This window comes from Cydia strobilella, chromosome 18 (genome assembly GCF_947568885.1).
Source record: "Cydia strobilella chromosome 18, ilCydStro3.1, whole genome shotgun sequence".
NCBI classification, from domain to species: domain Eukaryota; kingdom Metazoa; phylum Arthropoda; class Insecta; order Lepidoptera; family Tortricidae; genus Cydia; species Cydia strobilella.
The window spans coordinates 1,753,372-1,825,460 of NC_086058.1; positions in this window are offsets into that span (position 1 = coordinate 1,753,372).

Genomic DNA, 72,089 nt, shown 5'->3' on the forward strand with positions numbered 1-72,089 from the left:
ATTCCTTGCATTTTAATCACAGATTATCTGCTGTAGACTCCGCATTATACCTAAGTTTAAGAAGATTTGCAATCGCCGCACATTTTACACGGAACTTTTTATAAGCTTTTATTGTACTTGACCTCTTAGTATGTAAGTTGGTTTGTTAGATAATTCGGGTCAAATCTTGGAAGCTAAATTTGACCAAATCCCCGATTTCCGATTGAGCTGAAAATTTGCATACAATATGTAAGGCGGGTGACAATGCAATATTATGGTACCATCGAGCTGATCTGATGATGGAGACAGGAGGTGGCCATAGGAACTCTATGATGAAACAACGCAACCTAATTGTTTTTCGGGTTTTTAGAATTGTCTCGATGAGTATAGTTGACTGTGGAAAGAAAAGTTAAAAAAATTATGTTAATTTTCATTTCATTCGCATTGTGCATCTCACTCGCACTCTCGAATAACAAATCATTAACAGTGTTTAAACTTCGAATGCAGCAAGAATCGCACAGTCATTTGTTTTACGAGTGATACGGCCGTGCGCACGAGTCCCGGAATCGCTGCAAGGCTAAACACTACTTCACAGAAAAGGTCGTAAGCGACGTTAAATTTTATGTGCGATGCGTCCTTTTTAATATAGGAGGTGCACTATGTGTTTGAAAGTTCGTAGGCGACATAAAGTGTTATAGGTACTTACAAGATGCGCTCTTTTGGATATGGAAAGTTTAATGCACTATGTGATTTAAAAGTAAGATGCCGTAAGGGGCTTGATGTTTAAGATAGGATGTGCCTTTTTGATCTTGCTTTAGTATTGCCAGTAGAATTGTGAGAACAGTAAGGCATTGTCATTGACAGGACAGGTAATAACTGTCAGTTTTTGATACCCAACTACAGTCCAAAAGCTCCTATGGTCTAAAATTAACTCCAATATCTTTGTTCAGTTTAATGAAAAATATTTTCATAAATGAAAAAGAAAAACACTTGGACAATATCAAAAAGAAGATATCCTGTGATGAACTTTTTTTTAATACTACGTCGGTGACGAACAAGCATACGGCCCGCTTCATGTTATAAGTAGTCTCCGTAGCCTATGTACGCCTGCAACTCCAGAGGAGCTACATGCGCGTTTCCGACCCTAACACTCCGCACCCTCGTTGAGCTCTGGCAACCTTACTAACCGGCAGGAACACAACACTATGAAAAACCAGTAGGTTCTAGTGTTATTTGGCTGCGGTTTTCTGTAAGGAGGTACTTCCCCAGTTGGGCTCTAGATCTGGAATAACATCCGCTGTGCTGTGCCCTACCACACAAAGCGAGATGACATTCACAGTGCCCATCTTTCTTTAGGACGTAGTTTAAGGATATACCCGGGTCCAGGACGTAATTTAAGGACATACCCGGGTCCAGTACTACTACTACTAGTGTACTAGTGTTGTCGATTGCACAATTAATGTATAGTCCTCCTGATCGTTTTCGATGACAGCGACCCTAATTAAACATTATGGACGTTGTCTCGCGTGAGCCCTAATGTGGCTGGCCAGGGACAATGAATGTAAACGGGGTTTGATAGTCCGATTCCATTAGTCGACAGCCTAATCGAAAACGAAATAGTAAGAATTAAAAAAAAAGTTCAAGTTTCACCAGCATTAGGTTTAGTACCTATTTATTAGGTTTATTAACTAGGTATAACTAGGGAACTCGGGACTTAATCGCGTAATTAAGTTTTAAAATTTACCTCCGACGTTTCGACAACGGCGTTGGAAGCCACGCCCCCTCGCGGCTGGGGGCGAATTTAAAATAGTGCTTTGCCGCTCGAGAGGATAATATTTTATGATTATTTTGTATTACTGTTCTATAGCTGTGTGCTATACTAACCAGATTAGTAAACAGTATAATTCTTGGCTCGCTATTAAAGTCGAGTTTAGCATTGAACCGCATCAGGATTTGGCCATTTATGTGTGAGACGTGATGTTTATGTACAGTCCATCTATATTTAGTAGGTACATAACGAGATCTCTTTAAATATTTTGTCCTTTTTCTATGTCATAAATTATAAACAACTGTCTGTGTACTCTAAGAGAGAAGAGAGAGTCTGTTTTCAGTTTATTTCAGTTAACTGTCTGTGTGCCAAATTTCCTCGATATCCACTCAGTCGTTTTGCGTGGAAGTTGGAAAAGACTACATTTTTACATTTAAAGCTTTACATTTTTTATGTTATAAGAATCCACTTTTAATATGTATAATAGTAATATTTTTACAATGGCAAAAATTATAAACGAATGTGACTGACTTGGCCTTGCTTTTTAACCGACTTCAAGATTTCAAAGGAGGAGGTTCTCAATTCGGTTGCATGTTTTTTTTTTTTTTTTTTAATGTTTGTTACTCCATAACTCCGTCATTTCCGGACCGATTTTGAAAATTCTGTTTTTGATTGTAAGTATATACATACAGATTGGTCCCGTTTTTGTCAAAAAGCAGTTCTGATGATGGGATCCATGAGGAATCGAGGGAACTCCTCAAATGTTAAAGGCATACATATAGTGATTTTAGTATTTTCATCAACAAATCAAGCACTTACATTTAAAAAAGTGACATTTGATGAAGTGGAACTGCTGATGATGATCAGAACGGAACTCTTCAATGACGCATAGTTCACGTTTGGCGATTTGTCCTCTTCATTATGTTTGTTAAGCAAGTTAGCTTTTCAAGAAACATTTTTGTCAAGCTCGAGTTCTGATGATGGGATCCATGAGGAATCGAGGGAACTCCTCAAATGTGAAAGGCATACATATAGTGATTTTTGTATTTTTATAAACAAATCCAGCACTTCCATTTTAAAAAGTGACATTTGATGAAGTGGAACTGCTGATGATGATCAGAATGGAACTCTTTAATGACGCATAGTTTACGTTTGGCAATTTGTCCACTTCTTTATGTTTGTTAAGCAACTTAAGTTTTTAAGACATATTTTTGTCAAGCTCGAGTTCTGATGATGAGACCCACGAGGAACCGAGGGAACTCCTCAAATGTGAAAGGCATACATATAGTGATTTTTGTATTTTCATCAACAAATCCAGCATTTACATTTAAAAAAGTGACATTTGATGAAGTGGAACTGCTGATGATGATCAGAATGGAACTCTTCAATGACACATAGTTCACGTTTGGCGATTTGTTCTCTTCCTGATGGACCCAAATTAGGCAAAAGATGCTGTCTTTTTCATTTCATTGTCTGGAATCTAAGAATGCTTTCAGCGGCATCCCCCATTGAAGTCGGTTTTTTTTTCTTAAAAATTATGTAGTGTGTGTTAGCTAGAATTGAAAGTAAATGTATAAATCTGAATCGGTGAGAGTATCACTTTACCATGGAATTAGATGCATGCCTCGTTGCATTTGTGTAGGTATATCATGCCTTTTTAGGTATAACCACATTATAATAGCAACATTTAAACACAAACTCCGCAAACATAAAATTATTTTATTACAAACGCACTGGAAACATGAAGCCATCATAATCGTCAAGTCATACACGGAAGAAGCCCACGCATGTCTGTCTGTCTGTCTCCTAAAGAGCATAAACGACGTCTTTTAGTACTACAGATCGTCTTTATGTAAAAGCAAGAAGTTGTTTACATAGTACGTATTTAATTTAATGCGCTGTTTAAATGCACTTTATGACGGTAATAATATGCAGATGCACAAAAGAAATTGTGGAAGGTCAGAGCGAGTGTAATTGGAGTTAAAAATATGTAAACGGACTAAGTGGCAGAAATATGTAAACATTTTTAGGGTTCCGTACCTCACAAGGAAAAAACGGAACCCTTATTAATTAATTAACGGTTTCAGAATTATGACCAATGATAATCTGACAATCATTACATTATGACTTATAATAATTATGTCAAAGGGATCCGGTTATTTACACGTCATAATTTCATAGGAGTTAGAGTTTTTTTTTTTAATACTACGTCGGTGGCAAACAAGCATACGGCCCGCCTGATGTTAAGCAGTCTCCATAGCCTATGTACGCCTGCAACTCCAGAGGAGTTACATGCGCGTTGCCGACCCTAACACTCCTCTCCCTCGAGCTCTGGCAACCTTACTCACCGGCAGGAACACAACACTATTAGTAGGGTCTAGTGTTATTTGGCTGCGGTTTTCTGTAAGGTGGAGGTACCTCTCCAGTTGGGCTCTGCTCTAGATCTGGAATGACACCCGCTGTCCTGTGCCCTACCACACAAAGCGAGATGTCATTCACAGTGCCCATACCTCTCTTTTGGACGTAGTTTAAGGACATACCCGGGTCCAAGTTTAAAATAACACTTGCAATACAGTGGGAAGATCTGCTGACTATGGGTGAGGTCTTGGTGGCTCACTTGGCAGAGCGCTGGAGTATCGTTCCAGAGGCCATGAGTTCAAGTCTCATCCAACTTCATCCAAGGTACTAATTTTTCCACTTTTAAAATGTATTCTAAGCTTAATAGCATCGTTCGCAGTCGTTTCTGCTTGTTAAAAATAAATTTAGTCCATCAAATGTCAATAGCCGTTACTATTAAACAGTTTCACACTACCCGGTTAGACTAAGTGTATCAAGTAATACAGCCTTAAGGCGAAACTTGCAAGAACTTGCGAATTCATTTGTCTGTCTGGCAGTTCGTATAGGTAGACGTGATACATACGGTTTTGAAGAATATCAAGTGTCTCAAATTGAAAATTACTTACTTACTGCTGTGGCGCGAAGACCCGAAGTGGATCTTGGCCTCCGACACCAAAGACCGCCATGCTACTCTAAAAATTGAAATTGAAAATTAATAAGATTTAATTGCAAATTACATATATTAAGATTAAACCATACATAATATTGTCTTCGGTTACCGCGATAGTTACTCATGATATAAATCTATAAAATATATAACTATAAATATATCGCGTACATTAAATTTATAATAAAGGTTCGCTAAATGCTCTAATCAAGTCAAGGTCACTCTTTTCAGGGCTTACTGCACTTCCCTATATACTATGGGCGAACTACACAGTGGCACGGTACAATTCTCTTCGTGTACAGTTCAATAACGCTTTCAGGGTGCTGATGGGGCTGCCGCGATACTGCGGTGCATCAGGGATGTTTGCCGAGGCGCGGGTGGACTGTTTCCACACGACTATGCGCAAGCGATGTACATCCCTGGTGCGCCGGATCCGCGCTAGTACCAACAGCATTCTGAAAATGATATCTGACCGTTTAGACTGTGCATATCTCAACCGCTGTTGTAGTATACACCTGAACCGGGATGTACAATACCTACACTGACACCTGAAAACTTGTAAGAAGTATGAAGTGACATTTTATCAAATTTTAAAATTTTAATTTTAATTTAATTCTAATTAATGATAATACCTATTATACATTTTTAAATTTTAATTTTTAAACATATTTTAGTGACATTGATATTAATTTTATTGAATTTTGTTTTTATTGTATTTTGTTTGATTTAATTTCACTTCTTTTCAATTTTTTATTAATTAATTTATTATTAAGTTTATTGACATTCGTTATATAGTGTATAATACTAACCATATATTTAAGCTTTATGTGTACTAACAACAATGATCTCAGTTGGTCTATAAATAAAAATTAAATTAAATTAAAAAATAATACATCCCGACGTTTCGAACCCTTTACGGCGTTCGTGGTCAATGTGACTTTTGGGGTCGGGTTTCGGGTTGACCACGAACGCTGTAAAGGGTTCGAAATGTCAGGATGTTATAAATTCAATATACGCGATATAATCCGTTTCTAAAAAAATGTATTTAATTAAACCATACAATTTTATTTAATAAATATATATCTAAATCAGATAATAAACCAAACTGAATCACAATAGCCTAAATATATCTTAACTTAAATATATCCCCGGACTTACATACTGGTTTAAGTTGTAAAAAGACCTGGTCACCATACATTTTGACATGGTTGCGATTACTCAAAATGTTACTAAAGTGACTAGGCATGTTCTTTCCGTGAACCCTTCACTTGCAATATAAACTAAACATAATATATGCTTGTATATATCTTTAAACATATATAAACATCTAACCCTACTGTAACCCGCCCCGTAGGGCTAAGGGTCAGTTGCACCAACCACAATTAACAGACTGATCAACGTCAAGCAGCAGAAAACTATGAAACTTCCCGTACAATAAAATTTAGCGAACGCTAAAACGGTGACAGACGGTTTGGTGCAACCCGACCTAAGATGGTCAGTTTTTTATCATCTGTCATCATGCCTGTCACGTTCTAACAAGTATATAAGGCGAAAGTGACGCATGACATGACAAGTGATAAAAATGCGACCACGATAGCGGTATCGTCGAAACCCTTCTCAATCGATTAAATATTCGATTAGCTTCACGGTTCGTATGTCCGTGTGTCACGCAGACGGGTAGTGACCCGGCCGCTGCACTAGCCATTCACCCCGGCGCCGCTTGCCCAGACGACCTGCCACTGATGTTTATGAATGTTTACACTGATTAGGCGGTTAGAGGCTTTTGAGGAAAGTCTGGGAAACTTCCAGTCATTTATTAAATTTGAAATGTCTCAACGATAATAATGCACTACGAGGGTTTTTGAAATACGAGTACCTATTAAGATCATGAGTAATAAAAAGGGTGTTTTTAGGGTTCCGTACCCAAAGGGTAAAACGGGACCCTATTACTAAGACTCCGCTGTCCGTCTGTCCGTCTGTCTGTCACCAGGCTCTATCTCATGATCCGTGATAGCTAGACAGTTGAAATTTTCACAGATGATGTATTTCTGTTGCCGCTATAACAACAAATACTAAAAAGCGCGGAACCCTCGGTGCGCGAGTCCGACTCGCACTTGGCCGGTTTTTCTGTATGATCTGCCATAAGGGACATGATATAGATCATACGTAATAACCCTATGTCAACATAAAAGTCAAAACAACTGAAAATCTTCTGGACTAAAGTCTGTTTAACACCTCTCGGCGTTTAGATAGTACATTAAATACCTACCATTTAATAAAGTGGAGTTGCAGTTGAACTGCAAATTGTAATAAAGAAACGAGCAGCCGTGACAAACACGTCTTGATAATCGCCGCTGGATGCTGTCAGCTTACCCAGGGTTGCAACACTTGCAACTAATGCCATCTATTTTTATAATATTTAGATCAGTACGGTTTCACTCACTATTATTTTTAGTCGCTTTTGGCTGATCTAAATATTTTGAAATATGTCTCACGATAGTTTAAGTTCGATCTATTTTTATATTTAAAAAAAAAAAAGCTTTTCCACTTGATTTAAGCCCGCAAACTTGCTTGTTAAGCCGTATCAACACAGCTTTCACAGCTACAAAAATTTCAATAGAAGCTTATAATCCCATCAATCTCTTTCATCAGTTCGCAAAGTATGTCTACTGACAGATGCTTTCAAATTCAATAAAAAAAATATCCTACGCAATCATGCCAAATGCACGAACCAACAAACAAACAAATGTCTAGCGACCTTCAACAAGGAGGAGTTTTGGCCGAAGGGTGTCAAGCAGTGTTGGCCGAAACGTTAATTCAATTAACCATTAATTATTATTCTGCTATTCATAGCGGACAGGGTTGACTGTCCCTACTTGTCACACTGCGAGGGATTGCATTCTCCCGTTAGTGTTATTTTGTTTTAATTTTAAGTCTAGCTGTACCTACCTACTAACCCCTTAGTTTTGTAAGTGTTACTAATAAAATGTGTCTTGGTTACATGAAATAAATGTATTGAATTGAATTGAATTGAATTAACCAGTAAAAATTGAACGGTAAACTGTAACCGTCCGTTACGGTCACGTCAATTTGTACTGGTAAATAGTTAATTGCAATTAACGTTCGGCCAACACTAGTGTCAAGTTCCAGCGGTTCCGCGGCCGGTTCCCTGACAGCGGGGTTGCGTAACTTGCGTAAAGGGGCCCACTGACTATCCGTCCGCCGAACGATATCGGCCTGTCAGTTAGAACAAAAATTTGACAGTTCCGAACAACTGACAGGCCGATATCGTCCGGCGGACTGATAGTCAGTGGGCCCCTTAATGCATCGCAACCATGATGTGTGTAGGTTTTTTAGTTATAAAATGTATTTTTTATAATGTGTATGCTAATTTTAAGGTATTTATCTATGGGCCATTAGATGCCTGAAAATAAAGATTTTCATTTTTTAATTTCGTCAGGTGACAACCAAAACTCACTAATTACTTAAAAAAATATTAAACAAAAATTAACCTTATTTTACTACTAACAAGAGCTATGGCTATGAACTTGTGATGATAAATAGTGTGTTTTGGTTGTCACCAGTGATGATTTCAATGACTTAAATCAGTGGTTCCTAACCTTTTTAGTACTGTGACCCCTTAGACTAACTAGGGAACTCGATTTTACCCCTCCTCCATAATCATTAATATTTTTTCTTATAGAAAGGTACCCCCGTAAAATGCCAGTTTTACCCCCACGGGGGTAATTACCCCTAGGTTAGGAACCGCTACCTTAAATCATCTTTGAAAAGAGCTGATACTCAGAAATGAGACTCTTTATAGAATAGGAAAATTTGGTCCAAGAGCTTAAAGTGACGCTTGCTCTTTTCTGGTCACATCATGTTTATTATAATAGTTTAAGATTTTATTCCACTGCCTTATAACTAATTATAAACTTACCATTCATTTTAAATTCATTTCTTCTACGTTAGTAATTTACCTAAGGGTCACTTGCACCATTCCACTAACACGAGGTTAACCGGTTAAACCTGGAGTTACCATGGTTACCAGTACAATTTGACACTGGGTTAACGGTTTAACCAGTTAACCCCGGGTGAGTGGGGTGGTGAAAGTGGCGCTTAATAATTTATTAATTAGCCTGTCCCTTTGAATATTAAATGAATACAAGTAGGTGTTTTGCAAATTTATACAAGTAAAATTAATTTCATTATGAATGGAAACGTAATTTGAGGCAAATTAATTTTCTAGCTTCTGAATATTTAACGCAACTGAATAATATAACTTTCGTGATTTTCGCATTTCATTGTCACATACAGAATTGGAAAAAGATTATATATTTTTAATTGTACGAGTATCAGGGGGTTAATGTTGACCTAACGTGTAGAAATGTCAAACAATAGTTATTTTTGCAACAACAGAGGAAAGTTGGTTTTTCTTGCGAGGGACTCAAAAACACGAGATGTAAAATAACTTTGCTCTCGTGTTGCACACATAATTTTTCACCTCAGTAGTGAGAACATATTAAAGGTTAAAATGTATTTCGAATTACACAGAATAAACAGAAAAAAAAGTATTATAATATGTACGATACGATAAGATAAGATACGATACGATACGATACGAGACCGGACCGGACCGGACCGGACCGGACCGTACGGGACCGTACCGGACCGGACCGTACCGTACCGGACCGTACCGTACCATAAAAAAATGTAATAAAAGTATGAAGTTCATGGCCTTCACTAAATTAAAAAGCTACATTGTTTCACTCCCTGGAGTGAGGAAAGTCGCACTTTCCTCACTCCAGGGAGTGACGAAAGTAGGCTTGTTCGAGCTGCTGAGGTGAAAAATATTTTTTCTCATGCTCTGAAAGTGGTTCGTTGTAATGTTGCTGTATGAAGTGTGTAGAAATTGATACGTTTTGGCTCTAGAGCATTTTACTTTTCAAGTACTTTTTTTACGATAAGCAATTAAAATTTGGTTTACAATGAATTTGTTGTACAATTTCCATTCTGTTTATTTCGTATAATATATCGCTGGCCCAATATCACAGGGTTCTATGTTTCACTTTTATCGAACTGAAATTTGAACATTATCATAGTGACATTAAGTCGATTTTCAACTATCTCGAAAATGTAACATAGAACCTTGTAATATTGAGCCAGCGATATATTGTTCTGTATTTATTTCATCAATTAAGAAAATTGCATGAAAAAAAAATTAACCCAAAAAGGACTTCATGCCAGCTGCATAGGTCACTTTCTAATATCTGTCTTGCCCATAGGGGCCATCCTACATCCGATATCGGATTGGAACTTCCGATATTTTTTTTTGTGTGCGAATACCTATGTTTAGGCATAATGTTTGCTGTAGTGTGCGTGTGTGTGTGTGCGTGCGTGTGTGTGTGTAGTGTGCTCTCGCGTTTTGTACATATAATTAAAGTGTTATATTGTAAAAACGCTTTAAAAAAATAAAACATTCCTCGCCAACCCTAGAAAAGAGTGTTTACGTTTAATCCGTCTTTATTCCTGTCCCGCGCTGCGTATTTGTCTCGTGTTTAACAACTCCGTCCTACTGGAAAAGAGATAGTTTCCGGCTCCCTCATTACTGGCCGGCACAAATTAAAAAGGTACCCAATTAATACTAACTAGTGGGAGGATTTTGATAGGTTATTACACACTTTTTTACACACTTTTTACACACTTTTATGTAGCTTCACTGCGTATACCTTTGTATATATGTCTTCAAATCTTGAACCTCAAATTTTAACCACTTCCCGGTATCAGTATAAATTTGGAGTACTATCGTAATTCCGGTGATGACCGGTGATCGTAATGGAGATGATCGGATGATGCGGTTGGTAGGTAGCTAAAGAAACTCCTCGATGGAAAAACACAAACACATCGGGTTTAGGCTCATAACAAAGGTCTCAAGAAGTACTCGATAGACATACAAACGAGAAGTACCTACAGTCATAAATAAAAGTGTGTCACAAAAAAATGACAGTTACCTACTTGTTTGTATGTAGAGTCTGTTCGGAAAGAGAAGTCGTGAAATGTATTGGGCCCCATACATTCCATGACTTTTCTTACCGCACAAACTCTATATGTCATCTTTTCTGGCACGGCTTAATAGTGCTAACGCAAAATTGGTTATTAGTTTTTATATTAAATTTTTATACGTTTTAATTAAAAAGCTCACACGAAAACTAAACTAGACTTCAACCAAAACCTTGCATGAAAGGTTAAAGTTGTCTCGAGAGAAAAAAAAATCACGAAAATGTGTCTAATTTTTGTTCACTTACATTTTAGTTTAAAATAACTAGCCATTATAGCCGATGGATGTACTTACTGTACCCTCTCCTTAACGCATTTTCTGTCAATATTTGCTATGGGTACCCATTTATTTTACTTGAACCAGATCATTATCAATTTCTGAACCATTGCGAACCATGTTAAATTGCAGGTTTATGATATCATTACAGACAAACAGACGAGCGTAAACGCCCACGAGTCATCAAGTCATTACAATAATATCAGTACCGAAATATTATTTGCAAAAGGGAAATATTCACAGTGGAAATCCATACAAAGTTAGGACGTTTTGATAATGAGCTACCCATAAGTATTAATTTTCGTTCATGAGATAAGGATAGTACTTACTGAATACAGGGGCCATTGTATTTAAATATGTCCACTGCACTTTTTTTTAGATGTAAGATGTTTTATGATATAAGAGGCAAACGAGCATACGAACGCCTGATGGTAAGCGATTACCACCTCGCAGCACATGGACACCTGCAACACCAGAGGGGTTGTAAGTGCGTTGCTGGATTTCACGATACAAATACAAATACAAATAATTTATTGAAAAAAGTATTGTACAGAGGTTCATCTTAAAGACTAAGAGTTGTTAGTAGAGGAAAGTGGTTTACGAATGCCTGAACTAGGAGTTCCTGTGTTTCAGGCAGCGAAGGACAAAATTAATCAATTTTTAATTATTCACTTAATGATAAATTAATAGTAGTACTTACACAATAGAAGTCTTATCGCCTTAACAAAATGGGTCTTAAGTATTAAATTTCAAAGTACACAATCATGCTACGACTATTAGTAGGTTCTCTGTATCATCGTACGTCATATTTTGAAGGGCGCGTCGTAGAGTATTCTTACAACAAGCATAGCTAAGTGGGTATAGGTCTAGTTTTACATTTAACCTGTTGTACAAAAATGGGCCCAAGAAGACAAAAAATCTAGATGAAAATACGTGTTTCCTTTGAACGGTTTGAATACCTATTATATCTTTGCGCCTTTTGTTTCTGTATTCAGGGTTGAAAGGAATTCTGGCGTGCTGCTTTAGTGTTGTGCTTAATATATATAATTGACGAACAGTTAGTACTTCCCATGATTTATAAAGGAGGTCAGTAGGGTATAAAAATGGGCGGGAAGTAGCTACCTTTAGTACCGCTCTCTGGGCTCTTTCTAGGGTTAGTAGGGTAGTTTTAGCTGTGCCACCCCAGGAACAAATGCAGTAGGTTAGTATTAATTGACATAGTGCAAAGTATACTTGCTTAATTAAATTTAGATCAGCAATCGAACGAAGTTTTTTGAATACAAATATTAACTTTCGGACTCTATTGCATAATGATTCAATGTGATTTTTGAAAGTGAGGGTTTCGTCAATCAAGACTCCCAAATACTTAATTTTGTCAGTAATAGCTAGAGATGGGCATGAACAGGGATTATTCGATTTTTCCTTACAGTTATGTGCGTAAAGTTTGAGGTTATGTGCGACCGGATCTGTTTTCCGCATGGAAAAACTTATTAAATTCGTTTTGTCAGAGTTCAGTGTTAGTAGATGACGTTTTAGCCAGTCAGTTACAACATTAAATCCGCGTTGTGCGAACTCGTAGACCTCGTTTGTTGACTTTGCGGAAAAAAGTAGGGCAGTGTCATCTGCGTAGGAAATGATTTTGCCACTATCTATTTTTAGATTGCATAGGTCATTAATATAAATTAAAAATAAGGTCGAGGCCAGGACACTTCCTTGTGGCAAGCCAAAAGATGTGTTATCTAAGTCGGAACTGATAATGTTATCTATTTTAACGCATTGAGTTCGTCCGTCTAGGTAGCTCGCGATTAATTTGTGTTGTGTGCCTCTAATGCCTAGTGATTCAAGCTTGTGCAGTAAAATGGAAGTAGAAACGGTGTCAAAAGCTTTTGCGAGGTCCAGGAAGATTCCAATTGTCTTGTTTCCCTTGTCTAGTTCCTGAACTAAATAGTCAGTCAATTCGTGTACAGCATCTGCGGTTGATAACTTGGACCTAAAACCGAACTGCGTCTTTGCCAAGAAGGCATTTTTCTCCAGATATTGAACAAGTCTATTATTAATAATTTTTTCCAGGATTTTAGATGTCGCTGGTAAAAGAGAAATCGGTCTATAATTTGTTACTTGTATTTTGCTACCAGATTTATAGACAGGGATTACAACGGCTTTTTTCAGACATTTTGGAAATATTCCTTCAGAGATGCACTTTTGAAATATGTGTGTCAGTGGTGGAACCAAGATGTGTCTGAATGTCTTTATTATTTTGTTCGATATCCCATCCCAACCAGCCGCGGAATCGTCTTTTAGGCTCATGATAATTCTTTCCACCTCAGCTTCATCCGTATTTAATAGCACAAATGATTTGGATGAATTATTTGTATCGACGATGAAAGTAGGGGAGACCGAGGTGAGTTGTGACAGAGGAGAGTTGTGATATTGTCCATTTTTTGGAACCTCTTAACTATTAGCGAGCTTGCAACAACAGGGACCGGCCCGCTATCCCTTATCGGGGTTTTATAAGGGTATTGCATAAGGCTTAACTCACCATACCCTATGCCAGACGAAACCCTTTGTTTTGCTTTTAAAAACCCTTATATAAAGCTACCACATTTGAGTAATCGGTAGCCCAAATACTCTTACAAAACCCTTATCATCCGCTCACCAACACCTTGCATATTGCTTATAAGGGTTAGCCTTATAAAGGGCTTCCCTTTTAGCATATAAGCGTCCTAATTTAAGTCGTCTACCTTGTTCATAAAGCACACATTACTTCGAATCCGAGCGATCGTCGGCGGCGACGGCGGCGTTCTTTGACTAGGCACGTATTTTCTTTCCTTTTCATACACTACCGTAGATATATACTAATCCTGTCTCTTTCACGCAAAGGGAAACCTTTATAAAAAGCGCTTAAAGATAAGGGTAACCCTTATTAAGGGCTAGCCTTATTTTTGGTTAGCTTTTCGGTAAGGGTTAGTCAAAGGTAAGGGTATGAATGGGCTTGCAGTTCAAAAGGGAAAGTCTTTCAATGTGTTAGCCGTGTTTAAGTATTGCCCATTGAAAGGGTTTTATCGCGGAAAGGGTTGTCCGGTCCCTGCAACAATGCGCGTTTGTTAGCTAGTAACTTAAACTAACAATCGCGCGCTATTGTGAGCTCGTTAATTAGTCAGATTCCAAAAAATCGACGAAGTCACAACTATCCCCTGTCACAACTCACCTCGGTCTCCCCTACGCTCTTTTCTTGAAGGTTTATTTGATTCGGTCCGGAAATACCGCATTCAGCAGCAGCAAATGATGAAACAAATAAGTCTCGTGGAAAGTTGGAAACTAGACTATAATATTTGCAAGGGCACACATAAATTTAAAGTTGTCTAAAAAATCACGAAAGCATTAATATTTTTCATGTATTTTCAGTTGCATATCGTTACCCGGTATAATTTTAGTATAAAATAGCTATTTTATTTTTGACGACCGGTCTGGCATAGTGGGTAGTCACCCTGCCTGTGAAGTCGATGGTCCTGGGTTCGAATCCCGGTAAGGGCAGTTATTTGTGTGATGAACACAAATATTTTTTCCTGAGTCATGGGTATTTTCTATGTAATTACTTATATAAATAAATAAAATAAATATTATAGGACATTCTTACACATATTGACAGTCTTGAGAGCTTGGAACAGGAGGCTTGTATAAGTATGTATTTTTATCTATATAAGTATTTATATCGTCGCCTAGCACCCATAGTACAAGCTCTGCTTAGTTTGGGGCCAGTTTGATCTGTGTAAGATGTCCCCTAATATTTATATATTTATTTTAGTATGATACAGCCGAGTATGATAAAGTCATCACCACGATAAAATCGTCCAACTCATTTGCGCGTTAATTGCTCCTCCTCTCCCATGCCTTTTACAGCCTAAATGACTTCTACAATATATAATTTAATTGACATCCAACAAATTATTTTAATGTAACAATACTAATTAATATGATAAAGCTAACAATTGTAAAATTAATTGACATATTTGTACCTACACTACCCAAAACTGTAAAATAATATAATCTGTCTCATGTAATTAAATTTGGACGTTTTACACATACTACAAATATGTAATAATATTATTAATAAATGAGTATGAGTATGAGTAAGAGTATCAAGGATATTTAGTTTCCTTCTAATTCTCTAGATTTTCCTAAATAGCATAGGTAGATAAATAGGTCTAAATGTTGTTATCAAAACACAAAACAAATAAGTAAATAAATAATCCAGTTATTATAATAAAGACGTTACTAAGTGGACATGAGGCCTAACAGTAACTATTGACATAAAATAATATCACCGCCCAATCGCCCATCTCGCTGGTATATTAAGGCTCATTTGACCGATATTACCTTTCGAGCAGTGATGTACCATGTTCGGGAAAGTTGCGGTAGTTTTCAGTGATTTACTCATTTTAATGATAAATAGATTAATGATTGATAGATTGTCATCATTGAGGAGTGTATTTTCAAAAGGGCTTATTTTTTATGGTGTTCATAGAGAAATAAGACCTTTTGAAAATACACTCCTCAATTGTAGTAATATTTTATAGTTTGGAACAAATTAAAATTACCTTTTTTATGCCAAGTAAGATAATAGTCATTTACATTAAAGTATACTGCCGTTTATATTGCTTGAGTGACAGTTTTAGAGATCTGAGTTTAATCAGTTATTTTATTAAACATACATATATTATATTACCTAAATGTATTGAAAGAGTAACAGTCCGATAATATTCATAAGAACTCTAGGAGTAGCTGTACTATTGCAACATTTCAAAACTCTTGACTCGTTGTTATCCCATTTAATTCATGAACGTAACATTTATATAAAAAAAATCTAATTAAAATCTCAACAAAAATGTCAAGTACATGGGTCATAATTTTTTTATTGTATGGTTACCTCGTTCGCGTCTTTTCTGTAGACATCGCAAAGTTAAGAGGCGTTTACAAGCGTATACATACATTTTTTTCATTACTTGAGAGTTGGATTGAGTCTCAACTTGAGACTCAAATACGAAAACCCTTCAATGTAGATACCTACCTTTCATTGTATTATTCACATCTTTTTGTTGTGCACCTTGTAGACATTATGGACACGAGTAGCTGTTCTATCAATTATATTGAGTTTGAATAATAGAAGAAGAAGAAGAAATACATTTATTCCATAAAGCACACATACACAGGACACTACAATGAAAGAAAAAAGATGTTTAAAAAAGGGAATATAAAAATAATAGCAAAAACAAAAACAAAAAATTAAATTATTTACACATTAAAAACATAAAAAACATAAAAATTACACACGGGTCCAGCAATGTGTGCAGTAGGGAAGAGGCCCTGTCTCAGCATATTGTTGCAATTTGCAAGCGAGGCAAGCTTATTCTGCCAAGGCCTTAGGGAGTGACATATAAATATTAATAAGATGTATATAAATATATATAAAAAAAAACAATAAATGAATGAATAAATGAATAAATAATACTTATTAATATTGTCTTCGGTTACCGCGATAGTTACTCATGAAATAAAACTATGAAAACGGATTATATCGCGTATATTAAATTTATAATACATCCCGACGTTTCGAACTCTTTACAGCGTTCGTGGTCAACGGGTGACGTCGGGAAAAAAACAATAAATGAATGAATAAATGAATAAATAATACTTATTAATATTGTCTTCGGTTACCGCGATAGTTACTCATGAAATAAAACTATGAAAACGGATTATATCGCGTATATTGAATTTATAATACATCCCGACGTCACCCGTTGACCACGAACGCTGTAAAGAGTTCGAAACGTCGGGATGTATTATAAATTCAATATACGCGATATAATCCGTTTTCATAGTTTTATTTCATGAATACTTATTAACATAAAAAAAAATATCTAATCTTTAGGCACACTAAAAGAGGCAGTTGGCAACATAAAAACTTTGCTAGGTTTCGTAAAGAAGCTGGAGTGATTAAAGTAACGCTGCCCCGTTTTTCCGGCAAAAGTGGCACAATGAGTAGATTTACGGAAAATTACCAGTAAAAATAATAAACTGTCTAACCTTTTCATTAGTTTAGACAAAATCTCAGTTACAGAGTATCACAGCACATCACTACCCCAAAACATAGATTGCCAACTATTTACCGAACTACTAAACTAAACTCCGCAAGGAGTCGCTAGATATCCGTATATTAATAAGGTATTATGTTTTTATGAGGACAGTGAATATAATTTAATAGGTAATTTCGAGAGATTTCAAAGTTAGATGAGGAGATGGTGAGTAAATGTGAGGAAGCAAAATATAATTTTTGTATGACATAGGAGGCAAACGAGCAGGAAAATCTGATGGTAAATAATAACCGTCGCCTATGGACACCTGCCAAACCAGAGGAATCATCTACGCGTTGTTATTTTCACCTATATAAACAACAATAATAATAACACACTCATTATGCATTTAATTAAACCGTTACATATTAAATATCATATTATTTTCTCCCTAAAGTAATTTTAATGTTATTATTTAGTTTTCGCTCCGAGCTGATGACGGCATTTATTCGATTTACATTAAGCCATGTTTAATTATGACGTCATTATCATTATTTTCATTTAACAATATTGGAAATGATTGCGTTAATGAGTATTATCATAGGTGTAATTTTAATCTTACAAAAAGGCAAGCATTTGACCGCAATCTCACCTGATGGTAAGTGCCGATGCAGTCTAGGATGGATCATGCTTACCTAAAAGATGTCTATTCACTCTCAATTTAAAAAGATCTAAGTTATAGTGGACTGGGAATAGATTTGCAGGAAGTGAATTCCGCTCCTTAGCCGTTCGCATGATAAAGCTGGATGCATAGAGCTTAGTACGAATCAGTGGCAGAGTAACGACGTAAGGGTGAAACGCAAGTCCGCGTCTAGTCGCAGTTTTCAGCTGCAAGAATGATATTGAAACTAACATTATCATTTAGGTGGCTGAATAAGAAGTAGAATATTTTTCCCATTAAAAATAATTAATAAAAACTTAGCGGAGCATAATATGATATGCGTTTGTGCCATATATTTTATTGCAGAAATGGCGCGTTAACGACTTTTAAGAAGTGGTGTGATCGATTCTATAAGCTTCATAAATTAGAGTTTTGAATGATTCACGGTTAGTTTCACTAGACTTATATTGACCGGGATATAGACCGTGATTACCTTTTGTATTATTTGTGAGCTCCCGATATTTCGACGCAGTTACATGCATCATGTTCACGGGTGACTGAAGATAGCGGGTGGCTGTCAAAGTTGTGTAGACAGCGCTCTGTCTACCCTCATAAGTGAACGCAGCCGACGCGCAAGAATGAGGGTAAACAGAGCGCTGTCTACACAACTCTGACACCCACCCGCTATCTTCAGTCACCCGTGAACATGATGCATGTAACTGCGTCGAAATATCGGGAGCTCACAAATAATACAAAAGGTAATCACGGTCTATATCCCGGTCAATATGTCTAGCTTCATAAATGTTTAAAAATCTAATTTTACATATATATTTATGTACCTACAGTATAAAAATATTTAAGTTTAAAATCTGTTTTTACATATTTAACCAAGGAGTTAGTTTAGGAGTTGTAACAATAATTATATTATAATACTCGTATTAATAATGAAAACAATTATACTGCGCATTAGGAAACTACGCTCAAAGTAAACTTTTCCACTATATCACTGATTCACTATTACTAATAACAACATACAGAAACAAAATGATCAGTATCCATTACTATCTTCAAGCAATTTTGCACGTTACGCCTTTACGTTATGGTTCAATGTTTGTTTTTACTACCTACACAAGTTCAAAGATAGATATAACTCCGTAATAGATGGATACAGTCTAAGGAAAAAACGTGCCTCGAAAATGACGAAAATTTGATTCTCGATCAGATGGCGCCACTAGCTTTGGCCTACTCTTGTATAGAGGGCGTTGACGGTTTCGTTTGTTATTTATAATTTTAACGCATATCCGTTAAAGAACATGTGTCAAAATCATATAAAAATAAGTAATGCAAATAAAAAAATCATTTATCCATATTTAAATACATTTTAACGTATTTTTATAAATCTTCATTTTTAGTTTTAAAGTATGTCGATAGATGGCAGTAAATTTACAGTGGTTACAAAATTTACTATGACAGTACCGCTCTATCTTATTATATCCTCTTTGACAAGATACACACTTAATATTGTCTTCGGTTACCGCGATAGTTACTCATGAAATAAAACTATGAAAACGGATTATATGGCGTATATTGAATTTATAATACATCCCGACGTTTCGAACTCTTTACAGCGTTCGTGGTCAACGGGTGACTGAGGAAAAAATTACAAAATGCAAAAATACCCACATACTAAAATAATGAACAATCATAGACTACAAACTTTAAGGCTGGTTGTACATGCAAAATCGGTTCATAAGGCTAGTTATACACTATAATTATTTTTCAAGTAAAGATATATATATATACGCGATAAAAAAAAAAACTAGCCTTATGAACCGATTTTGCATGTACAACCAGCCTTAAAGTTTGTAGTCTATGATTGTTCATTATTTTAGTATGTGGGTATTTTTGCATTTTGTAATTTTTTCCTCAGTCACCCGTTGACCACGAACGCTGTAAAGAGTTCGAAACGTCGGGATGTATTATAAATTCAATATACGCGATATAATCCGTTTTCATAGTTTTATTTCAAGATACACACTTCTTTTTTTTTTTTCAAGTTTTAAATGCAGCTGTCATTAGTTGGCACAGAAAGGGTGTATGTTGTATCGAGATTTACCCTTTACCCTTTACTAAGGGTTCCCTATTGTGTTGCAGAACATTTTTTGGAATGATTTTTGTATTGCATAATGTTACTTGGCAGAAATATCCTTAGCAGAATTACCTTTCGCATCCTGCTTTTCGCATATTACTATGCAGAATTTCATTTCGCATAATATTCATTTGGCAGAATTTTCTAAGTGGGTTAGGTTAGGGTTTTCTGCCAAATGTTATGAAAGTGAAGGAAGCGAAAGAGGTATGTCAGGATCGTAGCAAGTGGAAATCCGTGGTCTCTGCCTACCCCTCCGGGAAATAGGCGTAATTATATGTAATGTAATGTAATGCAATGTAATGTAATGTAATGTAATGTAATGTAATGTAATGTAATGTAATGTAATGTAATGTAATGTAATGTAATGTAATGTAATGTAATGTAATGTAATGTAATGTAATGTAATGTAATGTAATGTAATGTAATGTAATGTAACGTATTTTTGCGAAAGTATCATTCGACTAAAAGCTTTCTGCGACACGTGTTTTGCGAATATAATTCTGACAAATAATAATATGAGGGGAACCCCACACTAAGATAGTACCTATACGGCAAATATGACCAACCTACAACATCATAATTTTTGTAATTTATAGGACTTTAAAGAGGCGATGAGGCTTAACTCGTGTATTTTTAGGGTTCCGTACCCAAAGGGTAAAAACGGGACCCTATTACTAAGACTCCGCTGTCTGTCTGTCTGTCTGTCCGTCTGTCACCAGGCTGTATCTCAAGAACCGTCATAGCTAGACAGTTCAAATTTTCACAGATGATTGTATTTCTGTTGCCGCTATAACAACAAATACTAAAAACAGAATAAAATTAATATTTAAGTGGGGCTCCCATACAACAAACGTGATTTTTTTGGCGTTTTTTGCGTAATGGTACGAAACCCTTCGTGCGTGAGTCCGACTCGCACTTGGCCGGTTTTTTTTTATCTGGACCGTTAAAGGGATAAAGGAGGGTTCCGTCTTATACCCGTAATTTTTAAGGAACTTAAGGATTCTGTCCAATGTTCTGAATTAAGAACACTTTCCGTTCAATAGCTCTAATAACTTAGAAATATTCCGTTACATTAGATTTACTGACACTTCATGTGATCGATCACCAATCGTAGATAACGAAGTGTCGGACGTCTCGGCCCGGACCCGGACCGTTCTTACGTGGGTCATCCTTAAAAACATTGAAGGAAATACCTTGAATTTTAAAACAATTCTTCAAAATATGTAGAGGGATATGGGGTTGAAAGTTTTTAGTTCTATGAGAACGAAGTCGCGGGAAGCGTTATATCCATTTTAAAAATAAATATCAATGCCAAAAGAGACTGAGTATATCAGTTAAAATGAAGTCTTTCATGTAGAGTGGTGCGTTTAAGTGCTCTTATGTTGAGAGAGAACCTTCGTCGTGACCTGAACCTAAAGTCGTGAGTTTTTCAAGAGACAGAAACAGTTCATATTTGTTGGCACTACGTGATACTTAAGTTAAAACCAAGGTCTTAGTTGCTGGTTACTTATGATTGTGACAGGCCTTGTTTCTTTAAATGAAAATGCTTGCATAGTTAAGTTTGAATGATTGATTTTATGATGTTTCACTTTCTTTTAAATATACATAGTTGAAATAATTATTAATACCCGACTAAGTAGAGAACATAAATATTACAGCTACGCTTTCACGTGTATAAGTGGGATAAACATACCAATATAGTACTAAGCTGTAGGAAATAAATGTAACACACACACACACACACACACACACACACACACACACACACACACACACACACACACACACACACACACACACACACACACACACACACACACACACACACCTGTATGTGTTGTATACACACTTGTGTTATGTATACCATAAATTCTAAAACTTGAGATATAACCTTAGGGGACTTTGATCTTTCATAACTATAAAAGATTATACAATCAATCAATAAATTCTAATTCGTCTGTCAAAATCAAAACAGTTTAATCTAGCAATAGGGTTAGAATTTATATTTTATTTTGCAATTGTAGCTTTACGCATTGGGAAATAAGTTTAGCGTGCTCATTCCCTGCATGCATTTTCTTACTCAATACTAATAATTTGTATGGGATGTATGATAAAACATATTATTAATAGGTATAGGTAATAGGTATAATATTTAAAATAGCTTAAAACTTATTAAGATAGATAGATAGATAGAATACTCTTTATTTTAACACCTCAATAAGAGATATAGCTTAAAGAAAAACAATTGTCTTCGGTTACCGCGATAGTTACTCATGAAATAAAACTATGAAAACGGATTATATCGCGTATATTGAATTTATAATACATCCCGACGTTTCGAACTCTTTACAGCGTTCGTGGTCAACGGGTGACGCGATATAATCCGTTTTCATAGTTTTATTTCATGAAAAACAATTGATTAAATATAAAGGCAGACAATAGGCGCGGAAATCTCAAATCTTTCGCAATAAATTTTTCGCAAAACTCGATTAAAACTAATCATACCCACATATATTTTTTTTATCTTTTTGTATGCAGGCACTGCAAGCTTAACTTATTTCTATATTTCAAGAGATCTACCACAGGTTCAATAATCCCCAGTCTCCCCTAACCGCAGGAAAAACTAGGGTGAAAACAGAAAGTGTAGTAGTTGAACTGTCTCATAATCGCAGTGTGAATCATTTCATTGTTTCTTTGTCGCATTATTTATTAGGACACGGAAAAGTACGTGAAATATGGGTACTAATAGCCGATGAGTAACGCTGTAAATGAATTTTCAAGGATACTTATGTGTTAAAAGGTCTTCTGTGACGTTTTTAACGGCGTAAGTGTGCAAGTAACCGTGTTATTAAGTGTTATTGAATATTGTAATGAGTATTAACCCTTAAATGCATGATTTTTTCTTTTTGCCTGAAATTAATATATGTCTTACATAATTGTTTACTGATTCTAGGAAAAATAAAAATATAAATTAAAACATCGATTTTCACTGCTTAACCAGTATTAGAATTTACATAGGGTAAATAATAATTTATGTACATTTATACAATTATTGGTAAAAGATATAAAAAATCTTACTACCATTAGAAATTTATACTATTTGTAATATACCTATAATAAAGATTTTAAATATAAATAATTACAAACCCCGAAAAAACCGCCTAAATTACATATTAAATATCATTAAATTTTCCCAATTTTCCGCCATTTCGTGTTAAAAGAAATGTAATTTTTTTAAACTTAAATACTGCGCAAATTTCAATAAAACGAAGGAAAGTGTATTAATTTACGATCAAAATAATTATACAGGACACAGGACCAAATAGAGTTTACCTAATTATGCATAAAATTATATGTTTTTTGTTGTGTACATACATACATCACTATGCATTTAAGGGTTAAGGGACATTTTTACACAAGTCCAACTCAATAAAGACGTTAAACTCAATAAAGTTTGTTTGTGGGTAGATACTAGACGACGAAGTTGTAAATATATAAATATACTTAAATGAACATATACTGGCATGTTCGCAGACACGCATATAGATGATTTTTACGCCATCATGCGCAAAAATAATTATGCACGTATCACTAGTTTTATTCATATCGCCGCACTTACTGATGCGATGTTCCGTCACAGGTGATGATTACAATTATTAATTATGTACGCTCGAATGTATGTATGGCGGCTCGAAAATTTTACTAAAAATTATTACTCTAGTAGGTTAAGACATTTATTTTCTATGACGTGTCTTAAATGGCTCTAAAATCTCTTGTTTAAATTTGCGGTTATATAAAAAAAATAGATACTATAGATTAATGTTACATACTTCACTCTTAACTGAAACGTGAATAAAAGTAGGGATTATTTATCAAGTTTCAAACACGAGTTTTCGGCTAAAACGTGCATATTTCCAAATCCTTGCCCACTTGAAGGGTGAGCCTAGGTCGCTCATCGCGTCTGACGGTGCCTAAATACTTAGTACGTATAAATAAAGGAGCTACGAACATTATACTCTAACTAGCACTTTTCTGTAGCTAGTAGGTACACGCATTAATTTTCGAGTCATAGGCAGTCTGGAGGGATTAGGTACTCTGGCGTACCAAATGGCCGAACCTACACATATAGTGCTACTACCGCACTAAGAGAGATAATTAGCACATTACATAACTACATCGAAAACTTAAAGGGCCATAGGTATGTACTGTAAAACGTTGTACGATACATGTGCGAATTTCCTATTTTATCATTGCACCACAAAGAAAAACAATTCAAAAATAGTTTTATAATATATATAAAGTTAGCAACAGGAGGTGGTGTTATCTCTGTAAGCGCAAACGTTTGCTAAAATTATTCATCAACAATAATAAATTATGCCACAGCATTATTGACTGCCGTATTGACATTGTTTTTCTCATTTTATTTTATTTGACATTAAATAAAACTATGAAAACGGATTATATCGCGGTGACCCGTTGACCACGAACGCTGTAAAGGGTTCGAAACGTCGGGATGTATTATAAATTCAATATACGCGATATAATCCGTTTTCATAGTTTTATTTCATGAGTAACTATCGCGGTAACCGAAGACAATATTATTTGACATTGTTAAAAATTTAATTAATTAATTAATCGATTGCTTATTCAAATGGTTTTTAAATTGTGTATTTTATTGTATAATTATAATCAATTGTTATTTTCCACTTGACAATCATAATATAAATTCGTATGTAAAAATAATTTATATTGTAATTTAATATTATGAAATAAATAAATCTAAATCTAAATTTAATCTATAAACCCTGCTTACATCCTGTATACTCGTGAGACGATGTACATTTCCTTTTTACAGCATAAAAACTAAAAACCCGACTTCTGATAGGTACTAACTTCCTCAAGAAAAATGGCTGCATTTCATAACGATCTAACATGATAGCGGACACTCAAGGAGAGCGCAAAAAGTGCAAAACTCCTCCCAATATACTTAAGTACAGTCATCTCGAAAAACTTGAAGCGCGTTTTAATTCAAAGCATATCCATTCCCATCTCCAGCGTTTTACGTTTTTTGTGAAGTTTGCAGACATTTTAGATTAACGTTCAAGTTTGCGATGGTAGTGTAAAATTTCATTTGAGTCGTCTCCATATATTATTTCCGGCTGACGTTACTTTGCTTTTGGATTCGGGTGATTTTACGAATATTTAGGCCATATTTTACTTTTTTGGCGATTTTATTTTTGGTATATTTGGATAAAATTTGGCTAGTTCGAATAGTTCCATTCTAGGTGGAATAAATAGAAATCCCAACTTGGAACAAAAAAAACCTATATATGAATAAAAAAAACTATATATTTTTGGCAAGTTACCGTTACCACAAAAATTTAGTGTTTTCTTTATGTAATTAAGAGTATACATTAGTGGTCGTTTTTCCATACAAACGTTCTTGACATTTTCCTCTCTGGATTTTGGCCCTAGATTATTATTATGTGTGAATGCACAGGCAGCTTTAAGCTGATACGTGCACATCAATGTCCACTTGTGTTTTGTAGTCTTCGGAAGTGTTCATCGAGTTTGTTTTTAAAAGAGTTTATCGAGGGTGCACTGATCACTGACTCGGGCAAACTGTTTCACACTCACTACGCGGTTAGATAGGAAGTGTCGTCTGGGGTTGCTATAACTCTGTGTTCGTGTCAGTTTCAGAGTGTCCTCTCAGGCTGTCATTTATGTTACGATTAAAACCCGGGTATTATGTTGTAGTGTCCTGTGAGTATTTTATATGTTTCTATGTCACCGCGTTGCCTTCGCTAATAATTAATTCATAATTAATTAATTTAGTATTTTTTATATGAATTAAATATTACCAGTATCTGTGTCTGTACGTTATGCTTTTTAGGGTACCTAAAGGGTAAAAACGGGACCCTATTACTAAGATCAGTCCGTCTGTCCCCGGGCTGTATCTCATGAACCGTGATAGCTAGACAGTTGAAATTTTTACAGATGATGTATTTCTGTTGCCGCTATTGCAACAAATACTAAAAACAGAATGAAATAAATATTCAAGTGGGGCTCCCATACAACAAACGTGATTTTTTTCTCCGCACTTGGCCGGTTTTTTTGATATTCTTGTTTTTATAACAACTAGGTTACTTCAAACAGCGCTAAAAACGGCCAAATAAATGGGCCGTAAACAGACGCCTAGCATACAAAATCGGCAACAATAAACGCCAAAATCAAAACGGTCAGACACAGATAATTTCTTTCTCATTCCGTTCCCAAAATTCCGTTACGATTGGTTAAGTTTTGGAGAAGGAAAATGTCGAGTCATTCTCGACGTCGATTTCTGAGATTTTAACGTAGGATTTTTCGCCTAAGCTGCAGAATGTCTGTATATCCTCTTAAACAACAATTTGTTTGCAAATGATTATAAACAATAAGTAGGTACCTACTTACCTACCATGTCAGATAATTATTCAAAACGCTGCACGCTTGTGACGCGTTTTAGAAAAAGAAAAAAGTGTTTTTTTTTAATACGCACACTGTGACTACATTCACAAATTACTAACTTACAGCAGTTAGAAAATGAAACGTTTCACTAAAATTATCTCAAGATAATTGAGTAATTTGTATGAATGGACATTATTACAAAAGAAAAAGAAAAAATCGCTAAATCGTGTTAGTATAAGGTGAGTACCTAAAGAAATTGTGACAAAAAAGTGAAATGATAACTAGCATTTTGGTGGTGTTTCTCTTAAGCCATTAAGCGCCACTTGCACGATCCCACTAACCCGGGGTTAACCTTTTAAACCTTTAACCCAGTGTCAAATTGTACTGGTAACCATGGTAACTCCAGGTTTAACAGGTTAACCCTGGAGTGAATGGTGCACAAGTGACCCTTGCCTTTTAATTTAAAAATTGTCTTCAATTTACTGTGTAAAACTACCCTTGGAAATCGCAAACATCATGTTGATATATGAAATGCAATTTACGAGAGCATGGGATTATGTCACCGAGTTTTTCGTTGGAGCGAGGATATTAAAAACGCGTATTTTAAGTGGATGTCATGTCGTTTTTATACATTTTTAAATTAACTAGTAATTTTGCTGTAATTTCAAGGATTTCATAGGAAGTAGGAACGATTTTCAACGAAAATTAAGTTTTTACGTAAATGTATACTAGTAGGTACATGATCTACATATTGGTACGTAACTACATACGAGGACAAAATTTATTAAATCGGTATTTTCTACTCAATTGAGACAAAATAATTAGAGATGAAATACAACTTTGGGAACAAATCTAATTAATTGTGATGTGTATTTTTTAAGTAGTCACGCTTCTGTAAATTATATACTGAAATAGATCTCATACACAAAAAAAAATGACCAAGCCCAAGTGGCGGAGGCCGGATTCAAACCGACGGCCGGTTCGAATCCGGCTACTTATTACTGATATGACATGTATTTCAGTTTATAAAAAAGTTACTTTATTGTAGAATATAACGAAGTTACAATATAAAAGGATTGTTTTTGCTACTACAAACCAGTCTGGAAAATTAAGAGAAAATGTTTTTATTCGTTCTTTTTTTGCTTTAACGCCAATTGTCAACACGACGGAATTTTACGCCTTAGAAAATGTGAAACAATAGGCACTTAGTAAAATCTACAGTCAAACAACTAAACGTTACAAATTGATGAAAAAGGCATCATTAAAAATTCTCGCAATAAATTATTTCTAATTGTACGTAATTAATTTAAAATTGCTTCATAAATATTCTTTCTAACTTGTCTAATTAGTCTTTGATGAAACTTTAAACAAGCTTGAAATATCTGGATCTAGAAATTGTAGATCATAAAAGGAACCTAGCTTTGTAAAGTACCTGGGTAATTAAAATGTATGCCGTCTGACTTTCGTAAGACATTCAGGCTTTGTCCTAACTAAAATGACATAGTACAAACTTTCAAGAGAAGAGCATAGGTACTCCCATATGAAATGCCGGCAACGTACTTGCAACCCCTCCGGTGTTGCTGGTGTCCATGCGCGACGACGGTAATTGCTTACCATCGGATGATACATCTGCTCGTTTGCCTCCTCTATCATAAAAAAACCGGCCAAGTGCGAGTCGGACTCGCGCACCGAGGGTTCCGTACATTACACAATTTAAACAATGTGTTAACAATGTGAAACGTGAGTGAAAGGTAAATTGCGGTTTACGATTTATGACGTATTAAAAAAAACTACTTACTAGATTTCGTTCAAACCAATTTTCGGTGGAAGTTTGCATGGTAATGTACATCATATATATTTTTTTTAGTTTTATCGTTCTCTTATTTTAGAAGTGACAGAGGGGGGGGGGGGCACACATTTTACCACTTTGAAAGGGTCTCTCGCGCAAACTACTCAGTTTAAAAAAAAAATGATATTAGAAACCTCAATATCATTTTTGAAGACCTATCGCAGTTTGGCGAGGAATATACCTGTAATTATAAGAAAATTGTTGTGTTGTACTTTGAGATAAATAAATTAAAAAAAAATACCCCATGTGTACAAATGTATGGGATTGATTAATTTTTTTTTTTCAAATTCAGTTCTAAGTATGGGGAACCCCTAAAATTTATAGATTTTTTTCTATTTTTGTATGAAAATCTTAATGCGGTCCACAGAATACATCTACTTACCAAGTTTCAACAGTATAGTTCTTATAGTTTCGGAAAAAAGTGGCTGTGACATACGTACGGACAGACAGACACGACGAATCTATAAGGGTTCCGTTGTTTGCCATTTGGCTACGGAACCCTAAAAAACACGACTGTGGTAATATCTAAGTTTTTTATTCTGTCCCCGAAAATTACATCTCCCGCTCCCATAACATTGAAGCTATGCTCTCATTTTAAAATGTTCGTAAATAGGGAATAAGGTCTGTCCACGATAAAAAGTGGTCATGCATAATAGTGTAAATCTTTTATATGAATGTGAATTTTCAAGCAGCGCGTTTTGTACGTAATTTGTGGATATTAATAGTTATTTACGATACAAGTGCGTAAAAGAGGAAATTCGAAACGAGTGGCGATAAAAAACTCCCTTCGGTCGTGTTTTAAATCGACACGAGTTGCGAATTACCTATTCGCACGTGTATCGTACAACGTTTTACAGTACATATGGCAGTTTAAATTTTTGACATAGTTACGAAATGTGCTAATTTACGCACTAGTGCGGAAAAGTAGCACCATTGTACTGTAAAAATACAAACATGATTATACCGTTAGATTTTCTATGAATTTTAGCAATATATATCCCATGGTACCATTGTTTTCCTGTACAGCGTCTTCTGGCAGTCTTTTCCAAGTATTCCAGCAAAATATATTGTTAAACACTGATTTAAACTTTCACGATTTTTACTCATTATTATTTACAAATATCGAAAGTTGAAAAATCGAATATTGTGAGTGTTGTGTGTCCACCCGGTAACATCCCTAGTGCGCAAAACGTTCAAGTTAATAAACAAGACCAAGTGCGGGTAGTTCGAAAAACTCGCGCGCCTAGAAGATGTTGATGTCAACTTTAGCCAGTCTTCTCCGAGACCACGGGGACAACGCCGTCCTCGAAACGTCGGAGGTGGGTTTAATACTTATTTTACGCGATTAAGTCCCGTCGTTGTAAGTAATAAAAATATATTGTTTATTTTTTATTAGATAATCCAAATTATACCTTACGTTATGACGTCCTTTTTTCACAAGTAATTTTTCTAATTGTATTCATATTGAGATAGTTCTGCGGTTCTTTAACTTTGGTGAATTTGACTTTTTGGCAAAAAAATGCCTTTCATATATTATAAAAAATACTTTCAGTGCTTGGAGTAGAAAGTCTTCCTGACTACCACAAATAGAAATGAGTTTCAAGAAGTATTTTTTTGGTAAGATGACATTCTAAATTGCCGAAAACAGCTTGTAGTTGTGACATTGTAGCGGGAAGCGAGTGAAGATTGTCAAAAAACGCTGTACAAGCAATGATAGGTATGATGGACTTTATTTGGTGAAAACTTACACAAACCTATACATAAAAATACGATTTTATTTTTATTGTACAGTATTATATATACAAATTATTAAAAATAAAAAAATCTTGAAAATGTACATTCGGTAAAAAGATATACCAGATCATCCACGACCACTTTTTTTCGTGGACAGGCTTTATTACACAAAACTCTGCGTAGCGGGCGTCACAAGCACAATCACAGGGTCTACCACGAAACACGAAAATCGAAAGTTCGGTTTCTGCCTCTCTATCACTCTTGCCTATTCGATCGATAGAAAGGCAGATAACGAAATTTCGATTTTCGTGTTTCGCGGTAGGCCACTTGTAAACAAACCGCCTTGATGCATCAATGTCATATTGAAAACTCGTCAAAAAACCGGCCATTTTATTTTATTCTGTTTTTAGTATTTGTTGTTATAGCGGCAATAGAAATACATCATCTGTAAAAATTTCAGCTGTCTAGCTCTCACGGTTCATGAGATACAGCCTGGTGACAGACGGAGAGACAGACAGACAGACAGCGGAGTCTTAGTAATAGGGTCCCGTTTTTACCCTTTGGGTACGGAACCATAAAAACTGTTTTAAGAGTATGTATAAGTTACTCAATGGTTTAGTATGTGCACTAGTGCTGCACTCTGGCGGCAGAACATTGCAGTAATACAATCTATTACATGTAGTAACGATAACTAGTATCACAATTTTAACTATAAAACTCCCGTGAGACTCAAACATATTAGATTATTTTAAACCGGGTCACTCACGTATTACGTACGTATGGGTAATACGTGAGTGACCCGGTTTAAAATAATCTAATGTAACTAGTATCACACATAGGTATTTGTTACGAAAATGTTCATACCAAGTCTCATGGAAATATATTTACCTAGATATCACCATATTGCACGATCTGTAGGTATATTAATTATTTCTTGGTATCTCAGGTACAAAGAAAGACCGAATATTGCAATATACGGCACAATACAATTTCCAATATGTACAGCAAACATTTCATGCTCCTTGCAAAGGATTTCTCAGAATTACAAACAGGGGTTAGACTAATCAAAGAAGTTGGCAACCTGAATATACATATCCTTTTGCCGCCAAGATATCAAAAAATTACAAGATAAATAGGTACAATTTTAATATATGATAAAAATTTAAACTTAAAACTTAATAAATGGAACGAGAGAACTTAACATAGGCCTCTGGGTGGCTAGTTTGTGTAAATTGATAGACAATGCACAAACGAAACCGTTGAATGTAAGATCTTGAGAAAAATCATCATCATATCACACCCGCTCGTGAAGGTTATCTTTATTCTTCAAAAAATGATGAGAAACTTGCATTTTATCCACAAGAGTGGCAAAGTAATTAGGTGCAAAGTTTGTTTGTTTGTCATTTTGGCTGTGATGGTGATGATTTTGAATCATCAGTACATAGTATAAAACAAAGTCGGTATCCGCTGTCTGTCCGTCTGTCCCTTTGAATGCTTAGATCTTTAAAACTACGCAACGGATTTGGATGCGGGTTTCGATAGATAGAGTGATTCAAAAGAAAGGTTTATACTCATACTCATTTTTTTTTTTACTAGCCTATTATGGTGTCCCACTGCTGGGCAAAGGCCTCTCCCCTTGTCTTCCACGACTCCCGATATAGTGCCTCCTCCGGCCAGTTGTTGAGAAAGGTGTCTAGGTCGTCCCGCCATCTCCGTCTGGGCCTGCCGGGTCCGCGCCCCTCTTCTGGCATCCATTTGGTGGCTATGCTAGCCCATCTGTCTGGATGCATGCGGCAGACGTGACCGGCCCAGTCCCATTTGAGCCTAGCAGTCTTCTCACCGACGTCAGCAATGCGGGTTTTTGTGCGGAGCGTGGTGTTCCGGATACGATCGGTCCTCTTCACACCTAAAATGCTGCGCTCAACTCATACTCATACATTAATAAAATAAAAGAAGGAGCTGAAGTGACCGTCTCACGTAGCCTATTGTAAATAGTTGGACCCATTACGTGTGTTACCTTGTTCGACCGTGCGAGTCTTCTTTGTACCGGAAGCAGTCTGCTTGGGTTCCGTAAAGGGCGGCCGGAGTCCGCGCGTGTTTTATATTCAGATTGGTTCATGTGTACGTAGATTGCTATCTGGTATATTAGTAGTGAGGGTAAAGTTAGGATACCTAATTCTTTAAAGCAAGGCCTCGCCGAGGTATCTGGGGACACCTGGGCTACCGAATGCATGGCTCTTTTTTGAAGTCTGAAAGCGCGCTGCCAGTCCGCCGCGCGCTCCCATAATTCCACACCGTACTGCAGCAGCGAATGAACCGTCGCGAAGTAGCTGGCTTTCACGACATGCCGCGGTACGACACGCGCGGCCCGGCCCAGTGCGAAGCATGCTCCACCCAATTTACCGCACAACATGTCGATATGACTGGCCCATGTTAGTTTTTGGTCAATCGCGAAACCCAAGAAAGTGGAGACCGCCACTTGCTCCACGGCTACACCACCAGGTTGGACCCTTAATGGCCTCGGTGTCCGGCCTCCTACGTGGAAGTGGGTTTTAGTGAGGTTGAGGGCCAATCCGTTCAATCTAAACCACTTGGACAGCTGGTTTGCTGCGTCATTGAGGCTTGATTGAAGGGCATCCGAGTTAGGAGCGATGACGATGCCGGCTACGTCGTCCGCATACATTAGAACGTCGGCCGCTGGAATAGCTTCAGGTAGATCATTAAGAAGTAATGAAAATAAGAGGTTGGACACAGACGATCCTTGTGGTACACCTATTGATGTGGTTAATGGGTCTGACCTGGCTTGCCCTCCGTCTCCGACCACAATTTAAGATCGGTTGTGCAGGATGTCCACGAAGAGGCTGTGCGCGTTACCACCTACGCCGTAGTGGAGTAGTTTAGCGGCGATTACTCTGTGATCTGCAACATCGAATGCTTTGGAGAGGTCACAGCAGATCATAGCAACCTGCTGTTTATTCTCCAAAGCGCCGATTACCTTTCGCACAACCATGCGCGCCAAGTCAGTAGTACAACGTCCAGGTCTATATGCGTATTGACGCTATGCTATATGTGTAATTTGTAAAGGTTTTGTGTAAATTGGTTGAACTACCCGTGCGAAGCCAGGGCGGGTCGCTAGTGACAAATATTTCATTATAAATTGGAGTAATTTGTATACGTAACTGTGTCACAAGTACCTACACCTACCAAATGTATCCAATTTAATTATTGGTTAGAAACGTCGAAATGATTTTCGTATAAATAATTGTTCGGCCTCGGATCAAACGCTGCGACGAAATGGATATGGATTTTCCTCCGAGACTCGGAAATTCTGTGTTATTTTACTTTTGGGGTAAATTCGTTTAGCTTATAACTAAAGGTCGTACGTTTATTCCAATTTTAAATATCATAGGCTGTTTCTATGTGGATTGAAATAACGGTTTTAGTATGTAGCATGTATGAGAGAACATTTTATGATATTTTGTTAGGCTTCCACGTGGCAAACGGAAAGATGTAATTACGGGGGTTTTGTACAAAAAATATACGTTGCAAATAATTTTCAGGAAAATTTATTTTATTTTCCTTTGCAAAATGTAACATGATAATTCAATTAAAACAAAATGCTTCAAAATATTCTGCTTTAAATAGTTTTCATACACAAACGCAAACGTTTGTTAAACTTATCAACAATATGCCACAGAAAAACAAATTGACAACGTATTTTTCGTCTATCCTGTATTATACTGGGTGGAGCTAGAAATAAGAGCAATTATTTAAAAAAAATCGGAAAAATATTTATGGGATAATTACTTATATTCTGTGAAACAACACGCGCTTCTGATGAGAAATATTGTCGTAACTGTAAACAGTACACTTCTTTAAGGTTCCGTACCCTAAGGGTAAAAACGGGACCCTATTACTAAGACTCCGCTGTCTGTCTGTCTGTCACCAGGCTGTATCTCATGAACCGTGATAGCTACACAGTTGAAATTTTCACAGATGATGTATTTCTGTTGCCGCCATACCAATAAATACTTAAAACAAAATAAAATAAATATTTAAATGGGGCATTAGTTTATATAAATAAACATTTATATAAACTAATGTCGGGTAGTATACTGTTGTTTACCAATACCTCAATTGACATTTTGCTGAGACGTCAGTCTTCCGTGATCACAGCTAGTGCAACCTAGTTGAAACGTCGGAAAAAAGGTAAAATAATAAAATGTCATCGCGTCAGACCCGTTAATGAAATTAATTTAATTATGTGTACAAAACACGAGAGTTTAAACGCGAAATTATACAGAATCAGAATCCGAATGAATACTTTATTTGTAAAACATAGGTATAAATGGGACTTAGGTGTAGGTATACATTAAGCACTATGTTTTGTTTGAGTATACAACGGAGTAGTAGTAGAATATTTCTTTGTGCTACATTTCACTAATCATTTTACCTCAAATCCTCATCTTTAGTGATATCTACATTGATAACATCTATATGTTATCGGAGTTCAGACTATACTGGTTTTCGTATTAGTTGGCTTCCTGAATAGCCCAGCCCTACAAATTTATATAACCACCTCAAACTTGCATCGTAAAATCAAACTAGTGTGAAAGCTGTAAAAAAACCATTCCCGGGACATTTGGGGAACAACAGGCCGTAATTATGTTGGCATATAAAGTCCGGCCATCAAATATTTTGCACCTATGGTTGGACTATAAAAAGGATAGCCGCCATTTTGAATAATTAACTTGTGGTGTAAAATATAGATGATGATAATGTTGAGTTTTATAACATAATTTAGTATTTAAAGTGGGTGGAGGATCAGTTATCTATTATTATAAAGTTTAAGAACAAATACATTGTAATGATTACAAAAAACCGTGTATATTTTCTATATTTTAAATTATTTTAATACGCTGCATTGTATCATTCTATTCCTTTTATTTGGTGAAATAGAAATTGTAAGACCAATTTATACACATACGACACATACATACATAATTTTACACCTTACTTTTTTTTCCTAAAAGAAATTCTCTCAGGCGCAAACAAGGCTTACGATTGAACTCGCGATTTTTCTTATTTACCAAGAAAAGGCATAAATCTAACATAAAAAAAAACATAATTAAAGATGTAGGTTGCATGTAGACCCCAAGGGCTATTTTACATATCAATAGGTATTACGACATATACATTGAAATCATATTATAGTGAGTGAGATGTAAAAGGTTCCGAAAGTCATAGTACTAACATACTAATACTAATAAGATTTGGAGGTGTAAATGCTCTCCAAGCGTCAAAATTTATTATATGAAATAAGTGTTTCGCGTCGGTACTGTTAAGCGAACAGTCTCAATCATACTAAATCGACGAAATAATATATGGTAATACACACAAATCTTAAGCAGTAGGCAGATGAATAGATATCCTCCTAAACTCCTCACAATACTTGATATACACCGCCTTTTAGTCTTCAACCTCCATTGCCTTTTCTGACTTATTACTGCTCCTACACACTGTTCATAAGCGTCGATGGAAACCGAATGTCATTAGTGATGTATGCAACTGAAGGGACCGGTTTTATTACGGGCGTTTTATAGTTGGATCTATGGCCGGAAGGAGGCGCTAGTTGCAAGGTTTAGGGAATTGGGGTTGGGCCAGGAGAAGCGCGGATTGTAAATAATTTGGTAAAAGTAAAAACGTGTCTATTAGATTAAAAGTAATTTTAATAGCATGTAAAATAAAACGTAAATGTGCAATACCAATACACGTTTCAAAAACATTTAGAGTATTAGTTCAGTTAGGTACAGTCAGTTTGTTCAGTTCATCAGTTGTCAGTGTATCGGTTTTATGTACATAGTTCCCTAGTTGTTCCATAGTTCTTAATTCGCTGACAAAAGAGCTATACTATGGGACATATTTTTGAATATGATGAGTGCACCCATATTTTTACACTTGACTGTACCTTAGACATTACAAGTTACGATAACTTCATTGGAGCGATAATATACTCTTTAACCTCGGTTTAATTTTAAACCTATTAAGAATGTCCATAGTAGTAGTAGTAGTAGTAGTAGTAGTAGTACTAGTAGTAGTAGTAAATCACTTTATTGTACAAAAAAGAAATTGTTAACATGGAATTCATAGTCTTGCGAGTATGAGTCTCACTAGATCAGGTTTGAGGATTTTCTCGCCACGCTAGCACACGCTGGTTTCCTTACCCGCCCAGTGTGTCTGCCCCCTAATCCTCAGTTTTACGACCACCTGTCAAGGCGCTGAATTTTTCCTTTCAGATACTTTTTCGCCACGCTTCTGCCTGGTTTCCTGGCCCACCTAGTGTGTCTGCCCCCTAATCCGCAGGTTTACGACGGCTCTGTCGCTGGATTTTTGCCGTTTATTACGGACTCATTGTGACGTTCTGCTATGTTGATCGGTGGTTCGAACTTTTAAGGATTTTGAAGGGAAGAATTACAAATAGGAGAGGGAGGGAGGGGTAGGGAGGATAATAGCGTACTGGGGCGTAAAACCAACATAAAACATACTCGTGCCTACTTGTCTGTTAGATTGACAAGAGGGTCTAGGTATTTACCATAGTAGTGCAATGAGTACGTACGGTACGAATACCTACACCCAGTATTTGAACGTTCATACGTGTTTTTCATTGGTTCCCTACTTCAAAAGGAAAAAACGGAACCCTTATACGATCACTTTATTGTCCGTCCGTCCGTCCGTCCGTCTGTCCGTCTGTCCGTCCTTCCGTCTGTCCGTCAGCCGTGAAAAAATCAAACTTCAAAGTTCAAAGTTAACGTAAAAAAAGTTACGGCCGTTTATGCCGCAAGAAACGTAGGTATATTTCGACACTCTCAAGGGAATCTAAATTGATAGGGTACTTCCCGTTGACCTAGAACCATGAAATTTGGCAAGTAATATCGTCTTACACTACAAATACAGGGGAAAATCTGAAAACTGTAAATTTGTAAAACATAAAATTAGTTAAATTTGTAAGGAACCCTCGGTGGGCGAGTCCGACCTGTCGCACCTGGCCGGTTTTTTGCCAGTTGCTGTTTTCGTCAGGTTGTTTTCCTTTACCGAAAATGAATGGTAGGTATATATTTTGTACCTACATACCTACTTATTTAAGTCCCAAAAACTACAAACCCATTGAAACCCTCGACCTCTACTTTGGAAACCATAATAATATAACGTTCATACACATAAATACACTCTAGAGCAAAGAAAACGGAAATAAGTAGTTTATCAAGAAATTCCAAAAAAATATACCCATATCTTTGCTCCTAAGTGCTCTAATACACATACACAGTTTGTAACTATAAGCTTTAGGGCAATAAAAGCTCTTGACCACAAGTACACCTTACTCCATCGCAATACGGTTTACAATAGCCTACATTGCACGGCCATTACCGCAGTTAGCACCGATGATCGCGACAGTTAAGACAGATTTATTTTGACAATAAAAGTAAACACGGCACAACGTGGACCATTAGTGAGAGGGATTCGTGTGTAGTGGACGGTTAAGTGGCAAGAGGTAGCGGGAGCGGTTTAATTACAAGAGGTGGCGGGAGCGGGTTTAAAAAAAGGTATTGTAAAGTAAAGTTATTTTTTTTTTAATCAGTTACAATTACATCGATTTAGTGGATCACACTAGGCTAGGCCTGTCCCGTGACTCCACGTTAGCGCATTATATTAAACAGCGATTTTTATATATATTTTACCTAAATGACAAATTTATATTATAGTATTACATTTTTAACTTAATATCTGAATACAATTAGTTAACTTATAAGTATGAAAATAAGATGTCAGACTTTCGTAAGTTCAAAATTGATTACAATTATAAATATCTTATTAACAGCAATTAATTGTATTGTTGCAAACGATTTTTTTTAACTCTATTCGCAAATTTAAATAGCCAGCAGAAAATCCCTTTTAAACGGCCGTAATTGCGTTGCGTTTGTGCCGCGCGCGCGCCATCTCTGCTTAATATTGTACCTTTTTCTATTTTATATTATTTTTTTTATTCCCCGATAACGGTACAAATACGAAAATGGATAACCTTAGTTTCTTATATCTATAAATGAAGATTCTTTGTAACATTTTGTAGCACACCATACCATGTTATAGTAGATTGTTGACCAAGGGATGAAAGGCACCCATTTCCGCCGATGTACTTAGTTTAATATTAAGAGACTGAAATGGTGCCTTTAACCCGAGTTAAATATTCTACTTTTCATTTCGAATAAATACGAGGAAAGTAAAACGTATGTGCATAAAAAAACGGCTAAGTATAAATTTTTATAGTATTTCATCTAAACCAAAAACATGTATAATAATAGCTTGCTTAACTTAATCATAAAGTACAGTGCTCTAGAGCAAAAACATATCATTTTCTGCACAATTTTTAGAACAACAACTACCCACTTTCAGAGCATGAGAAATGAAAATTATGTTTCTGTGTTACCAGTTACGCCTTCACTTATTTTATCGCGTAATAGCTTTTAAACTTTATTCAATAAATGTCATAACAAAAATAAAAAGTCCCCCACGAGTTGTCCCCGGCGCAAAGTTCCCATCACACTAGCCGCGTTACCACGTCAGACCCCCTCTCCCTAATGCGACGTTCCACTTCCCTAATAAAGGCAATAGGCTCTGATCCCCAGCACCCAGTAGTCTCAAACGCCAGGGGTACAAAATAATAATTACCGGTCAGGTTTCCGTAGTTATACCGCGGTTTTAAACCACTTTTATCTATGGCTTAGACCACACTGCGTATTAGTTGATGGGAGGGTCAGGGATGTTCTACCGACGAAGAAACATTTTGATCGTCCCAAAATGTACGGAAGCAAACACGAAAGTGGACACTAACTTTACGCCTGTTTGCTGAGAGGAAACGCACAAAATGGGCGTAAAGAAAAGTCAGATCCCTGGGCAATATCACTGGCTATTTTATACTAAAATTATATTGCCATGGTATGATGGTTAACGAAATATCATTTGATTTTTACCAGTCGATTTTCGGTGAAGGAAAACATCGTGAGGAAAGCGACTTCACAAGGCCTAGTTTACCCTCTGGGTTGGAAGGTAAGATGACAGTCGCTTTCGTAAAAACTAGTACCTAGCCAATTCTCGGGATTAGTTGCCAAGCGGACCCCAGGTTCCCATGAGCCGTGGCAAAATGCCGTGACACATTTTTATACATTTTTTTTATGTTTGACGATGTTTTAGTGAAATTCTTAAATAGTATTAAATTTTTATAATAATTCAATATTATTATGGAATAATATTAACATCAATACATGAGAGTCGAAGTGCAGAAAGACCTCAGCGAACTCGGCGCCGTCGACTGGACAGAAACGGCTTTGGACAGAGTAGCATGGCGGTCTTTGGTGTCGGAGGCCAAGATCCACTTCGGGTCGTCGCGCCACAGCAGTAAGTAAGTAAGTATCAATAAATTGCTCTGATAATTACATAATACTTACAATATTCATAAGTGCTTGTTCCTAGGCCTGCATGAATATACGGCCCGATTCGAACTATAAGACGTCAAATATTAGGTCTAGAAACGATATGGATTAAATGTGTCAGTGTCAAAAGTTACGTTTGTGTTCCTGCCAGTGAGTAAGGTTGTCAGAGCTCAACGAGGGTGCGGGGTGTTAGGGTCGGCAACGCGCATATAACACCTCTGATTGCAGGCGTCCATAGGCTACGGTGACCGCTTACCATCAGGCGGGCCGTACGCTTGTTTGCCACCGACGTAGTATTAAAAAAAAGTTCGAATCGGGCCGAATGTATATTTGAACTTACTTGATCGTCTTGTTGATTAGCGCATCTCACACTACTTCATTTCGCATACACCATTCAGCGTGATGATCTTCAAGGTCGTGTCAAAACCAGTTCAAAACCATAACAATTTGTTAAATACCTGAATCTGTCTCCGGCAACAGGGTTTTATGAACTTGTTTAGACACGTCCGTTTACGAGCTATGAAAACAGAAACTTAGGTTATAGGTAAAACAGGTGTGTTAAATACTTGAGTGCCAGCGGCTGAGAAATTTAACGAACTGATTAAAGTTAAACTGAGGCGTAAATACAATTTATTTGATATGAAACTTTATTAGATAGTAGAATAAAGTTTCAAAAGGCGGAAACAGGAATATTGTTAACATAGTTATACAAATAACTAAATATTCCGTAACATAACTGTTTATTGCTCCAATATAATTAATTATCACAAATCACAATTTTAAGAGACATAGACACACAAACCTAGCCGCTGCCATTACAATCGAACTTATATACGCTCTCATTTTAAAATGACATTAACTTTTACTTACTATTAAACGAAGTTTCACTTACGAAACTTCCACTTGCTCCATTTTCTTTGTAATTACAATTTTCTTCAACAAGAACTAGTGCCAACCAACCACAGATATAATAATTTCTATATATTCTGTAATTTTAATGCTCATGCCAAGTTTTATGTTATTAAATCATGTCGTTTTATCCTCGTGAGGCTTAATGTACATTAAAATGTACATATTCATTGCAATCTAATTTGAATCTTTTGATGAAACAAATAGAGTAGCATTTCTTTTGTTTCACTGCGTTGTAAAACAAACGAAATTCGTTCCAATTTACTTGTAGAATAAGGTTCAAATTAAAAATTGAAAAACTTATGGTGGGTCTTACGAGGTTGAAACAAGAGCGACACTACGATTGTTTGGAAGCAGCTTTTGGCGACGGGTTGATCTAAATCCAAGTACATTTCACATTTATAGAGTAAAGGTGACTTGTCCTACGCTACGAGTAATGTGAAATCAATAGGTATCTATCAAATCGAGATCTAATTCTAAAAGTTCGGAATCCGTTCCTGGACTCGTTTAAACATGTTTCGAGTTACGACCGTCAGGTATGCTGCCGAAATACTAAACGCGGTCATGAATCTTAGTTTTGATAGTTCCATATAAAATGAGCTTTGAGCTGAGTTATGATCAACTATTATCCAGCACTTACCTTAAGTCTTGAGACGAAATTTTGGCTTGCCTGTTTTTATACCCCGACTCGATTGCCCTGAGATTCTAACAAACCTGAACTTAATGAGGTTGCGGTGTTTTAACACAAAGTTTCTCCTTCATTAAATCAACGAACTAGAACTATATTTAATATTTATTGTCTTCGGTTACCGCGATAGTTACTCATGAAATAAAACTATGAAAACGGATACTATAACTAAGTACATATATTTGTTCTTATGGTTAGGGATGGTCTTATGGAGAAGTGGTAGATGATGCTTTAAGGCAGTCAAGTCTGCAATTTGTATGTATATTTAGGGTTCCGTGGTTAACTAGGAATCCTCATACTCGTAGTTTCGTCATGTCCGTCCAGCCGCGGCTTTGCTCCGTGATCGTTAGTGCTAGAAAGCTGTTTGTCCCCTCCTCTAACTTTTGAATCACGGGTCCAAAAATATTTAAAAAATCGTTAAATAAAAGCTTAATAAATACTTTCAATAAAAACTATAGCGAATATGATCGGTCCAGCCGGTTTTGAGTTATTGCAAAAAGTCTTCTCTTCTTGGTAAAAAGACGTAGCGAACGTACTCCCATATGCTTGTAATGTACCTATACAATGATACTTACTAATAGCCCCCGTTTAGCCTATTCAGACAAAATGTTAACTACAGAACTCTACACTGAGCATAGTCCGATATGCTCTTGACCGATTCCTTACATTTAGTAGGTACTTACAGTTTATATGAAATAAATGAAAGGAAAAGTCAACCGAAATCGGCATCCCTCTCGGCGTTAACGCGCCAAACGTGTTTAATCCAAACAGTCGAATTACTCCTAGTGTAAGCGTGCTCTGTGCATTTTTGGTGGACGGACGCTAATCGTGTTTGCTTTTAATTACTTGCTCTGGCTAATGGACGAGCGTACGAGAAGAAATAGTCTAGATGCAGGCAGTAGTTGAAGATTTATCCTTGATACTAATTTTTTAACTTCGCACGGGTTACACAAAACCTTTAGAAATTATACACCTAAACCTTCCTCAAGAATCACTATTGATAGGTGAAAACCGCACAAAACATACACACCAACAGACGCGGCGGGGGACTTTGTTTTATAAGGTGTCTTCTTCAACCTAGCGTTTTCCCGGCCTAGCACCAGGGTCTGCTTTCCTACTCAATTTTCTCCACTTTGCCGGTTCTTCGGCATCCTCAGGTGTGAGATTGTTCTCTTGCATATCACGACGTCCAGCCAGCGCCTCTTAGGCGTAGTCAGCGCTTCTTAGATATAGTGATAAAAAATTTATATGTTATATGTGTTGTTGCTGGGTCACTAAAACATGCTGCATTAATACATGTACACTATCTATACACTACTGGAACAAAAGATGCAATTTTGTCAAGTAAACTTGAGATTTTGATACCGTTTCCAACTGGGATTCAGTGTGTTCTATTTCCATGAATGTGATTGGTATGATTGTTTGCAAAGAGTAATCCCCCTTATTCATAAAACTTCCCGGGCCTAATTTAGTTAAATTATGCTTTATCCCTTTCTCACAGATACATAAGTCAAAATGACAGAAAAAGGCAAACGATTCATAGCTAATTCAGGCTAGTAACGCGTTTATGAATAACGCTTTATTTTTTGTGTTCGTTCTTAAATACAAGATGCGTTACCGGAGCTCCTAGGATATCTCTGGGCTCTTAAGTTGCAAATGCCTATATGCTACGGTATCCGCTTACCATGAGAAGGCATCTTATGCTTATTATGGTGTTATACAAGTTGCAATATCAAATATTGAAATTCCTCTTTGAAGCCTTATTCTGACGTCCTCTAATGTTTATTATTTACCTCCATTCATTTATTGAAATTACTTCCGACGTTCGAGGACGGCATTGCCCTCGAGGTCTCAAAGACAGAATGGTTAAAGTTGACATCATTATCTTCTAGCTGCTCGAGTTTTTTTAACTTACTTGGTATTTTTGAATATTTTGCACTCTAGGGATGTCACTTAGTCGACACACAACACTCACGATGTTTAGTTTTTCAACCAGAGGTATTCGTTTTCACTTACATACCTATATACTAATGACTACATTCCGATTTGGATGAGATCCTAATAACCATTATCGCGATCGAAATTCTTAAATCAGTATTTCAATCAGCAAGTATATTTCTCTACTGGTAACTAAAACGTTTGTGTTTAAGCTAAGGGGAGCTGCACTTTGAGACTTTTCAACGTCCAAACGGCTTGTAACGCTAATACTAGGTTTTCCGGCGTTGTTTTTGAATCAGTATCATGTTAGCTACTTAAAGGATTACACCCAATCCAACGTATAATGCGATCCGTTTAAAAATATCTTGTTATAAGGCCATTTGGGTAGTGACAGAACCCCACACTAGCGACTCCCGGCGTCGACGTCTAGTCAACTCTATGGCTGCTACTCGACGCAACGTTGGCGCAACTGCACAGCGACGCTATTTTCCATAGCGCTGACTACACACCGTCGCTAAGAAGACGCTAGCGGGGTGGCCCATAATGTCAATACCACTTAGGAAATACTTAGGAAATACAAGATGTCTCCTCAGTAAACTTTGCAACTGAAATATTACAACTAATAAGGTCAATAAGGGTAAGTGTGGCATACGGGTAAGTGTAGCGACACATGTGTCCTGTACCCACGTTAAGGCCTGTTTACAAATTGATTAGTGTTTATTGCGAGTTCATACATTCGCTACTTGCGTTTAGTGACAAATGTATGAACTCGCAATAAACACTAATCAATTTGTAAACAGGCCTAAATGTGAAGGCCAGCCAAACTTACCCGTATCCCATATTTACCTGTACGTTATACAAACTTGTAAAATGGACGCCAAGTACCTTCTCATACCCAAAGTATAAAATATATATGTAGGTAGCACTTGCCGCCGTCGAAAGAATCTTAGATATCTTTTTAAGAGCAACACGATTAGCCAGTACTTTGAGATCCAGGTAGAACAAAGAAATAAAGAAATTCAGCACCTAAGTAGATTAAATACTTTAAAGAATTTTATATGTAGACAGCTTAGTGCTACACAACAGTATTAGCACTGGTATTAGTCAGCACATCTAAAGAATTTTAGACTAAGTGCTTTAGCCCAAGGATTTCAATTGAAGTTTAAGTACTAATAATAAACAGATATCTCAAATAAAAACATGAAATATATATTTGACATTAAATTTGTATGATTTTTTCAGTTTACAAAAGAAGCTTAAATCATGACTTACGCACGAACAGTCCAGTACGGCTACCATCAGTTAGGCACTGACATAAACGCCATCGAGAACGTAATTTACTTTTTATTGTATTGTATTGTATTGTATTGTATTGTATTTTCTTTACTGCAGATAACAAGATCCATATTACATTAAAAAAAACAAATCTTAAAATTAAATTAAATTAAAATTAAATCAAATTAAATTAAATTAAAATTTCAGTCATTACACACACAACTCACATAAAAAGGCACATTACAAAAATTCAACACATACAAAATAAATATTAATAATGTCAACAAAATTCCGTCAGGTCAACTCACCACATGAAGGGTGTTCCAGTGTCTCGCTATGGGGGAGTCTAAACTGCTAGCGATCACGCCCAGTATGCTGTTGTTACTCTCGCGCACACGGCGCATGATGGAGGCGACCCGCTTCCGAATAATGGCATGGAAGCCGTCTACTCGCGCTTCCGCAAACATGCCCGAAGCGCTACAATACCTGGGCAATCCCAACAGCATCCTGAGCGTGTTGTTATATTGCACCCTTAAGGCACTGACTGCCCGCTGAGTATAGTCCACCCACAGGCAGCACGAATAAAAAGACTGGCAAAAAGCCTTAAATAAGGTAATTTTTACCTCCCTACTGCAACGCGCAAACCTGCGGGCCAACATATTCCCCCGAACAGCCAGCGCCCTACGCTCCCTCTCAATGTCCAAGTCGTCCGAGAGGCACTCCGTGACCCAGTGACCCAAGTACTTAAATTTATCGGTTCTTTTTAGTGGCTCTCCATTCAACATAATATTTGGGACTCTGTCCACTTTAAAACCGCGCGACTGAAATACGAGAACCTCACTCTTCGTCGTGTTGTACCTAAGTCCATGAGCCACCGCGTACCTCTCACACTTGCCAAGCAGCCTACTAACTGCACACGCCGAGGGCCCCAACAGCACCATATCGTCAGCATAGCTAATGTTGTTTACCATTTTACCTGCCACACAACAGCCAACCCTGGTGCTGCTGAGATCCTCTATCAAGGCGTTTACATACAGATTGAAGAGTCGAGGAGATGACAATCCACCCTGCCTCACTCCACACTTCAACCTGTATTCCTCTGATAATACATCTGCCCATCTTACTACATTCACCTGGTTCTTGTACCAATAATCAAAAATACCGATCACTTCATCTGGCAGGTTAGTTTCTGATCTCAGCTTATGCCACAGTAGCTCATATGACACCATATCAAAGGCTTTAGATAAGTCCAAGAAACACGCGTATACTGGAGTTTTCCGCTCCGTATAGTACCGGACAGTATGCTTGAGACTTAAAATAGCTGCATCAGTCGACAGCCCATTCTGAAAACCAAACTGAGCATCATGCAATTTAACATATTTACTAAGCTGTCGGTCAAGCAGACCGTCCAGTACCTTGGCAATGGTAGTAGCCAATGATATGGGCCTATAGTTGGAACTATCTGAGCAATCACCGGTTTTATTTTTGACTATTGGTACCACCACCGTTTTCATACACTCGTCTGGTAAGTAAGAGTGCCGTATGCACAGCGTATAAAACATGGACAATACGCGAGGCAGATGTACACCAGCATGTTTAAGGTGCTCAATACTTATGCTATCGTGACCTGGTGATTTCCCCTTAGTCATACTACGTATGACAGAGGCGATCTCACCAGCCGAGAAGGTAGTAAGTGGACCCGAGCTGCCCCTTAAACTCGTCTTAACGGTGGGCGCCGTGATTTGCAGTGGTTCAACTTTAAAGCTATTTTTAAACATATTAGCTATTTCCACAGGCTCACTAATTCCATTTACACTAAGCGGGGCGCACGGCTTAGGGTTGAGACTATTAGTCTGCTTCCAAAAATTGCGGAAGTCCTTTTTAGCGTGTTGCTCCGCCAGAATATCCATCCTTATCTGTGCGGCATTATCCTGGCACCACTTCAGCCTTGATTTAAATATACGCCTTGACTCCACCATACGAGCGTAATAAGGCCCACAGGAAGGTCTCCCATACATCAACCAACACTGAAAATGGTGCCTGGCATCCCTATGTGCCAGATAAACATGTTTATTCCAACCAACCACACCACGCTTCCGTCTAGGTGTCTCACAACTACTCTCCACAGCCGCAAGCCTCAGAGACTCAACAATATCCAAATAGAGACGATCAATTATGGCTCTGTGATTAATGTCACTACACAACCTATCGCAACAATTAGACAATTCCCACGGAAAGTCAATCTCGCGAAGCTTTTCGTTACAAATGCTAACATACTTTTCGATTTGTGCTGCGTTCCGAATCCCCCACCGCACCTTATCACACACCGGTATCCTAGGAGCATACTGGGGCCTCAAGACATCTATGTCACACTCAACTTGCAACGCTAGGTGATCAGACCACGTCGTCCCATAATGCACCCGTATGCCAGTTACCGATTGCTCCGCTGCCTGGGTAACCAGACAGTGATCGAGCCAGCGAGTACTGCCATGGGCATCGCTAACAAACGTAAACGTACCAGAGGTCACTCCTAGTCTGTCCATATCCGCACAAAGCCATAATTGATCATCACAGAACTTTAACATTTCACGGCCAAATAAGCTGTCCGGATGTGCATTATAATCTCCCAACATGTATACATAAGTCACCTGACTATTTTCCACAATGGCATTCATCTCACTTAAACAATCAGTAAATTCTATTAAATTCTCAGCCGAGTTTACTGGCATATAAACAGAGAAAACTAGGAAAGACCGGTTTCGCACTCTTACATTAATACATCTCGCATTTATGCATCTCGCTCGTACTCGCATATTCCAATTTGACATTGTGTACTGTTTCATTTCAACTGTGGTTACTCATAGAGTACGTCATATTAGTGCGAGCGAGATGAATAGAAAGTAAACTACGTTCTCGATGGCGTTTATAGTACAGGTCCAGCCGAGGCATCCAACACTACGTTTTCTATTACAAGTGATCTCGTGCACTAATGGCCTAGCGGTAAGAGCGTGCGACTTTCAATCCGGAGGTTGCGGGTTCAAACCCCGGCTCGTAACAATAAGATTTTCGAAACTTATATACTAAATATCATTTGATATTTACCAGTCGCTTTTCGGTGAAGGATAACATCGTGAGGAAACCGGACTAATCCCAATGATGTCTAGTTAGTTTTCCTTTAAGGCTGATTTTAGTGTCACGCGGACTGGCCGTGCGGATACTGCGGATCGCTCCGCACCTTCAAGTTGTATAAGAAAGCTGTCCGCGCTGACGGGCGTCCGCGCGGACCACTCTAAACGCTCCCTGAACTAAATACATTGGTCCGGTGAGAAGCAATCCGCACGGATGGTCCGCGTGACACTAAAATCAGCCTAAGTTTTCGTGATGATTTCTATAGAAAACTGAATTGTCGGACGCTTCGAGCCGGACCCAGATCACCTTAGCGTAGTTGTCCTTAATAAGTTTTCGTTTAATGACGAAGAAAAAAGATTCTGTTCCGGAATCTAAGAACTAACGATTGGCGCCCAACGTGGGGCCATTTTTCACTGGCTATTTGCTAACTTTTATTCGTATTGTCTTCAAGCTTAATTTCTTTTTTATACCAATAAAAAGTTAGAAAGAGATTAAGTAGAACAAGTACAGAATTAGGTAGTAGTAGATTTACTACCTAACCTAATATAGGTAGATAGCCAACCTGTGTAAGTTCCACGTAAGCTTAGGCAGTAAGGAGCATTGAGATCACTCGGGGTGATTAAAAAAGTACACAAGTGCGAGTCGGACTCTTCCACCGAAGGTTCCATACTTTTTAGTATTTGTTGTTATAGCGGCAACAGAAATATTTACAGCATCTGTGAAAATTTCATCTATCTAGCTATCACGGTTCATGAGATACAGCCTGATGACAGACAGACAAACAGACAGACGGACAGTGGATTCTTAGTAATAGGGTCCCGTTTTTACCCTTTGGGTACGGAACCCTTAAAAGTACTGTAGCAACGATAAGCAAGGTGCCTTGGTAAGCGTTTCATTAGCCTTAGTATTGCCAAAGTATGCAGTGTCAAAGTCAAACTCAAAGTCAAAATATTCTTTATTCAAATAGGCCTTTTAAATTGTCAAGTTTTACAAATATTACCTTAATCTAAATATCAGAGCAATTTATTGATGCAGTTATTATTATTCTTAAAAACATTGAATTATTATAGATATGTCAAACTTAATAATAAGAATTTCACAAAAGGATCGTCAAACACCAAAATTGTATAAAAAAATACTAGTCTAGAAATTTTCTAGAATAAATAAAGTGCTACTTAGTTGCGGTGTAGTGAATATTAACAATTGTCAAAATTATCCAGCATTCGAAGTTACCCCATTGCACTAGGATATTACTGTATTTTGGAATAGTACTTGAGATTTAACTCGACTCTATATACTGTCCCATTTTATCTAATGGTTACTTACTGGCAATGATTCCAAAGCTCAGTTAGCTAAAGCCGAATTAGAACTAACTGTGGACTTAAGATCGTTTACTAAGACTGCAACGGTACTTGGACTGCAACTGCAATTGTTAAATAGGGCGTAAAGACAGGAAATTAGGAGGAAACAAAAGATATGGCGCGCCACGCGAAACATGCGATGGAAGATATGAGCATCGCGAGCGTTTTTACCATTTATCTCAATTACTCTGCAAATATAATTCTGTTTAAGATTTTGCACGTCAGATTTCTCGGCTATAGGGTTTTCTATTATATACCAAAATTATACTGCTATGATATGCAGGGCAGGTGTGTGTAGGGGTCTCCCTACATATATCGACGCGGAATCGGCTAAAGCTGATAGAAAAAACCTTTTTTTACTACGCAATAAAATCGAAAAAGGCGTCGGCGCGTCGGCAGGCGCCGGCCGATGCGAGCCGAACCGAATGGTACCGTTTTCGCTCCTATTGCGCAGACATAAAGGTTTTTTCTATCGGCTCTTGCCGATTCCGCGTCGATTTATGTAGGGAGACCCCTACACACATTATTTGGGGAGACCCTAAGTGTCCATGGGTGACGGTAATCGCTTACTATCAGGCGATTTAAATTTTATTTGGCGATTTTATTTGTCTGCTCGTTTGCCTCCTGAGTTAGGTCAACTATATATAATATATCAATATCTTTACGTAACGGTATTTTATGTAATCTGCTCTGGTTGGTCCATTTTCTATGGGAGGGTATTTTTTTTTCGCGATTTCGTGGTTGGTCCCATAGTAAAAGTTGCTCAGTATAATCCCAAATTAAACCTCCCTGGCCACGGGAATGCACTTATTTTTTAGCCACTGTGTATAATATATACAGGTTGGAAAAAATTAATGGGCCCTGGTGGGAATGTGCCTTAAAACCATAAGTTAGCTTATTTTACTTAAAGGAAACATTTTTTTATTTTAAAAAGACTCAATAAGTGTTCAACTCGCGCTTGACCGATTTTTAAATGCATACTAACGAGCCAAACAATTCTGGAAAGCCATTTACATATCACCACAATCCTTCTTAACTTGACTGCAACAGAATGCCTCGCGACATTAAGTCTGGCTATAAACACCCCAACACCTAACTACGAAAATCGAGTATATGTATATAAGCATTTAGAAATTCAACCTTATGCAATTCAAATAAAGTTTAAAAACGAAAAACCTTAAAATTTTATACGATCTTGCAAAAATTATCACAACAAATTATTTTGTCCAATTGCATAGTTGCATATATCCAAGGGATTTAAAACCTTAAACAAACGAATTATGGTTCAATGTCATGTGCACTTTAATTAGGTTATTTTTGGGTGAATCGTCGCTCATTTTGAGCAAAACTTTGTTTTATGAGTCGTAATGAGAATGTATGGGTGCGATGACAACTTAAATATCTCATTGTTTTGTCGCTGGATCGTATTTTAGCTGTTTATCTGGTACATTTGTATTGGATTGGATTACTTTGGACCACGTACATACATGTTGGTGCAATATACTATACTAGCTTTTGCTCGCGACTTCGTCTGCGTGGAGTTAGTAATTTGGGTAGTTTATTTTTTATTCTATCTGCATTTTATCGGTTTCCCATACAAACTTCCACCCCCCTTTTCACCCCCTTAAAGGATGACTTCTGGGATAAAAACTATCCTATTAATTCAGGGAAATTAGCTAAAATTACGGCATAATTAATGGAAGACTTTTTGGAATATGTACGTTATGGACCGAAATTATTTTCCATCAACCCTCCCCACGGGGGAGGCCCTCTGCGTCACCCCCCCCCCCCCACATCCCCGCAAAGGGCCCGAACCGCGGTTTTTCTCAATTTGTAAGGAAACCGTTCAAGATACAGAAAGTGTGTAGAAACGAACTGATGCTTAATAAATTTGCTATTAATCTCTTATACACACTATAGTGCTATCACTTATAGTTTTTGTACAATCTGTCACCATAGATGCAATTTTTTTAGCATTTAACGTTTTTTAGGGTTCCGTACCTCAAAAGGAAAAAACGGAACCCTTATAGGATCACTCGTGCGTCTGTCTGTCTGTCCGTCTGTCACAGCCTATTTTCTCCGAAACTACTGGACCAATTAAGTTGAAAGTTGGTACACATATGTAAGTTTGTGACCCAAAGATGGACATGTAACGTAAACAAATTAATTTTAAACACGGGGGCCACTTTTGGGGGGTAAATGAGAAAATTAAAAAATAAAGTTTGTCAAACTATATCGTGTTACATAACAAATGAAAGAGCTCATTGTGCGAATCTCAAATATATTTTCTTTATAATTTTAAAATAAATAGTTTAGAAGTTATTCAAGAAAATAGGCAAAAAATTACCATTCCCCCCCTTTATCTCCGAAACTACTGGGTCAAAAATTTAGAAAAAATACACAAAATAGATCTTTACCTATAGATCACCGGAAAACCTATTAGAAATGTGCAGTCAAGCGTGAGTCGGACTTAATTACTTAGTTTTTGATCCGACCACTACGGGTTTTTTAAAGACATTTCATATAAAAAATACATTGTTTAAATTGTGTAATGTACGGAACCCTTGAAACGCGAGTTCGACTCGCACTTGGGCGGTTTTTCTTTTTTGAGATAACTTTTAAAAAGAAATATGATATTTAGATCAGTACGGTTTCACTCACTATTATTTTTAGTCGCTTCTGGTTTTTGGCTTTTGGATATTTTGCAATATGTCTCACGATAGTTTAAATTCAAATACTTACGATATCGCTAAATTTTGTTTAATCAGGGTCTCCGTCTCCGGCGTGTCTTCGTCGGTCGGAGTGGACCCCAAGGGGATCCGCAGGACTCGGCTCTGGCTTGCCTTCATTGGCCGTCTAGAGAGGAGTCGTTAGATCTATATGCTCCAGGGGTGGAAGTGAAAGATGCATAAGACGCGAGTTGGCACAGTGGCTAGTAACAAAAAATGCCAAATATCTCGAAAACAATGGACTTTGAATATAGGATAGTATATTGCTTAAAGCCGTTGCTATTAACGTAGGTACACTACAAAAAATATCAGAAAACAAGGGATTCAGATCGAATATCATTGACGCCTCGGTTTGCCACTGTCTTTGTCACATTTCGCAAGAAAGAACGGGAAAGAACATACGCGCCAAGTGTCAACTTTGATCGAATTTTGTCGGTTTTTGTTTATTTTAAAAACGTTACCTTACAATATCGAAATTCTAAAGCTATGAAATTACTATTTATGTTAAGATTGTTTTTTCTTCTTTTTTTGTTTATAGTATCACATAATAAATAACCGAGTAAAGTAGGATTAAAAGTCCGAGTTAGAGGTTACTTTGGGAATTAATTGTATCGAGCGAAGTGTCATAATTCGTGTATCGGAAGCTATGTTGTTAAAGATAATATCGTCAAGAACTACATATATTTTTTCCACGTCTACGAATATCAACGCCTCTTAGAAAAACATGATCATATAAGGAGAATTTTCGCCTTCTGGCTCAGGGAACCGCCAAAGTTATTCTTCCTCTATATTGGCTCGATTTCAAGCTTGTAAAATAAGCTACCATGTAATTAGTCATCAAAGGAGGTGACCTGTATGTCTTAGGACGGCGGCATCATAACGGAGTATAATTGTCCCAAATCGCTGACATTTGTGAGAATTTTCATACGTGCAACATCCATTGAAGCTAATGCAGATTTAAAACTTTTTAAATAATCGTAAAGGTTAATTTAAGTAACATATTGTACTGCTGAATATATGACTTGAGATGCACTTAAAAGAGGCAAGCTAGTATTTCCTTGTCAAAATTATTCCTACTCTTAAGAGAATCACCAGAAAGAGACTGTGAGTTACAATACAATAACGTAGATAATTAGACATGGTGTCAATTCGAGCTTATGTTTATGACATTTTAGTATGTACCTCGTATGTACCAAGTGAAATGAGCGAGCAATGTAAAAGTGCTTTATTTTTGCGTCGCTTGCGCAGATAGACTACCTCTAACAGACACCGCATGATGATGGATATAATATAGGACAATCCTCAAAAACTTGTGATATACTACACCAGCATTTAAGTTATCTAAAACAACGCTCAATCGCAAAACATTATTAAAAACAGGATCAAAATTTGATTAGAAAAACGTCAACAATAGACTAACCAAACCTATTAATGAATTGATATGAATGTGGTTTAAATTTTTTGTAAATCACATTTGCTAAATGTCGACCTTCGCTGTGTACGCTTTCGTAACTTTTTTCGTATATTTCGAAATTAATGCAATACTTACGCCTTAGGTACGGTGCTAACTAAAAATCTTATGGTACGTTACGACTCAATAGCATATGCACGATACTCTGCTGGCCAGCTACCCATTGTTACTAAATAACTAATAAATCCGCAACACTCACAAAACTCAAAACACCCTCCGTGTCTATCTCGTACTTCGCGTTCGAAAATTATTTAAATTTGAATTCGTAAATCTGCCGCTGGATACCCTGTATTATTTGCTGACCTCAGGCGCATCGCAAGATTAAATGCGAATACTTATCTTCTTTAATCTTCAACAATGTCATTGCTTAATACTTCGTTAAAATTATCTAACATAAAACCTGTGTACAGACGACTGTACACAGGTTTTATGTTAAATAATTTTAATTTTAAGAGGGTAATTATTTATGGAAATTACAAATCTGAATTAACTTTTTTAAATGGGTTTAATGGAACACGTTGTCTAGTAGCAAGTGATCTATGCGCAGACGCAACAAGCGGCGCCGGCGCCTGGCAGCTAACGGTACGCTTGATTGGATAATTTATGTCTACACCTCTATTATGCTGCAAGTAGCTTTTACAACTTTCGAGGGCAATAGTACGTAGTACCTACTTTCGAGTACGTTTAGAGTTACTACAAAAGGGACCGAGCGTGGGTGAAGTCGTTTAATAGAACGAGGCAGGCAATCCCGTTTCCATCTCTATCCGAACTTCACAAAATAATGAACTTCGAAGAGTATGTAATTTTCCTGTGAAATCACACGAAACTATTTCATGTAAACTCAATAGTTGGCTATCGTTTTGACAGTTCGAAAAAAGAAACTGATCGGACCAAGTTAACTCTGACAGAGACAGAGTGTGGCAGTGTCACCATAAACATTGAAATACTATGAAATTGTGATGTTTTATAATGGCATAACACTGTATGTACTCGTACCTACCTGCTTACATATATTTGTAAAACACTAACCTATTTACCTCTTCACGGTCTAAAAATCAGACATTATATGCATTAAAATTCAAGAATGTAAGCCTAAAAGCGTAGGTTTTATCATTTCATTGCATAGCTCATAAAATCTCGTATTACCTCAGCCATGTTATTCTAAAAGCAACCATTTTTTAAACACGATAAAGTTTAATTTTACTTGTAGGTTACATAGGTGATATGAGGTTTGAAAAGCGAGTAGTCGCTTTTATTTTACATTGTTTATGAACAAAAGAGGATCAAAAAGCTTTGCAGATGAAATTAGTCCTACATAGTTAGAATGGACGCTACGTATTTTAAAATGCTATAAATGTGGAGAATATGGAAATAATAATAAGCTTTGTGTACTCCGATGCATCTAATCCTAATTAAGATGTTGTTTGAGAAAATAGTTATTTCATCACACCTTGCGCAGTTAGCGTGCTATTTCACGCAAGTGCAGAGGGAGACAGTAGGTTCCAAGTAAAATACTTGTTAAAAGGTGTGTGTTAAGGTATAAAATTAGTTTTACTTTCAAAATACTAACGTTTATAAAAATTTCATGTTTATGTATGATTAATTTAGTAGCTGTTTAAAATATTTTTACAGAATTTTCAATCGTGGCTGAATGTCAGACGGGTCTGTGCCTTCAATGCAATGCATAACCAGTTTACCTATTATTATCTGCACATTTCCACATTAATTTACTGCATAATACACTATCAATATTACACTTTAAACAACATTAATGAGCAAAAAATATGGTTGTCTGTAAAGTCGGTTTACGGACGATAATATTGCCTGATAACGTCATAAGAAAACATTAATGAAAAATTGCATACTTTTATTTATGAATTGAATTAAATTATTACCACTGAATTATCATTATTTTGTATAATACAAATGAGTTAACGTTACCATGGAGATCTGTCCACAACATGATACTTTATCGTGCATGCTACCGGTGTTCATCGACTTAGTTATCACGTTATCACGTCAAAAACAAAGAAATGAATCACGAGGTGTTACCAATATGGCGGTGGACGAATAACCTATAAAAACTTACAATTTAGCAATCTTTAGCAGCGTACCGGAACACAAGCCCATATAAACTTTCAACGTCTACCCCACATAATTATGAAAATATCAAACGTTAAAACCCTAATTCTAGTTGGTAATAAAACAAGTCGAATTCAAAAGTTAGTCGTTACACCAAATTAATGCATGGAGTTATGGCGCCCGCGGGACCGTGGCAGAGACGTGACGAGCCCGTGTACGCTGAGAAACGAGTTTAGTTTGACACAAGTCATTGTATATCGAGTCACTGTTGAGAGCGAAGCTACGCAAGCCGTGACAAGATCTAGGAGCCGTCGTTGGTGACTAGAACAAGTTAATGCATGGAGTTATGGAGCCCGCGGGACCGTGGCAGAGACGTGACGAGCCCGTGTACGCTGAGAAACGAGTTTAGTTTGACTCAAGTCATTGTTTATCGAGTCATTGTTGAGAGCGAAGCTACGCAAGCCGTGACAAGATCTAGGAGCCATCGTTGGTGACTAGAACAAGTTAATGCATGGAGTTATGGCGCCCGCGGGACCGTGGCAGAGACGTGACGAGCCCGTGTACGCTGAGATACGAGTTTAGTTTGACACAAGTCATTGTATATCGAGTCATTGTTGAGAGCGAAGCTATGCAAGCCGTGACAAGATCTAGGAGCCATCGTTGGTGACTAGAACAAATTAATGCATGGATATGGAGCCCGCGGGACCGTGACGGAGACGTGATGAGCCCGTGTATACTGGGAAGACGTCTGTTTGGTTGACTCAAGTTATTATATACCTATACCCTCGAAGACATGGAAGCCGTGTCAAGAGCTCGTATTACGTCTTGATTTAAAAGTTGACCACTAGAATAAATGAATACATGGGGCTGATGGAGTGTATATGTACTTAGCTCTGGATTATACGATATCGATAGCGGGACCGCGTCAAATGTCGTTTCCGTGTGAATAAAGTCTTTTAAAAATACCAAAATTCTTAATGACAGTGTTTTTATTGATACGAGTCAAATAATTTAATTAGAGTTCCGGTTAGATGGCGCATGTGGACGATTTCACGACATTTAAGGGAAAAAGATACGTTTAAGAAAGTAAACTATTTGCATTTTTTCCCAATATGGCGGCTACTATGTTGGATTATCTATCCATTGCTATATGAAAAATAAATAAATAAAATATGGGCAAAATGGTTACTTATATCTTTATGCTAAATTCACAAACTTATATGTGAACGTTGATTAGTGCAAAGCAGACAGCAAAAGAAAAGACACACTTATATTTATTATATTTGTAGAAATGTACACGTTTTGTCAGAAGCATTCAAATTATGATGTTAGATAAAATGCCCATCGCGAGTGATTTTATAGATATCCCAGAAATATTATCGAAATAAATGTTTGACAAACTACAAGCTTACACAACCGTCGCTCGGTCTATAAACTTTATTATAAGCAAGCGTGTTTAATGTCAATGCCGAGGTATATTGGCCTAAAACGGTTTTTATGGCCCAATATCTTGCCCCGCGCCATTGCCTGCCCTATCATTGATGATTTTAGAGCTTTTAGCAAGTTTTGTGCTTTTAAACAGCGTTCAAACTATTTATAATGATTATGCATATAAAATATGATTTGATAGCAAAATCGCTATAAAAATATTTTATTTTATACTTTACTAATAACATGACCACGAAGGGAATAACACTATGGTTTAGAACAATAGGGAGTATTACTGCAATGTTCTGCCGCCAGAGTGCAGCACTAGTGCACGTACTAAACCATAGACTAACTTATACATACTAGGCCTTAAACAGTTTTTTGACAAGTTCTCACTATGACTGATTATGGATGGTAAGCTTGGTAAGCCCTACGATCATCCAGCCCAAGCATTATTTAAGCAGCATAAAATTCTAACTCTGCCTTGTATCTTCATATTGATGGCCTGCCAACACGTGAGGTCTAATCTTAAACAATACCCAACGCGCGGTCAGTGTCATGGTAGAAATACCCGTGGTGCACACCTGCTACTTGTCCCGCACCGCAGACTCGCTAAAGCTCGAAAGTCACTCGCTGTCCTAGGTGTCAAGATCTATAATACCCTACCTAGTGACATAATTACCTCGGCGAGCGATAAAATATTTTACAATAAGATTAAAAAAATGTTGCTTGACCTGTGTTGCTACAGTGTGAATGAATTTATTTTAAGGAAGTGTAATAAGCCCTGACATTAGATAAAAAACTGAGATATAGATATAATAATTGTAATAACGAATAATAAATATAATAATTGTAATAATGAACTTTATCAATAGAACTACGAACACAAATTGTATATTGTAACGTAGTATAAATTTATTATAATTATATGGTTGACATTGTATATTATAGTATGGCTGAATTGACGTGTAAAATTTGTACAATTTTATCAATAAATGTATCTTATCTTATCTTATCTTATAGAAAGGATCGCAATCTCTTATGGCAGAATTGTTGTAAAAGTGACCGCGTTAAGCTTTAAATAATAGTTCCTAATCTCTCCGGTGGCGCTAGTTAGGCTCTGGGACATGAGTATAACATGAACCATATAAGGCAACAAATAACCCGACCAAATTACGTAGGTTGTTTTTGGTAGTATTTCGGTGTATGGTGGCGCCGCCTAATTACTGTTTTTTGATGGACACTTTTCATACATAGAGATTTGGCTCCTTTATACAGTCTCCATGTGACTGATGCATCAAGGCCGTCAAGGCGGTTTGTTTACAGGTGGCGTATAGTTAACGCTATCTCTACTGAGCTCGTTCACTTACCTGTACTAACAATGGCATTCTGTTAAACAAAAGCCAATATTTCTTTTGTGCGGGCGCGTGCCCTTTGTGCCTGAGCACGTGGCCATTGTGTGTGAGCCTCAGGCACAAAGGCCACGCGCTCACACAAAAGAAATAATGGCTTTCGTTTAACAGAATGCCATTGTTAGTACAGGTAAGTGAACGAGCTCAGTAGAGATAGCGTTAACTATATCGCGTAACGCGAAAACCGTAATTTCCTTATCTTCGCAGGCATACGTATTAGGTGGTACCTAAACGTGTATCGAGTATCATGTTTACATTTTCAAAGAACCTAAGCGTTCAATACACAGACAAGTTATTACTAGGTGTTCCCAGTAGAGATCAAATAGGTTTGTACTCCCTTTGATAACTATTAGAAGCTTTGCCGTAGACGAGTTTTGTGCTTTGGCCCTTTGAGAGGGAGTATTCATGCTGAGTAACGATTTAACAAACATACCTACATAGAGTTAGACCAAGAAAAGTCTGCAGAGATACTGAGAGTACACGCAGTGCCAGTGTTATTTATAATATTTATACGTCATAATTTCATAGAAGTATGACGTTTAAAATAACACCAAAACGTAACGTAAAATGAATATTGTCTTTTCGGACAGATAGATTTCAGTTTGAATTTTTAGACTTCCGTACCCAAAGGGGACCCAATTATTAAGACTCCTCTGTCCGCCTGTCTGTCTGTCTGTCCGTCTGTCACCAGGCTGTATCTCATTCATAGCTATATAGACAGTTAAAATTTTCACAAATAATGTATTGCTGTTGCCGCTATAACAACAAATACTAAAAAGTACGGAACCCTCGGTGGGCGAGTCCGACTCGCACTTGTCCGGTTTCTTTTAGAGAATTGCAGTGGCAGCGTTATATTAGTGTAGTAGTGGAAGTATTGACATTACTTATTGCCGACTGTAAGTATGCCGCAAATGTCAAAAATCCGTAAATTTTGCAAAACTGGAATCGTTTCCACATCGCTTCTATACCGTCCTTGCAACGCACATTACAAATCGTTAAACTAATTCATAAATTGTTGAACATTCACGGGGTCCGATCCGATTCCGATTTAATCATCGATCCGATTTAATCACTTAACTGTTAATTTGTTTCAATCCGATATTAGTTTGCGACTAATAATTTATTAGGGTCGCTTAACGCAGGGGTTCCCAAACTGTAAATTGCGGCTCAGATTTAGTATATTAAAAGACGAAGCAAAATTTCATTTTGATATTTATATTTTGAGGTGAAATCGCTCATGAACGCTGTAGTCAACTAGCCAATCACAGTGCGTGATTTTCACTCCTATAATTGCGCTTCAAGTGGTCCAAAATAGTCAAAAAGGGGATCATGTCATTATGTTGCCAATTATGTGCTCCTTTGGGACCAACGGTAACCAAGCAGATCTCGCTATCTAATAAATATAAATAAATAAATAAAATAAATAAACATTAGGGGACATCTCACACATACCAACCTAGCCCCAAACTAAGCAAAGCTTGTACTATGGGCGCTAGACGACGATATACATATGTACTTTAGATAAATACATACTTACGAGTATATACTTACATAGAAAACACCCATGACTCAGGAAAAAAAAATATTTTTGTTCATCACACAAACAAATGCCCTTACTGGGATTCGAACCCAGGACCATCGGCTTCACAGGCAGGGTGACTACCCACTAGGCCAGACGAGTCGTCATATGATTGAACTTCATTCTGATTTAGAATATAGAGGGCGCGATAGTCTGATACGTAAAACAAATCGTAAAATCAAAATACGGTAAGTATACTTATTAAGCAAGATTCCATGGATGATGGAAGATGGGGCGGTGCAGACTGTATGGAGGCAGAGGAGACGACCCTACACATCCTCACAGAGTGCCCCTGCCTAATGCGCACTCGTGACTTGATCCTGGGTGGACATATATTGCGCCCGGAGGAGTTAAAGTCTCTCGAAACCAAAAAGATCCTGCAGCTGTTTGAAGTTGTAGGTTTGGATCGAGAGTTGTAGTAGGTGGCGATCACAATAGATCAGAGATGGTCGCAGTGATACATAGGCTCTGGAGCCTTACATAGCCCCTAGAAAAAGAAGAAGAAGAAGATTCCAGAGCTAAGCGCAGCCGGGCTAGCACATGATTTAAGCGACAGTATCTCGCGGGAAGATAGACTACCCGTCCCTCTTTAATTAACAGCTAGAAAAAGACTGGTAGTCTATCTCGCAAGGTACAGTCGCGCCAATCATGTGCTAGGCCTACAGGTATCTCAATTTAAAAGGTAGTCGCGAAATATCAAAATATATAAAAATAGTTAGGAGCAGTACAAAAAAGATTGGGAACCCCTGGCCTAACGCATGGGATTACGTACATCATAGAGTAACTTATACTAGAGCGATACTATCATAGTAAATTTGAGCCCTGAACTCCGGGTCAGCTAAAGTGCCAAAGCTAAAGTACAGTTGGGTTAAAGTTGGGTACGGAACCCAAAAAACTACAAATATAAAACTAAGCTAGATACAGGGTGTCCGGAACCATCAGCTATTATATTGCACACGGCTGTACGTACCTACCTACTGTAAGAGCGTTCGAAATATAATGTATAATTAATGAAATTAATAATGGATTATTTTGCTATTATTTAAATTTATTTCTGACGATCACAATGTAGATTCTTATAAATTGACATTAATGTAATTTGTACTGTAATCATATGTTGTGAAATAAATATATCTAATCTAATCTAATACCTAAATCGCTCCATAACATTACGAGTAGATACCTAATCAATTTACATCAAATGTATAACCGTTTTCCTAAGTCAACCCTTTTAACTTCTAAGCCCTCAAATCACAGACTAACATCCAATTTATGTACAGATTGTCCACTCGTTATTCAGATCACGCGCGCCGCTCGTGACGATCGAAAATTGATTTTTATCAGCGCTGAGACCGGCGATATTTTAGCGCCCGCGATTGTTTTATGAAGATGTGAAGTGATTTTGGAGGGGAGTGAATTATCTTTGCATTAATTAAGATGTGGGGTTGGATCGATTTCATTTGTAAGTGTTAGTAGAGCATTATATTGTCTTCGGTTACCGCGATACTCATGAAATAAAGCTATGAAAACGAATTATATCGCGTATTGAATTTATAATACATCCCGACGTTTCGAACCCTTTACAGAGTTCGTGGTGAACGGGTTCGAAGTGACTCTGAACTTTAGAGTAGTCTGCAACAAACGACGACACGCATAGCAAGTGTTAATTTAAACGTCAAACTTCTATGAAATGACGACGAATTAAATAACATTTGCTCTGCGTGTGCTATCAAAATCGTTGCAGACTTATCTTGGTCTAACTCTAAGCCCGTTTCAAAATAACCCCACGTTCGAAGTTGTCCCAATGTAGGTATAGTATGAATCTTCTCAAATGATTTTTACGTCTTAGAGCCTAATCTGTTAAACAAAAGCCATTGTTTCTTTTATGCGAGCCGTCGGCAATTGTGTGCCATTGTCTAACAATAGCACACAGTGGTCGACCGCTCGAACAAAAGAAACAATGGCCTTTGTTTAACAAATTACGGTCTTTAGACGTAAAAATCATTTGAGAAGTTGCAGACTATAGCTTAAACATTATTGTGCTACTACAGTTTGATAGACAAAATATATAAAACTTATTGTAAAATCTACCTACTTTTACTTATATAATAGAAAATCAAACCGCGGATTAAAAACTGGTGTCCATTTTCATTAACACTCTGTTTACTTTTGGCGTTTATGAGAAAAAAGCATTTTTTAATTCTAATTAATATTCTACGTTATTTAAGCAAGCGCACGTTCTTGCCTCTCAATAAATATCTAGTTAAATGTTACTCAAATTTAAACCTAACGATAACGGTAATAAGTTACAATTTAATACTTTCCCAAAATAAATAGCTTATCAACTGTGGGATAAAATTGGTACGTGCTTTATCATTGCCCGATTCCGCTTTTTCGAGAGGTTTTTAATTCGAGTACTCAAATTGAAGGCGTTGTTATAAAGAAGGGCGCGGGTTCGAATCCTGGGCTTGAAAAATAACAAAAGACCAAAGAAAAAATGCAGATCCAATGTTGGTGAAAAGCGTTGAGCACCCTTACGTATTATTTTCATAGCAACAATCATAATAAAAGCAATTCTCGTATTTTTCTTTCGTTACACAAGATATTATTGTAGCTGCAAATTGTTTAAAATGTAAATTAATTTTTAACAAGCAGAAACGTCTGCGATCGATGCTATTAAGCTTAGAATAAATTTAAAAGTGGAAAAATTACTGCCTTCGGTGAGACTTGAAAACTCACGGCCTCTGGATCGATACTCCAGCGCTCTGCCAACTGAGCCACCAAGACCTCATCCATAGTCAGCAAATCATCCCACTATCCATATGTATATATGTTGGAGTATCGATCCAGAGGCCGTGAGTTCAAGTCTCACCCAAGGCAGTAATTTTTCCACTTTTAAATTTGTTTAAAATGTAGTTTGTAACTTTAGTTTCCACTCATGTGAATGTATGTGTGTCTAACCTAGTATGTAAGCAGGGAAGCGAATAATGCCCAAAAGGTTTGCACGGCAGCCAACTAAACAATTCTCGAGTGACCACTGCCGGCCGTGCCAACTTTGCAGTTTGCGTGGTCTTATTTGAACAGGTTTAAAATTATAAATACTAGGTATTAGTAACAGGGAATAATACCTACAAGATTTGAATAGCAAGTAAACAATTTTCTGGTGGCCACTGCCAGCAGTGCCACCTCCGTAGTTTTTGTGGTCGTACTGGAGCAGGTATAAATAGGTACTAGGTTATAACAGGGAAAAACGTGTAAAAGAATTGCTCACAAAAACGAAACCATGAAGAGCATTATAATTTATTTATCTATTCGTCAATATATTATAGATTTTTTGTGAACAAATATTTTTGCCACGCAATGTTGTAACAATTTTTTTAAACCTTCAGACCAATTCGAACATACACTGATACTTAAATGACATAACTGGTGTCATTCAGTTATCGTGCATTTTGCTCGTACTTGTATTGGCGCGGATCAAATATCATTCATAAACCCGTGTACATTCGAATTGGCCTGCTAGTCACAAAAGAACCGATATATTTAATAGACCTTGTGCAAGATTGCACTATTTTTCATAACAACCTGTTGTCAGATTGTTAAATGTCAGATTCTTCTGACCAGATAATCGTCACGCGTAGTCGGCAGGTAGACTGGTGTTTTAACTTTTCAGGTAGGTACCCATTTTGGTACGGAAGATTAAAAGTACTTACATAGTATTTCACAACATCTCCCCATCCCATCCTTACCTTACAGTACTTAACACCACTTGACACTGCACTCGTGAAAATAATATCGCAGGTGGATACGAGTATAATTCGCACCGCGGGGACCAACTCGGACATCGGAACACGTTCTGTGCTAAAATAGCCTTCTGCGACCCATTTTGTAGTGTAGCATATAAGGAGATTAGTTTTGACTTGGAACTTATTTAGCGATGCGGTAAATAATTTAATGAGGTTTTTAATGTCACTTACGTTTCTTATGTGTGTCATACACGTATAGTAAATTCAATACGGGCGAATATTTAAGTGGTGGTTAGCACATGATCGTCAAGGTATCAAAACCCGTACGAAAACGTAAAACCATAACGAATTCAATTTTTTAACATGCAGATACGTCTGCGAGCGATACTCCAAATTTTATATTAAAGGAAAAAATGGAAAAGTTACACTTCCGGCAGGATTTGAACCCGCAACCTCCGCAACCCGTGCGTTGCTCTTAACCAATTGAGCTACGGAAGCCTACCAGAACCTTGCAAATCTTTCCATTCCTTCCCTTATGTATATACGCCTTTGGGGTGGTGTAAAGCGACATCTACCGTAAGACGATTACATCTTTTTAACAAATTGTTAAATATAGGTACATCTAGAACATTTTAATCGGATTTGAATGAATGCTGTTCGGTTGTTATAAATTGTATGTAGCAGAAATGCTCCGTATAAGCATAAATGTAACAATGATTTATTATTTTTATACAATAATTTATGAAAGACAAATTTACAAGTTTTTAAATAATAAAGACTTAATTTGCTCTTTAAATGAACCAGTCATTCGTTTCGCTCTTTTAATATCACGATCCTGTAAAAGCATCATGTATTTATATAATGGTTCATGTAATACACACGGTGCTGCTCGCCAGTTCTGTTAGCTTGAACTTGGCTTGACACGCTACCGCGTGTCTAATTGGACTAGTAAAGTACCATGTAAGTGCTTAAGAACTAATAAATAAAGCTCTCATTTATTCGCTCACAAAAAAACTTCGAAAGCAGTTAATGACCCATTTTATCTCCTTAAAACTATTCCAACGCAACCCGATCGTTTTATCTGTTTCAATTCTTTCATTTAGCACAATAAGCGCTCACTATCAATTTCAGACCACGTTTCTAACTTACCACATTATCTTTACACTCTCTCCCACCCATATCAGAAAGGATTAGAGTTTAAATTTGCTTATTTAAAAGTAGTCGAAGCGCTGCATGGTTGCTGTCCATTCGTTCGTTCCTAACTAACCAACTTATTTTTACACTTCCTTTGATCCTTATCAAAAAGGGTTAGAGGTTATATTTGGTTGATTAAAAGTTGTTGAAGTATGGTATGGTTGCTGTCCATTCGTTCAACTGAGCACGGATTGATGACTTTGGCTTGGAGGTGGTTTGTCTCGAGAATTTAGTTCGGGGTTCGGGCGATCGGTTTTAAGTCAGCTCAGCCGGGGCTTTTGCGGAGTTTTATCAATCAGGATGTGCTGGTAGGAACTACAGATGTGCAAGCGCAAGGTAAGCAAAAAAATTGGTAACTTGACGATATAGTTGGTTAGAGTCAGATTTTCCAGAATTGTCCAAGATTTTTACGCATCAAATTTTGTTTCCGATGTGACATTAAATCGTACCTTCATGCTTATTGCAAAAAGGGGTGACTAGGGTGTTGGATGGAGTTCCAGTCGGTGAGTATATTTCATTAAGAGTAACACGACCCTAGCCGTGTCATACAATTGAAGTTACGCTCTCATTTTAAAACATTTTACTTAAATTATAGAACAAGGCAATTAACATTTATGAAACATACGGCCGAGGCGCAATGAAATGGCGTCTTGCACGTTGTTGTCAAAATTAAGAATTAAGCCTATTTTGGCGGAAATGAACTTCCTACGGTCTTGACACGCATCCAGTATTATCCTAACATACCTTACATACTAGTTTTTATTCATAATAATCATAATACAAAGAAAATAGAGGTAGAAATTTTACATACAAAACTTCATCCCAGTGCATTTCGTCCGAACCCATCAGCGAGCGATCGTCAAAGTCTTGTCAAAACAAGATCAAAACCTTCAAAAATTATTAATCAGAATCGACCCCCTATACAATGATATCGTTGTTTTTAGTTGAAACAAAGAGATGAGGCTTCAACTAAATTATCTACCTGTTGTTAATCATCAAGGCACGCCATTATAAACACCGTTATATTTCCCAGAAACTTAACCGTTATATTTCCCAGAAACTTTTATCGGACAAAGGATGTATGTTTGTCTTCATATTCTGGTTAATGCTATCTCGTCAATCACGATCACGATGTACAAAGTAAGGTATTATATACATTTTGTCATGATGCTGATAAAATTAAATTGTACTAAATCACTGTAAAACAATAAATATAACTATTTAGTTGCTCAATTTTCCTCATTGAACCAAAATATGGTGTTGTATTTGCATAACATGGAGTAGATAAAACCTTAGTTTCAATTACATAAAAATAAATTTGTGACTTATAGCTGCTGCCGGAGCATTCCATGAAAACGGTAAGTTTTTCGTCTAGTTTTTTCTAACAATTTTTTTTATTTATGCAATGTCTGCGTGTAGGAAAAAGTATAGGCGTATTTTGCATGCAAATCGCTTACGAAATATTTGCTCTAATTCCGAATTACTTTGTCGACTTGTGTATTATATATTAATTTTTAACAAACAGAAACGTCTGCGATCGATGCTATTAAGCTTAGAATAAATTTAAAAAGTGGAAAAATTACTGCCTTGGGTGAGACTTGAACTCACGGCCTCTGGATGTATTATATGTGTTGTGTATTATAGTAAAAGTAAATTAAACAGTATATTAAGAAAACAAGCAGCTATGAGATGATACTAATAATACACTATAAAAAGGCAAGCCAAAATAGAACTAGGCTCGGAAAGTCGAAAATATGAGCCGAATGTCTCTTACGCAACGATGGAATGCTGCAGCAATAACACCGGTGCAGTCTGAATCCGAAAGATACCTTAATGCAGCTACGACCATCCGAATTTCACTAAACTGACAAGTTAACAACATGACTCACGAAATTACGCAGTAACATAGCCCTGCACCTTTAGGTATTAATACCTACAGTGCAACGCCCCCGTACAAAGAAATTCGCTACGCTGACGCTTAGTTTACACATGTGGTCTTAATTACGAGTATAAGGGCATTATAGTGCAAGAGCCGAATTATTTATTTTAGATTTAAACTTTATTGTGCACCATAAAGTTAAAAAATAATACACAGAAAGCCAAATACAAGCTTAAGACTAGGTAACAACAGGCGGTCTTATCGCTAAAAAGCAATCTCTTCCAGACAACCTTTGGGTAGCAGGAAAGTTAAGTACTTACAACTTTGAACGGGTAGTGCCGATATACATATAAATTAACAATTTATAAACTTGAAAATCATACATACAAATACAATAAATATATACACATATATATACATACATACATATATAATCATATAAAAAAGGCAAGTTAAGGCAGCGAAAGGAAATGTAATTTCAATAGATTTTTAAAAATGGGAATGGATTTAGCACATCTGATATCTAAAAGTTGATTTAAACTAACATGATTTTCACTCATCATTTTAACACCCGTCAAATTCCGTTTCAGTTAGAAATTTAAATTATAAGTTGTTTAATTTCACAGCACTCATAAATAAAATTTTCAGAAATATAAAAATTTACTAAAAATACTAAATCAATTATTTTGCGCTTTCTATTATTTTTCACCACACCAATCCGTAAAGATGTGATGTTAAGAAAATTTCATTTAGTATGTCCAAAAGAGCCACGTTTTTGAATACCAAATAAATATTTAAGCGTAATAAATAAATAGTGGTTGCATATTTGAGCCGTTTGGGGTTGAAACTATGGGGCCTTGGGGGGAAAGTGCCCATAGAGTTTTTAAGGAATGTAGCCGCAGGTTAGTAGAGTTGACGCGTGACCAGAGGGGTGGTTCATATCTAGCACAGCGGATCAGCATTGCCATACAACGTGGCAATGCTGCCAGCCTTCTGGGCACGCTGCCAATAGACGGTACTGATTTGGGGCAAATTTTTTATTTATAGTTTATTTTTAAGTTTAAATAAATAAATAAATATAGGACATTCTTACACAGAAGTTTAGTTTTTAATTTTAGTTTTTAATTTAGTTTGTAATTTTGATTTTTTTTTATACTTAGTGTTTAATAAAATGACCATACATGGATGATATTTTAAGCGTTCACATCGATTTGATTTGTTTGATTTAGATGACTGGTTTGGCCTAGTGGGTGGGTGACCTGCCTATGAAACCGATGGTCCCGGGTTCGAATCCCGGTAAGGACATTTATTTGTGTGATGAGCACAGATATTTGCTCCTGAGTCATGGTTATTTTCTGTGTATTTAAGTATTTATATTTTACATATTATATCGTTGTCTAAGTACCCACAACACAAGCCTTCTTGAGCTTACCGAGGGGCTTAGTAAATTTGTGTAAAATGTCTTATAATATTAATTTATTTTACTGCTAGCATTTTTCTCCCGTTGGTGTGGTGAAAAATAATGTGTTTCACTCGGTAGCAAAGGTTTTTTAACCCTCGTGCCTGAAACACTTGGGATTAAACAACAACTTTTCCGCCTCGTAAAATAACCATTAAAATCGTCAAAATTGTAATAAAAAATTTAGTACTATGAGTGTTTAGTACACATTATAGTATTAAACATGTGGTTTTAATTATTTTGGCAATGTAGAAAGCCATGTGTGGTTTGAAATGATTGATTTTTAATGACATGGAGGCGTATGCATACACCAAAAATATGAGCGTGAATTGATTTAAATGTGGTGAGTTATTTGCGGGCATGTCTAAAAGTACGCATCATATTGAATGCGTTCATTACGCCTGTAAATTTTAGTGTGCGGTTTATTTATCACATGTGTTTTGTTAAAACTTTATACTACTAATTTTGTGGTGGAAAGTAAATCCAATTTTTTTATTCGCGTGTGTGCGCTAGGATATATTATATAATCGGTAAGTAAATAACGTTACGCGTTTGCTTGTGCTTTTTTTTGTTCTCTTTTTTTTGTTTTTTTTTTGTTTTGTTATTTAATAATTTAATTTAATAATTGACATTGTAATTTTATTATTTATGTTGTGATTTGTAAGATACAATATTTCAATTTCTATTTTATGAATAAATGATTTAATTAAAAAAAATAACGTTTTTACTTATTGTTCTTGTTGGTAACTATCCGAAAATTGATACTTGCATCTTATTGTTTATAGCATAATTAGCTTCTGCCCGTGACTTTTTTTGAATGCAAGTTTTTAAATTATCCCCACCCTCTTAATACTCTCGTATTAATTGCAGCTCTTATCTCTCCTATTTGAATAAGTCAGTACTCAGACACAGAAAGAAAGAGCGTCTCGTCATACCCGCTAAGAAGACAATATTATATGGTAAGAGCGCCTATTGTATGGCAATAAAAATTCATAACTGTCTCCAAGATGATGTGAAAGTATTACCACTTAGTCTTTTAAGCGTAAACAAGAGTTGATTGATACAGGAATGTTTTTATTCAATTGAGATATTTTTGACTATTTCAAATATGGCTAGATTCTGACAATTGTAATTAGATTAAGTATAACATTTGTTTATAAGAAGTGACATGTATAATATTTAGATTTATTAGCATTATTAATTCCATGTAGCATAGCTCGCGTTTGTGTTTTTTGCATGCCAGTTGCTGGTGAAGTATGCATGTGCTTCTTAGTTGCTAAGTCCATCTTTTGTACCATATTTTATGCAAAATAAAGATATTTGATATTTGATTTCGCTCTTTCTGCTCTACCGAACTTAATATGTAAGTAGAGTATGTTTATTGTTTATTTACAAACGCAAGAGTTAGAAGCGACGAAAGTTTGTTAACGGTCTATTTATTATAATAAGTGCTGAAATTTGCGTCTGGATCCTAGATTACTTTAATAAGGAGTAAAACAAAGCTGTAAGCTTATTGTTAAAAAACTAGGGCAAACTTGTTTCCTTATCTTTTGAATGCTACTAATTTATGTCCGACGTTGTGCAAATATTTTGCAACTTATATTTTTGTATAAATTAAATAGTCAAAACAGCTTGTCTGCTTTTGAATTATATTGGCACTAAAGACGTTTTAAAAATTATATCATTTACATGACAAGTAATTCTAAAAGATCTTAACTCTTTAATTGGTCATATTGGAATATAGACTTTAAATTGTGAATATTAAGGTGCATGTTTGCATGCGGGTTGGTGTTTAAAAGTACTACCGGGATGATTTAATTGCTATGAAAGTAATACTACGACGTAGATGATAATTTGTCCTAGAAACGATTCAGGTACCTATTGAATACATGTGTGTATTTAATCTATTATAACAATGACTACAAAAAACAAATGTCAACAATATGAATTGTGATGTTATGGAAGGCGCAATTTTATGGATTTTGTAATTATCAGTGCAATTGTAATTTTGTTAATTTTTGAGACAAAACATAAGTTAATTGATTATAGTATGTATTGTGGGAGTAACCACATTTGTCACACATTGTTTTTAATTAGAGAAATAATTGTTTGAAATATTTCAAAAATCTACTAAGCTTTTTATAATTCATGAATATCAAACTATTCATATACTTATTTAAGTAGGTGAATATTTACTTTATACATAATTTACAAAAAAAAATTGGGGGACCATGTCTCGAGGGGATAATTTTTATTACTATAATTATTCATTTTAAGTGTAGCTTTATTTATTTTTCTATTTAGATTTTCATTTTAGGTTAATAATTTTATTTATTTTTAGATTTAGGTTTTCTAGTCAAATTTTAGTTTAGTTAAAAAAATTAATTGTTTATTTATAATTTATTTGAATAAGTTTACAAATTCAAAATAACTCCAATACTCCCTTGAGAATTAAATAGGTTATTACTTCACTTTATGCCTTCATCCCATCACATATTTTATGAGCAAAGTGATGAAAACTTTCTTTGTTATGAAATACTCAAAGCCAGATGACAACTCTGATAGTCGGTTAAAATAGCCACCGTTTAGTTAGTCACCGTTGACTCAGACCATTATCTTTTCAAACCAACACATACGCCACCAATTCGTTAAAAGAAAGTGAACTTTGATGACAAAGGGATAAAGTTTGATTTAGCTTGACTTGGGTATAGATTATATGCCTTCTTGGATGATTAGTAGATATTAGTCGCCGGTGAGTTAGCTGAACGGATAATTTGAGTTTGTTTTTGGTGTTCGATTTTAGATGTGGTTTCGTGTAGTGGATAATAAATTAAACGGTCTGGTACATGCAGGATTTTTTTTAATAATATTGTTTAAAACATGATGACACCATCATGAACCCTGGCCAACTTTAACCACGTACTGCGAAGAATATGTAATGTTTGTGTACAAAGTTCTAATTTGAATTATATCGCTCTTTATACGTATATATACGAGTACATGCACTAAGCCTGATCCGGGTCCTTGTAGTTTTATATGTTGTACCTATTAGCATTCAATTGCATGTGTCTATTTGTTTGTACTTGGTTGCAAATAAACATTGAATAAGTTGATTTTCTATCCAGCTAACTTCATGTAGGTGACCGTAAACATATAATAAACCAATATGTCACTAGGTCGAAACTTAGTGTAAGGCCTGAGTGGACGCTCGAGTTGGGCGTGCAGCGGGGCGGGGCGTGCGGCGTGCATATTAAACAAATGCAAACGTATAGGAGTGGCCTTAGTGCACGCTGCTCAAATCACTTGTGAGCCCGACGCCCCGCTGCACGCCCCGCCGAACGCTCCGCTTCGAGCGTCCACTCAGGCCTTACACTAAGTTTCGACCTAGTGACATATTGGTTTATTATATGTTTACGGTCACCTACATGAAGTTAGCTGGATAGAAAATCAACTTATTCAAAAATTTGAAAAACCGACATCGGTACCCTTTATTTAAATTTACTTTTGTTTTGTTAAGTTCGCTTTAAATGTTCGTTTTGTTTGTTTACTTTATTAGTTTATTAAGTAGTATGTTTTTGAATAAAATAGCATTTTAATGCGTTTAACAGTATTAAATGAATCCTAATTATGAGGTCACGTATAAAAACTATCCTTTACACTTGTTAAATTTTACTAACCTGATGACTAACGAACACGTGCGGAAAAGTCCTTGAGCGTAACACAGTATAATATAAACGCTACGCTTGACATGCTTGTATCATGATGATTCATACGATAGCAGTGATTAATTATTGAAATTAAGTGGCGCCGAGACAGATATACATACATGTGTTTATATAGAACAAAGGTATGACGACCTGCGCTTAAGATTGAGATAATGAGAGGCAATGGCCTTTCTATATTGGCCGCAGGATCTATATGCCTTGGGGTACTGGGCATTTTCACTGAAAAGTGTACCATTTACTTTTTTTCGGAAATCTATTTGGGTTATTTCTACTTAGAATCAAGAGGACTATCGATTGAAAAAGAAAAAAAAATGTGTCCCAAAAAATGACAGTTTCGTAACGCATTTTCACATAGGTACATTTTGTATAGACCGTTACAAAACTGACACCCAAAATTTGTATGAAACACTGGGTATACTTTTTTGCTTTGTCCCATTCAATAGTACTGGTGATTCTGAGTCTAAATAACGAAAAAGTTGATGGTTTTTCAAAAAAAAGTAAATGGTACCAGTTTTTCTGAAAACCCCCACCTAAATGTAGTATTTTTCAATATTTATTTTATTATAATGGATGGAACGTTTTAGCACACTATTTCTCTAAAAATACG